Here is a 71,181-nt window from a genome sequence, read left to right on the forward strand (position 1 = left end):
AAATGCATTGGGTAACCAGAAGGGTTACTTAATTTCCTCATGAACGTTTTATTTCATATTTCTTTGGGTCAACCAGATGGGCTGACGAGTGACTCATGAGGGCATTTATATTTGTTGTTTTGTGATCTTTCGTATATTTTGATATGCGAATTATATTTTGATTTTACTCATACGAGCTGTAAAGCTTACCGGGTTTGTGTTTACAATCCCGGTGCACCAATTCGATGGTGTAGTGGATGACTCCGCAGGTGTAGATTAGCGGGAATTGACGGACCGCTCAGATAACTTGAAGTGATTTACCTCCAGCTTGTGTGAGGATTTTGTGTGACTATTTTGTGAGAGATTGTGAGGATTATTACATTCCAACTTACGTAATGTAAATTATAAATTTGGGTTGTAATAATTGGTTTTCTGAGTTGTATTGATAACTCAGTGATGATCCGCTGTGCACTTAAATGATTTCGATTTTATTGAGATTATTTTGTGCTTAACGACTTTAGAATTTTGAGTTTTTAAGCTCGAAATTTTGGGGTCGTTACAGTGCAAGAATTTGAGAATCAGTGTATCTGTAACGTACAGAGCTGATTACGGGGAAAAAGCGCAGGCAGATGCCAATCCATTATATATGCCCTAATAACGAAGTAACGAGCACTGATCGAAGTATCATCAACCATATATTGCGTAAGATACATGTAGTGCGTGAATCTGAAAACAAACGAGAGAATGCAGACACGTGTACAAATAAATGTAATTTATTGAATATCAAGCGCGAGGTTACAATCTTTGGTGAACTCCTCTGATTCTATCTCCGTATGTGATTTGGCTCAAGGGTGACATGCACTTGATCTTGAGGATTTGAGTTTGATTTGGATTTGATTTGATGAAGAACGAGCGATTTGGCCGCTTAATGATTCTTCGTGGACTTGAGTTTGGATTGGATTTGGATTTGATGAAGAACGAGCGATTTGGACACTTGATGATTCTTCGTGGACTTGAGGTTGGATTTGGATTTGATGAAGAACGAGCGATTTGGCCGCTTGATGATTCTTCGTGGACTTGAGGTTGGATTTGGATTTGATGAAGAACGAGCGATTTGGTGGCTTGATGATTCTTCATGGACTTGAGGTTGGATTTGGATTTGAGGAAGAACGAGCGATTTGACCGCTTGATGATTCTTCGTGGACTTGAGGTTGAATTTGGATTTGAGGAAGAACGAGCGATTTAACCGCTTGATGATTCTTCGTGGACTTGAGGTTGGATTTGGATTTGATGAAAAACGAGTGATTTGGCCGCTTGATGATTCTTCGTGGACTTGAGGTTGGATTTGGATTTGAGGAAGAACGAGCGATTTGGCCGCTTGAGGTTGGATTTGGATTTGAGGAAGAACGAGCGATTTGGCCGCTTGATGATTCTTCGTGGATTTGATGATCTTCGTGGACTTGAGAGACTTCGGGATTTGTCGAGAGTGATTCTTGCTCGAGTGATTTCTCTCCTTCTTCTCCAAGTCTAAAAATCCCTCCTTTCTCTTCATGTTGAAGGGCTATTTATAGTGTCAAGGTTTCTATTTTGTAGAATATTTTAATGACACTAAAATAATAAATTCTTTAATTATATAATTAAATCAATATGTATTTTCTGATTAGTTTAAAATTAGTTATTCTCATAATTAAATTAAACAGAAAATAATTGACTTAATTATGACCGTTAAGAAATTTATTAATTTAATCAAATGTCCGATTACCATTTCGAATCGTCAATGACATTCAATTTTCTAATGCAATTCGGAATCACGTAGCTTCGATTACGATCATCCGTTTATGTGCTGACACGAGTTTTATTCGAATCCGCACCAACTTTGTTGACTTTTGGGCGACGTGTGCAATTTTGTTGGGTCCTTGGTCGATTTAATTATTTAATGAAGATAATTTACTTCATTAAATTTCATGTGTCTACAATACCACTTACAAGTATATTCTTCATGATCATGAGTTATGTAATAGTGTAAAGTCATCACAACTATGCCAATATTATCATCACACGACATGAGAGAGACAACATAAAAAATTCAAATGACATAAATTAGTTTTTGGGGTTCTTGAGACGGCATATAATAGATATATGTCGTCTAAATAATATGATGTTTTGTTTAGATGATAAATAAGTGTGGTGTGATCAGAACCAAAAAAATCTCACTTTCCATTGAAAGCTTAGACAAACTTATAATGACAAATAAGTGTGGTGTGATCAAACCAAAATAATCACACTTTTCCATTGAAAGCTTAGACAAAGTTATAAAGACAAATAAGTATGGTATGATGAAACCCAAAATTTCTCATTTTCAATTGAAAATTTAGACGACATATTTTTGAGGTTTGAAAGAGAACATGTAATTTGATTTTTCTTTTTGACTTGTCTAAGGCTTTCAATGTAATTAAAATGGTCATAAATGTTCCCACACTATTACTGCATTATTTTAGACGACAAATTTTGTCGTCTCATGAAAACTTAAATTTTAACTTGTTGGTCATGGCCGGGAATATTTCCCACACTAAAAATTTGAAAATTTTGGCATACTTTTTGTTCATAAGTTCAAACAACATAAATTTGTCGTTTATAGGACAAAGAATTAGCCAGCCATACCCTATATGGCTGGATCTATCTATTATCAAACGAAACCTAAACTATTTTTTATTCATCTACAATCAAGCTCTCATAGAGTTTAGGGCAATAAATCCATGTAAAAAATATATACTATCACAACCCCGAAATATCAAGTGATAAACTAGAAATCGAAGCTATGAAAAACTCTAAAACAGTCTCAAAAATATTGAAATCATCTTATAATCACAGCATATCATAACTGAGTTTATAGTACATCTCAGTCGATTTGATTATTACAAAACCAGTTTATAATTCAAGTATTATAACAAATGGAAATGTAAAATCCTCACAATCCTCACCACAAATAGAAATAATAAACTTCGAAATCTTTAGAGTAGCCCTCCAATTCTGCTAATCCACACCTGCAGAATTATCCCTTGGGGTACCATATTAGGTAACGGTGCAATAGTTCAGGTACCATTTCGGGTAACAAAAATTCGTATGTACCAAAAAATACCTTTCACGATACTTCAAATATCATTTTTGGTTTTTTTTCTCTTGAATAAATGGAGTCAACCACACCCACTCTATTACTGCGACCAAATTCAAAATGTAATTCTTTGCAACATGCTTCTTCCCAACTTATTCCTTCCGTTTTAGAGTACTCTCGGGAACAGACCCAATGGAGATGGATAGGCATGTAGCTCAAAGAATTAAAGCACACGGCTACGAACCCCGGTGTCGGGGGTTTGTCAATAAGAGATTTACAATTTTAACCTTCACACATGAATAGTAAGTAACATTAAATACTTTGTTATTCAAAACTATTTTTCAAAGTACCTTTCCACAATTTTTTTTAAGTTTTGTTGTCGGTCTCGCTGGAAATTTAAGCTATTACTGCACTTTTGGTAAAGTTGTTACTGCATTCGTTCACTGTATAAATTTATATTTCCAATGTTGATATTACAATATACAATTGTGAAGAATCACATGAACAATCAAAGAAAATAAGGTATGAGATTAGAAGAAAGAATGAAAGCTAGAACGAAAAGTCGAAAACTGAGATTATAACCCTAGCTTCAATCATCGGCTATAACGTTGGGCGACTCAATCGATCAATCGCTCCTAGATCTGGAAACTTCAGCTGACATGCCTGAGATGCTGAGAGCATACTGTAGAACGAGAATATGAAAACAAACAAGAGTGCACACACATGTACAAATAAAATGTAATTTATTGATAATCCATTACACTTTCTACAATCTTTGAAAATCTAAATGCAGAAGTTGGTGAATGAGTGTGAACAAGAAGCAAGATGTTGGGGATTACCTTACATGGACCTTCATGTACCGGAAGCTCACTAAGAGTCTCAACCATCATAATCTACATGGAGTTTTTCAGATGTTGATTTTTGAAGCGGCGGCGCATGTCTATAATTTATACCATGGCTGGGAAGTGGACTTCTATGATGATACGTTTGGGAAAGTTAACAGTTTGAAAGCAATTATGAGGTCCAGCCCGGACGTAGGCAAATGGATTGGCTTGTAATTTATATGTCTACATGGATTGGTATTGTTATTGATAGTAATAATGGAAGTTTTTGGGCCGCATTAGTATAATGATAGCGATGAAGATTATTTTCTTAAGCAGGCTTTACTTATGTATCACCCATTTCCTTTCGTCATTGGTGACAATTATGGATCCAAAGATGATGCTTGGCGCTTAGGGAAGAGTTGTATGCTGGCTGCTGGTGTTGATTACAGATTTGTTGTTATGTATTAGCTGGCTATTTTGGTCGAGCAAGTGAGGAGGATCACTACTTCTGAGGACAAGTTAACTTGCAAATGTTATTCTAAGTTCCAAATTTCAAGAATGTCACCTCTCATATGTTGTTGGGTTCTTATATTTGAATTTGAGTAGAGGTTTCATGGTGCTTTTCTCATTCTAAAAATGAATCTTGCCGTTAAGGGGGGAGCAATGTAACGAGTCATTTGAAGCACACTGTTTTGTTTAACTTCGTGGACACGTTTTGGACGTGACTTTTGTCTCATTACTCCCTTTGGAGTATATATGTCTCGTTGTAACCTAGCTCAGGGTATCGAATATCAAACCTTGAATTTCATTTCTTTTATTTTCTTAGCTTTAGGTTTTAGATTCGTTACACGAGTGTAAGAGGATGTGTGCCCGGATTTGAGACCCCGGTTGTGATTTTGGGGTAGATCGTGTGTCGGTGTGGATCGACGATGGTGGTTGGTGGCTTTCATGTTGTTTGGTCGCCATGTTGGATATGGCTAGGTTCTTCCACCGGTTTGTCTCTTCTCTCATTGGTTCTTGTAATCAGGTTGAGTTGGTGGGGATGCAGTGGAGGACATCAGAGACGTGGATGTCAAGACGACCTTGTAGGTGAGGGCATGCCCATCTTTGGTGCCCATAGCATTCAAATCTCCTTGTGTAGGCTTGGGCTGCTATGGGTTAGGTTTGGGGGTTTGACCTTCCTCTGGGCAGCCACTTCTCAGTCTGTTTATAGGACCTAGGTCGTGAGGGTTGGAAGATTTGGGCTTCTAATTCCGTTTGAGTTGGAAGTCTAGATCTATGGTTGAAGTTACTTTAAATAAGTTAGTTGATATTGACAAAGCTTTTCATTCTATTACTCTTGTGTGATTGCAAGATTCATCCTAGAACTGATTAAGGGCTGGGTGGATTCTAGTTTGCTAGATTTCTCTTGTTGCTTGGTTAGTTTGTGCGTTTTGAATTGACGTTACCCTAAAAAACAGGGCGAGAACGTGTTCATGTTTTGTTTCATACCTTTTCATCTATTTAAGACTATGCCTCGTTGATTTAATTTTTAAAAAAAGAATATAACAAATTACTCAAAAGTATTTTAGTTTACAAATAACTCACTACTTAATTTGATAAAGCAAATTAAGACCAAAATTTACAAAATAAGGACCAAATGATGACAAATTACCACATGTCATAAAATAATTTACTTTTTACCATTCTTTGACTCATAGTGTTTGCTATTATCAATGAAGATGTTATATGCTACTGTCGATTATATAAACTAACTGCTACTGTAGAGTTAAAAACTAGCTGCTACTGTCGACTTGGAAGACACCTGCTATTGTCGACTTGGAAAATACAGGTTACTGTCGATTATGAATCAATCTGCTACTGTCGACTTCGAATGTACCTGCTACTGTCGACTTGGAAGGTACTTGCTACCGTCGACTATATATCTAGTTGTTACTGTCGACTAAGAATTAACTGCTAATGTGGTTTTTTTGTGAGTAAAATTTAAAATTTTAAAATTTCTCAAAACATATGCATTATGGTACTTAAATGAAAGCCGATGACATAAGAAATAACTTTATATATTGGCTCAGCTCCAAATTGCTGCTGGTTTTTTCGGAAAACTTAAATTTGCCGGAAAAAAATTATAAAATGAGGAGAGAAATTTGTTAGATCTATGAGTGACATTTGGTAATTTTTACGAAAATAAAGATATTTTGAATATTTTTACATTAATTAATTAATTTTATTTTATTTATTTTTTAGACTTAGACTTATGTCATAATTTATATAAGAAATATGAAAATGAGATTTTAGTTAATTTAAATATGGTCTAGTGCCACTAAGTAATTTTCTATAAAGAATATCGACTTTTTTTTCCTGTTTTTCTATTTTTTCCAGTACTTTAAGACAGTAGCATTTGATTTTGTAAGACAGTAGCATATGCAAAAATCAAATGACAAAAACGGCCTTTTTATCAACCAAACCAATAGCTGTTGGCATCTAAATATATCTGGAAACCAGGGTAAATGGGTAATTTTGAGACACTTGGAGGCTTCAAGCGCGCAATTGTGCCCCTCTGCACTTGAACACTTTGTCTCTAACTAAGAAACAACAGCGTGCCACTCCCAAACCACCAAGTGGTTACTCAAACCAGAGAACCCTCAAAATCTCCAAAACCCCTCAAAATCCCAAACCACTAAACCCTTCTTCTTCTTCTTCTTCTTCTTCTTCAAGAAATATGAGAAAGATTAACATGATGATCCCAACCCTGGATGCCTGCAAGAAGGGCAAGGTTAAGATGACGTCAAACATGTTTGATTTCGATTCTTTTGGGGAACCCGGTAATGCTATTGAACCATCGGGATCCTTCAGAGACAATGTTCGTATGTTTCTTGAGCAATATGCAGAGCTTGAGACTGACAGTGTTCAGGGCATGCCCATCTGGTGCACCCTTCTTGTTATTCACGACCACCGTAGCCTTGTTCTTCCTCTCTACACCATTGAAGAGAAAGTTGATTCTGACTCCGATACACCCTTCTGCGATCAGTGTCATTCCGCAGGTAATCTTGCTTCCTTCTTTAATATTCAATTTTGGGGTTTAGGGGTTTGGTACCAAATTGTGAATTAAGGGTTTAGTTTAGTTTGTGTGATTTACTACAATTTATCAGAGTTATATGATTTGTTACTTGGGTCAATCAAGAAATGCTGTTTCTTTTCCTCTTATGGAGAGTTTCAACAATGTCAGCAATTACACCATAAGAGCACTCTGTGGTTTTAGTTATACACTTGTCTTAATCTACATTACTCTGTTTGGCCATTTTGCCTGTTTGTGAATTGTTTTGTGATGTGATTCAATCAATGTTGATGTACTTGAAAGGGTAATGCATTAGATACAGTACACGGAGGAATTAGGACTTAAGAAAGCTAAGATCAGCAAGAAGCCAAGAACATAGAGTGTCATCCACTATTTGTATGTATGATTACTTCTCTGCTGTGGTTGATACATGACATGTTGTTATTGTTCTTTAGGCTGGAGTAACCATGATGTATCGAAGATAAAATACCACATGATAATCCCACATGATGGTGAATGGAATAAGCCTTTGGATGATGCTGTCTTTCATAAGACAACACATTTATTACATGGAACGATCCACTGTAATGGGTTTGCTCATTTACTCTGTATCAATGGACTGGAAGGTGGCTCTGAACATCTGTGTGGCAGAGAATTGATGGACCTCTGGGACCGAATATGTACCAATCTTCAAACCAGGTAATAATAAAAATCCTTATTTCATCTCCTGCTCTTATATTAGTGAAAATTAAATTACTGATTTTGATGATAGTATATCTTTTGTAGGAAAATATCAGTAGAAGATGTCTCAAAGAAGCGGTCCATGAAACTTCGCCTGCTCCATGGGGTTGCTTATGGAAATCCATGGTTTGGTAGATGGGGTTATGGAATTTGTCGCGGAAATTTTGGTGGCAAAGAGCACATCTGCAGAAGATCACTTAAGATAATCAGCTCACTAGATCTTGGAAAGATAATCCAAGATTTTAGGGACATGGAGCAGTATGAAGAGGCAGAAAAGCTGAGGCAAATTGTTCGTGATTACAGAAGTTCGAGTGAGACAAAATTGGTGACACTCCAAGAGCTTCTCAAATTTATGCTTACGGCCAAGCCATGTTTTCCTGTACGTAGGAACTCCCGACTACCTACCACAAAACCTGCAGATGTGGAGAATGTGAAACCTGTAACTAGAGAACCTCTCAAGATCAAGCGTTTGATGGAGGCTGTAATCTCTGATCTTGATGTGTATGCCGATGTACTATATCTGTACGAGCATGTGCTCTTGGGCTATCCAGAATCTGGCTTGGTACAGTCAGATTTGCAAGCTGTGTTGGATACCAAACTCTTGGTTAAGGACTTCTCATTTAGCAATGATGAAGACAAAAAACTGACACTTTGTGGAAGGTTGCCTAGTTTGAAAGACAAGGACAGCGTTTTTCCAAATGAGTGGCTTGAAGGATCTGTCAATATGGTTCTATGCCTTCCAGGGAAGTTGGTGTTTGCAGTGGATTCGCGTGTGACAGTAACACGGACTGACAGACAAGGGAATAAAACCATCATTATACGTACGTAATTCATGTACACTAGCAGTTTTTAAAAGTTTATACTTCTCTCATCAAATTTATATCATTGATGACAAATTGTTTATTTTACAATCAGGTGATGAGAAGTGTTCTAAAGTGCGGATCATTGGAAAAGTCTGTGCAACCATGACAGGGAAGCAATATGCTTGTGAAGCCATATGGAAGTGCATGGAAGACTACATGACCACCAATCCCAGCGCATCTGTTCACGATGTAGCCACAGCAGCGCTGCATTTTATTAAATCCAACGTACTACCTTGTTGTGGTATGTTTATAGGCTCGGTCGAGCAAGGGGTGAGTTGACTTCAAAACTGTTCCGTACATTTTCTTCTCCTTATTACTAGTATGGTGTAATCTTAAAATGTTCCACTTACTTTTTGACAGGAGGCGATTCTATATGAGTTGGATCATGATGTCAAGAATGACATCAGGTATTTCAGGGAAAGACTCAAGATGGTCAGTGGTGATGTATTTGCTATCGGCTCAGGTTCTGAGTATGCATTAAAGGTGCTTAAAGGTTGGGATCAGAGCCGCGAAAGGGAAGTTATTTCTTATTGCTCTTTAGCTTTTTTGGCGGCAGTGCTAAAAGACATCTATTGTGGTGGAATGCTCTTGATATATATGTGGGATGAAGAACAGCAAAAGTTCAAGTTTGACAATGAGATCTTAGTAATGGACTTAATTCGAATCCACTTTGGCTCGTTTGCAAAGGATCACGAAAGTGGTCTTTTCGTGATGTATGGTGGATTGACTGAAGAGGAGCATTTGAGGTATTTAACACAAATTTTACATTTTTTGTTTACAATATCATCTGTTGCCTTGTTTGTTAAACTGGTTATGTGTCTGCAGATCTATTGTCCATGTCACTGATGTGGGCCATCAGTTAGCAATTTCAACTTCTGGTTTTGTAGTTCGGCTACTCATTTTTGAGAACAAGTGCTACAGGGATGAATTCTTAAAGAGTGCGCACCCTTGTGAGAAATGTCCTAAAATGATGCTTCAGGATGATGGAAACTTTGTCCGAAAATTTAAACACATGAAGTTTATGAGATATCTGAAGGTCGGAGGGCAAATAATCTTGATGTCTGAGCCAAGTCGAGGATTCATAAATGCACTCGAAACAGATATTCATCAGGTGTCTCCTTTTTTCGATATGGACAATCTGAAGCATTGGCTGTAGGTATGTACTTTACTCTTGTTTTAGTTTGTTAAACTGTTGAGCTCTCATCTGTACTTAATTGCATGTTGCTAATATGAATTGAGATTATGGTGAATGGTAACAAATGTCCACAACACTATTATGATGGTTTTTATCTAACTGTCTAAGGCTGCCTTTCTGTGTTTGAATTTCATTATTTGCCTAAAGTTGATGCAGGATGAAAACAAAACATGAAAGTTTCCATTCCTAATTTTCTTTTATTGGACTAGGAAAGGGATTCACTAATTTTATAAACTGGAAAGCTATTTAACAACTGAGCAGAATTATCATTTTTGGTGATTTTTTATGATCTTGTTTCCTTCTTCACGGTGCATTAGATGTTGCTGTAGAAAGTAGAACCCCGGATTATTCAGAATTTTCAATCTTTGTAGTGTTATTTCAGGCTCTCTACAGATTTTAGTTTCAATGTGAGTTGCATGATTGCCTTTTTGCCTCTTATCATGGATTGTAAAGCTGCAACCTCCATCTTCTAGTGTGGACTGGGTGGTCAGAGCTTTCCTTTTAGGCTTATATGTGTCAGGTGTGTTTACGCAAACCAATGGTTTTTTTAAAAAAATATTATTATATTAGGTGGACTGCTTGTTTCTCCATGCTTCGTTTGCAGTTTGCAATCGTTCAATTAATGAAGTAACCAGCTAGAATTTTCTTCTGGTTCATTGCAAGAGGAAGGTCTTAGCTGCTAGGTGATTTTGGTTCCACTTTATGGGACACGCTCCTTCTAAATCTCATTTGCCTAAGTATTATGTTGTACTAGCTGTGCTTGTGTTTCATGCTTACACCTTTTGTACGTCAGCAGCATAAAAGTTGGATCATATTATTACCAAGTCTGTACTGCACGCAGAAAATAGGCCATTCTTTTATATCCCTACACATACATTGTTCATTATCCCTATTACAACAACTGGTATGTCATTGAGAGACCAAAATGTGCCACGGACACTCTTAACAGCTTATAAAAGTAAATTCACTATTTGATGTCTTTATCTGGTTAAAAGTGATTCACTCTCTCCATGCTTGTTGATCTGCTGAAAAAGAAACATATATAACAAAGATTTGAGATTTCAAATTATATAAGATCATTTCAATTTATCTTTTGTTTTTATAGACATTTTACCTGTCTCTCTTGTTTCATTTGAACTATCGGTTCTGCTTTTGCTGGGCATATCAGTAAATTCGTCATTAGTTTTATCACACTTGAGGTAGACATCTTGTATCATCAGGCTGCCATTTTTTGTGAGGCCAATCTACTTTCACATTGTGTACCAAAGAGTTTCTGCTGGGTTTTACACTTATATATGTAGTCACTCCCGCAGACTGTATTGTGCCAGTCACCATCAAGTTCCATTTTTGTGGTTTTAGCCTTGATAGTGAAGGAATAAGCCTGGTGGCAAATGAATAGATTATTTTAGGTTGTGCTTTGTATTCAAACAGTATATCTTCTCAGTAATCATTGTAAGATTAGTTCTGTAGTATTTCAGATGTATATCATGTTGGAGGTAATAACTGTACTTCAGTTCCTTCGATGTTCGATTTAACGTGTGACTAACCTTGTTCTTTTTTCTCTCTGCTTTTTTTTTTTGTATAATTGCGTTCACTGAAGGCTTTTGGGATGATTTCATATTTCCCTGAATGTTTGACGCGACAGCAGAAGCTAATGGAAAGAATGGAGCACATGATGGTCCTGTAAAGATGTAAGAATGCACAATTATGTAGAATAGGAAGCCAGACTGTCGAATTAACATGTAATCGGGTCAATTGTGTTCATATATCATATCCTATCCTACCCAGTGTTCAGCAATTATTTGTGCCAAGTAGTTACAATGTTAGTACAAAACTTTTACGCATTTGGCAGTACTTGTGAAGAAAAAAAACTACCAATTAGCGATCACTGTTAGAAAAACCGAAGCTGATATTGTCATTGCATTGACAAGAAGAGAGCAACGTTTGCGAAAAGCAATGTAAACCTGGCAACTAAGTGCATAAAACCCTGACACAATGACGCATAATCCATGGCCACGATTTGTTCTAAATTCCCATTTAACGAGTGAACATGAACCAACCTAAACCTATAGGCAGAAACAGTACCTTACTAATCATTCGCTGAGGGTGAAACACAATTAAACTTAACATGCCCACAAAACAGTACCTTACAAATTCCATGTCCAAGACATATTCTGACAAAAAACAATGGAACATTCTGTTATGCGTCCTACTTCCGAGAGCCGAAGCCGTACCTCCGAGAGCCGGAGCAAATTTTTAATACATGGCAAAGGGTCATTGGAGAAAACAATCGTGGTGGAACCCAGGTCGTTAACCCGCGTTAACTTGCAGACGTTAATAAGGGTGGGTGTGGTGCACGTGGTTTTGGTAAATGAAGGGGGGGGGGGGGGTAATTCTCGTGTTAGTCTGACTTTGACTTTGGCCAAGATGAATATGTCTAATCGTGAGTTAGTCAACGGTCCACACGTGCTAAGTCTTTTGTTGTTTAGGTATAGGTAACGAGTTTTTTAAAAGACAGCCGCAAAGCACCATGTACTGTGTTTGAATCTACTGGAAATGCTCATTTCTCACATTTCTCCTTCATTTACGGGGATCAGATTGGTTTGATTTCCCGAGCATTATCCGGTTGTTGTTAGGGCCTGAAAATTTTCTGGTTTCCTCGTATCCGCCATGGACAAGAGAGGTTAGTATGATATAAATTCCCAATTTGGTTGAGAAATCGTGGTTCAGCAAATTAAGTTTTGAATATATGATTTTGTAGTTGTAGAAATTGTAGTTATATCATAGTAGTTATTGATTTTATGGAAATTAAATGTGCATTTGTGAATTTGGAATTGTATTGTTATGCGGGAGGTGATGGAGGAGGTTGGTGATGGAAGTCTTCGTTTTAATGAAGAGGGATACTTCACTCCACTATTCTCAAACGACGAGGACAATGACGGTGAAAATGTGGTGGAGGATATGAAAAGTGACGAGCAGGATGAATCTGATTGTACCGGTAATGAAGATAGCGATTGTGCTAGAGACGAGGGAGGGAAACAAACCAAAGATGGGTATCACGAAAGATATGTCATGTGTGATGACCCTGAAGAGTTGGAAGAAACCGGGCGGAAATTAGCCAAAGAACTCCTTAAATCAGAGATTTCGTTTGAAGATCTATGCCCATTGACATCAGATAGCATGTGGTGTTCAAGTCTGAAGGGTAGGGACATGAAGACGCTGAGTATGCATGACTTTGATGACATAAGTTTTCCAACTGTGAATGAGGCTGAAAAATTCTTATACTACTACGCTTTCATGATTGGTTTCAGCGTGAAGAGGTTCAGAAGGGAAAAACGCGTTGTTGATGAGTGCGAAACAACATGGAGGAGGAGCTGGGCATGTTCTAAAAAGGGGCACTGCAATAGCAAGAAGAAACCAAAGCCTGTTGTTGTTGGTCCGATCTCGTACAGCGGTGATGAAGCTTCAGAAGATAAGGACACTTACTTTGTCGGGAAGAAGAAGAAAAAGAAGGGGGTGCCAAGGGGAACCAAGTATACTAGGACCAACTGTAAAGCCATCTTCACCGTGAAGCTGGATGTGGAGACCAAACAATACCGTGTTTTTAGATTTGATACTACTCACAACCATGGGTTTGCAGCTGTATCAGAGAGACATTTTCTTCACTCATTCCGGGAAGTATCTAGTGAGGACTTACTTGAGGTGCAAGCGATGCAGTCTACTGGTTTGGGTGTTAGTTCCGCGTTTGATTTTATGGCCCAGCAATCTGGACTTGTATAACAAATTAGACCGGTATAGGAGAATGAATTCAGAACTTGGTGATGCAGAGGCTGCAATGAACTGGTTACGAATTAAAGGCAGGGAAGATCCCAACTTTTTCTTCATGTATAGCAGAGACGGAGAGGGCAGACTAGCCACACTGTTTTGGAGGGACAATGCTTCTTTTTTAAACTACAAAGCATTCGGCGATGTTTTGATCATAGATAGCACCTATAAAATGAACATATATGAGTTGCCTCTTGTTTTGTTCGTATGCATCCATAACCACCGTGGAAGTGTGATATTTGGTTGTGGTCTTCTGTGCAATGAGAAGGAGCATACGTTCAGCTGGTTGATTGAGATATTCATGTCATCGATGGATAATGTGGCTCCGAAAACAGTTGTTGTAGACGGTGATGAAAGGCTGCACAAGGCACTGCATACGCACATGCCATCCGCGAGGCAGAGGCTCTGTTCCTGGCACATAGGCCGGAAGGTGGGTCAAAATGTCAAGAACCTGAAAGTGCATAAAGTTCTTGGAAAACTCATATATGCATCATATAATATTGAAGAATGGGATCTGATATGGGATAACTTGATAGCGGAACATGGGTTGGCAGATAATTAATGGTTTAAATCATTGCATGGTAGGCGCGAGAGATGGGCTAAGGCATTTTTCAGGTAAATATTAATCAATGCCCATATATTTCGTGTTTGAATTGACATAGTTGGATTAATGATTGTTGTAGTAATTGAAGGTTGTTTGTTAAATATTGTAGGAAGAGAATGTTGGTATAGTTAATTTAGAAAATAGGAAGAGAGTGTGAAGTTTATATGTAATGAAATTTTGAAATTGATTGCATTAAAAGTTAGAATGCACAAGTTTATAATCCTATATTTTGATAGCATGTAAATAAGCTGAAATCAGATTTCGCGATAAGGTGCATATAGAACTAGGAACTATTAGTATACTAAGGTAATGTGACTTGTTAGAAAATGAATTATTTGACTTTTGTTTGAATTTCATGACTATTCTTCCGAGTGAGTACATTTTATTGGAGACATAAATCATATTTTTGCAGGGGACATCATTGTGCCGGAGTGTGCAGCACACAACGCTGTGAAGGTATGAACAATAAGATCAAGACGAAAGTCGGTCAATTCACAAAGCTAGTGGAGTTTGTACCAAGGTTATACCATAGTTTTGGCCGACTGAGAGACCGTTATTTGTTGGATAACTTCAAGTCCCGAAACCATCTCAGACAATTTGAGCTAACCATGAAGAGTCTAGAGGAACAAGTATTTAATATCTTCACCGACGATATTTATCTTGTGATTAGAGGGCAGATGGTTTTTGAGAATCAATTCATTGTATCCAGCCATATTGATTACGAGGATTCAAGAAATCTGACTCTTTACGTAACACAGTACGGTGTGGAGGATAGGTATTGGTTAGTTACCTACGTTGGCCGGCCAGAGGATGAAGATGGGGATACTTATACATGTTCATGCCAGCTGCTCGAATCAGATGGAGTACCATGTTGCCACATTTTTTGTGTTTTTAAATGGGAGGGTGTTCAGAATTATCCTAAATCTCTGCTTTGCCAAAGGTGAAAAAAAGACGCAGGAAAGAAGGCATGTATTGATAAGGTGGTGATGGATAATGAATTTGGTGAATCTCAGGCATGTAGGTATGCAAAGTTAATTGGCATAGCTAAAAGAGCTTGTTACAATATGTCACTGACTAATGAAGGTTTTGAGACCGGTGTTGGTGAGTTGAACAGTCTTGTAGGGAAACATTATGCTGCAACCCGTGTGAAAAAAGCAAGGCTTAACCTCGACGACAATGAGAATGTTGTGATGGATCCTGTTGGATCTAGAACCAAAGGCACGCATGGCCACAAAGCAGCAGAAGGTAATGTTAACAGAAATGAGGGAGTCCGAGAGGGTACTAGATGCGGTGAGTGCCATAATCCTGGTCATAATAGGCGCACATGTCCTGATATTGTGAAGGGGGATGCAAGCAAAGGTCGAGACCGAAGGGCATAAACTAAATCTGCGACTATGTTGCAGCCATGTACTGACACAGAAACATGAGGGCTCTCATAATCAAACGTTCAGCAATCTGTTTTGAATGGTAACAATATGGAACGTCCCCGTACATGTCAGAATTCTCAGATGTCATCACAATCTCGGCTGCACTCTGATGGTGTGGGAGGGATTGGTTATGCAAACCTCCCTAATATGAACTCGCAGGCTAGCGATTCACACAATGGTAATCCATATTTGGGGTGATGAGGTTGTCCTTCATTTTATTTTTTGTGATCACATAGCGACGAGGGGCGTTGGTGTGTTGAATATTGTTGTGTGAAACATGTATTTTTTGTCTAGAAGTCTGGCCTATGGCTATGTTTATGTCTCCTCTTATCACGACCCCAAAATTTTGAGTATGAAACTCAAATTTTGAAGTCATGAAAAACTCTAAGACAATCTCAATAAATCGAAATCATTTTAATGTCACAGCGGATCATTTCTGAGTTCAAAATACAACTCAGTCAAACCGATTATTACAAACCAAATTTATAATTCAATATTACATCAAATGGAAATGTAAAAATCCTCACAAATCCGCACCACAAGATAGGATAAAACAACTTCAAGGCTTCAGAGTTGTCCGTCGATTTCCACTAATCCACACCAGTGGAATTATCCCCTACACCATCGAATAAGTGCACCGGGATTGTAAACACAAACCCGGTAAGCTTTGTAACTTGTATGAGTAAAACAACAAATACAACTGCCATAAAATATATACGAAAATCCCCAGTTCTTGTATCCCAGCAGAGTAATTGATGTTTTTGATAAAGCTTGGCAAGATTTGGGCGGTGTTGGTGCTCTTTTTGCACAATCCAGCTGCAAATAATGTCAGAAACAATAGGCCCACTTACAGGGTAATAAATACATGATGATGATGATGATGCACCTCGTTTGCAGCATAGTTAGGAATAAATATATGGAATGTCAATAGAAAATGATGTCTAATTAGGAAAAATACTGACCGAAAGTCTCCTCGCACAATTTGGTTTAGAGGTGGCCGCTCCACTTTCTCCATGTTTTCCTTTACCCCCCTTCACAACATCCATCTTTCCGTCAATCCGTCCCTCATTCACACCATTGTTGTTTCCACATTTTGGGACTTTGTCGGTTTCACAGGTCTTTCGTTTCCTTTTAGAAAGTTCATTCCTTCCATTCTCATCTTCCTCTAATAGACTCTTCAATACCCTGCTCACACATTCATCGTAAATTTGGTCTATATTTGCATCCCACATTTCAACAATCTCTCTCACTTCACGACATTCAAGCAAGTATTGTTCAAACAGTTCAGCCATCCTCATCACAGTCTCCTTGACTTCGGACATTTCTCTCTTTGTCTCATAAATATCTTCGTGCAGCGCCGGCCTAATCCCAATTCCATACCCTATTTAAGAGGAGTTTGGTTCATATGTGAGGTTTGCAGCTATTGTGTTTTTCTTCACGACAATTGGGGCACTGAATCCACCTTGCTCTCTCACTCGTCCAACAACTTCTTCAAGATCAACTGTTGCCCAGGCTGCAATTGGAACAATGCCTTTGTACAACTTCCCAAATCCCCTCCCAACGATATCGAGATACAATAGCTGGAAAAAGAGCATGCAGCCAGACACGAACTCTGCTTCATCGTTCCTATACATGGCAACCCCTTCAAATATGCATTGCAACGCATATGATGCCCATTTTTTGTCCCGAATCTTATCAGTTAGTTCGAGGCAGGCGACGAGCGAAGTATCGACTTTGTCATCAATGCTGGGACACAGAATTGTTGTAATTGCAAACAGAGCGTATGCTAGTTGAAATAAGGCATCGGCGCTGGCCCTATTAAGGATAATGTAGATTATCCCTTCAAGCCCCAGATTTCCATCAGAATCATAATATTGGCTAGAGAATATTTCGTTGGTGTAGTCAGCCTCAACTGGCTCAACAGGGCTTCCTCCATCCACAATGCCCATGACTCTGTTGAACTAAGCAGCATTTACCTCACAAATTTTCACCGTCCTATTTTTAAGGTCCACTTCTTTGAAGCAATGCGTCCACATTGGTTGATTCAGTACATCCATTTTGATATCCTACAGGTGGCCCATTCCGATGTGGTTGATGGCTTCAATCTTGTACGCAGGTAAACGGGATACGACGACGATAAACTTTCCAGGGTCGCAACGGGTTTTAAGCACCAGTACTTCCTGTTAAACGAAAAAATGAAAACTCAATAAGTCAACGACTTTGAAGGTTTTTGAAAATATTAAAACAACAAACCCGCCAAAATTTCTAATATACTTCCCGCCTGCATAAAACCGGTCCATTCTGGTCAAACATCTATGTAGCCCAACGAATAATAGGGGGCCTTAAAAGTTTTAGGCCTGACCTTCTTCCTGCAGTCGATGCCATGGGATCTTGTAGGCCTGCATACAACAATAAGTTAGTTCAAATACTTTGTGGGCCTTCACGTAACCAAATACCACAACAAAGTTTTTGATTAACCATCTCAGCATTTGAGTTCACACTAACCTTGGAACTTCAACTGAAATTAATCGATCAACCACATAACCCATAGAATCGCTCCCCTCACTCATCTTCAGATCGATGGTGTCTGCATGTCATACACAATTAATTATTCAACGAAATAATTAGTTTCTGATAAATAATGTAAACCCTAATACCATCATTCAGCCCAACCAACCCTCCCCCACCCCCAAAAAGTAGTAGTGTTATTGTCCTCGTCCCCTAACAATGATAAAACCCTAACCATGATATGTGACAAAACCCTATCGTTGACAACTACCACGTACACAGATCTGTAATGAGTTGGCACTTGGGAGAATATATTAAATTTACCTTTTAAGTAAAAGTAGGATACAAAGAAGACGAGACAATTCGATAGTAGCTTGCTATCAGAGAATCTCCATTGCGAGGACAATCACCCTCATGACCCAACTGGAGGGAGAAGATTGATCAGAGCCCTATTTCTACAACCCCCCTCCCTGTGACTCTTTTCTTCTAACTGAACGAATCTATGCAGATGTTCCTCCCTGCACTCATTCACTCTTTCCTCCCACCTTTGTAGCTACAACCAACCAAAGCAAGACGATAGAACATGAATGACTAATCATAGAGAAAGTTTGAGGGTTCCAAGTTTGAGGTAGCCTTCAAGCTAAACTCGTTTGAATTGTATTTTGGAATCCGGATTCAATGGAAACCTGCCACGTGTTATCAGGGTAACTCCATCCAAGGGAAACGGTTCATTCCCGCTGAAAAATGTTACCACCCTCCCACTTGATTCCAGCAAATCAAATCATGCCCAACTGATTGATGTTAAAAACTGGATCTCTGGAACGGTTAGAATCCGATAGTAACGGAACCAGGTGAATTCCAGTTCTTTCACGGGGTCAACGCATTTCAGTGTTACAAATGGGCTAGTTTAGCGGCAAATAAAGCCCATAGACCTCCTTACTGTCAAACTCGGCCCAACTTTTGAATTAGCCCCCTTTTTTTACTAACAAATTAACAATGTACATATTCCCTGGACAAGGTCCCATTTTTCTTATTATGACCGACATAAGTACATAAGTAATAAACTGCTCCAACTACATATCAGTGATTACATGCCAAATGTCTTAGTATGGCGATCCACTTACAATACTAATATGATGAGAAGGGATTAATGGGTTCCCACATTCTACCAGTCATCTTCTTCGTTTTTCTGTTGATGGAATCGAACCCGGCAAAGTTATCACCCAAATAATATTATAGAATTTCTGATAAGATTTTTGATGAATAATTATTCGACACGTATAATAATCATTAAATTTTATCAATAGAAATTGACCATAAAAATAAGATTGATCACCAACTATTTACTCACTTCAATTTTCACAACTTTTTTCCAAATATTTCAATACACATTCTCTCAAATAGTTCTCGAGATTTCCTCATACGATGAGGGGGCATTATCACCGTCTTCCCTAATTATGTCATATAATAAGGAATATGACGAATGTAACAAGTTAACTTATTGGAAATTGAGTTTCTATTCATATCTCCCAACACGGCATATCAACTGCCTTACTCAGTGCACGTCCAATTTGGTGTTACAAAATATCAAAAGCCTATCTATACCTCCAAATTTATCCCAACATGGCTATTTTGTAATTAACTAAATGTAATGTTTTACATACCTTCAAAATTGTTAATTATACCTCTTTCAATTGTCCACGATACTAGTATTTTTTACTTTTAGTAAGGTCATATTTTTCCATGGATTGAATTTAAAACCTTGTTTGTTCAGTAAGGGGGAGAAAACATTTTCAAACATCATCAAACATAATCAAAGAGAACTATTTTATCAATGTTATTGAATATATTTATGTTGAAGGCTTTATTCTCCTTGTTAAAATGGAGAAAGAAACTTACTTATTGGATTCAGAGAAATATGGGTATTATGAGAAAGCTTGCTAACTAGAGAGTAGAGAACATGAAGTGAGAATAGATGAGGGAAATGTAGTGTGTTATTTCATTTTTCACTAGTCCCTTTATATAGGGATACAAGACTTGGTGACCTCTTGTAGTTACTTGGTAATCACTAACAATTACTTGATGATCATTTACAAGTAGCTTAATGAATACACACAAGTAAACGTGTTTGATACTCACAAGTTAAGAGCATCCGCACCGGCGAGCAAATATGCCGGCGTGCTCGAGCAGGAGGAGGGACCAGCCGGAGGAGCTCGAGCAGGAGAAGGGGAGGCTCGCACCGGCGAGCAGGAGGAAGCGAGCTGCTCGCCCAGTCAACCCGATCGCTCGAGCAAATTTTGCTCAGGCGTTTGCTCGATCGCCTGGCGGAGCCCACCGCCCGTGGTTGACGTCAGGCACGGGCGAATTTTTTTTATGTTAGGCGCGTGCAACGCCAAAAAAAACAACGAGCCAATGAATGGCTGCCACGTGTCAAGCTGATTGGCCAACGGTCCAATTGATCTGGGCCTTCCATTTTGAATCAGAAATTTCGATCCAACGGCTAGAATTAATTGGCAACGGCTACTATTTGATCATAACGGAAATAAACCCAAAAAATTGTAAAAAAATCCCCAAAATTTCAAAATTCTCCCAAAAAATTGCCTATAAATACTACTTCAATTTGTTATGAACTCACACCAATTTGTGCACAACAAATTTCACATCTTCCTCCATCTCCTCTCTCTTTTCGTTTAGCATTTTTTTCCAAAACAATGGGCACCCATTGGCTTCCTTCCGAAGATTTACAAATGTGCATTTCTTTTGTCCGTCATAGCATTGATGAATATGACGGTAACAAACAAAATAGGGACAAATTGTGGGAGACAATTCATGGCGATTATATGCAAAATTGGGTGCTAGCACCGGTGATAAACCTCCAAAGGAGCCAAGGACCCGAATCGCGCTCGCTTCTCACTACAACAAGTTCAAGCTACTCTTACAAAAATGGGGCGAATGTTTGGCGGCATCACGACAACGTATAACTAGCAGCACTTCACTAATGGACGAAGTAAGTACATTGTGTTATCATATATTATAATTTTTATTTGATTATATGAATTAAATTATGTAATTTATATCTAATTTGTTTAAATATGTAGCATTGTTTACATATTTAATTATTTTAATATATCTAATTTTGTTTACATTATTTGTTTTATTTAATTTGTTTAAATATGTAGCATTGTTTACATTATTTGTTTTAATATATCTAATTTGTTACATTATTTGTTTTATCTAATTTATTTAAATTATGTAATTAAATAAATACCTAATATAAGTTTTTTACATCAGGAACGACAAGCTCAATCATGCTACTATAATGCCAAGAAGAAAAAATTTACACACTTTGAATGTTGGGAAGTGGTTAAAGATCATCCATCTTTCGTTGCGGTGCTACCTACTACTCCATCTCCATCTCCATATGCAAGTAGTTACCACGGTACTCCTTCCGCAACTGAATCATCTCCAACCATCAATTTGGATGACGACCAATTGAATGAGACACCTCAAAGCAACACGGCAGCTCCATCGAGTCCACCTAGACCAATGGGAACCAAGGCGGCAAAGGAAGCTAGGCGCCAAAAGAAACAGGGTAAGACTCCTATTGAGCAACGGGTGGAGGTTTTGCATACCATTGCAAGTGACCAAGCATCATGGCATACCAAGAAGCTAGCCCATAATGAAAGTGAGCTTAATTATTATGCATAGTACATAGACATTCAAAAGCGAAAAGAAGCAAGGGCGGAAGAAGAGTTACGATTGAAGAAACAAGAGAATGACACAAGGATCATGACAATGGATTTGGAGGCTATGACCCCAATCTCGAAAAGGTATTTTACCAAGAGGAAACTAGCAATCCTTAATGAAGGAGAAGCTAGTCAAGATCAACCTACCGATGAAACATATTCGGATTGTTATCACCCAAATCGCGTGCTTTTTCCATAGTAGTTATAGTATTGTACTAAGAATAAATCTGGGCTTGGCTCGTCATTTTATGTAATTTAAATTTTTCGAGAAATAAAATGCAATTTATTTATTAAGTTGAAATTGAAATACACATTAAATTAAAACACATACTGAAATTAAACACAAACATCATGAAAATACACAATAAAACATATTTAAGTATTTCACCGGTTTCCACTCTCCAAATGTGTTTCACCAAGTCTTTCTGGAGCTCTCGATTGATGTAAGCGGATTCGAGATCGGCAACACGGTCGTGAAACCGTTGTATATTAGCTCCATCTCTACTGATTGGCTCAAAAAGAACTCGATTTCCTTGTGCATTCACCGGCCCATCATAAACCCGGAAAGCCCTCGATGGGTTTTGCAAGTCTTCTTCTTCTTCCTCATCATCATCCTCATCATCCACATACTCTTCCTCAACAATCATGTTATGCAATATAATGCAAGCTAACATGATGGTAGTCATTACCGATTTGTGGTGCAATGTACAACTATGACGTATAATTGCCCATCGAGATTGCAAGATGCCAAATGCCCTCTCCACATCTTTCCGGAATGCCTCTTGTTTCTTTGCGAAGAGCTTATCTTGCGGCGTCTGGGGATTGGAAATTGTTTTGACAAATGTAGAGTACCTTGGATATATTCCGTCAGCCAGATAATAAGCTGTGGTGTACCTCTGTCCGTGGACTTCGTAGATGACAGTTGGGCCTCTTCCGGCAAGGATCTCTGAGAACACATTCGATAGGTGGAGCACATCAATGTCATTTTTAGCTCCAGGACAGCCAAAAAAACTGTGCCATATCCACGTATCATACGAGGCCACTGCCTCTAGGATAACCGTTGGGCGACCCTTTCGGCCCGAGTATGCCCCTTGATAGGCGGTTGGGCAGTTCTTCCACTCCCAATGCATGCAGTCGATGCTTCCAATCATACCTGGAAAACCTTGGCGTTCTGCTTTAGCTAGTAGTCGCGTGAGGTCTGCCGGTGTTGGACTGCGGAGGTATCTTGGACCATAGAGATGAACAACTTGGCTGCAAAACTCCTTCATACATTTCAGGGTAGTCGATTCCCCCATCCTTGTAATTTCAGTACACTGATCTGCGGCTGACCCGTACGCTAGAATTCGTAGAGCCCCGGTCATCTTTTGTTGGGGAAGTAGCCCTATCAAACCAGTGGCGTCTTCTCTTTGATGCCAAGACATGTCGTGGTTGCAGAGGTCCGTCATGATAATGTTGAATCGGTCTCTGCTCATCCTGTACCTCCGACGAAAGTCTTGAGCGTCAAAAATTGGACGTTCGATGAAGTAATCTTCCATGAGATTGTGTCCCCTAGATAGCCTTTGACGTGGCTTATTCGGTTTTTTACCGCGACGTGAACCGCTTGGTCGTGTTGATTCATCATCGTGTTGTGCTTCCGCCATGACCACCTGATTCACGAATGATTGCTCCATATCTTCATCCTCTTCTTGTTGACGTTGTCTCCGCCTGAAAAAATTGTGGAAGCTGAAAGGATTCATCAGAGTGATGAACAAGGAAATGTTGCTAAGTGTTTAGATTGAAGGATGAGTTATAATGAGTGATATTAGACGTTTTTATAGCAAATTGGTCGAAAATCTTATCAGAAATTTGGTCCAATTATTTTGCTGACAATGACACGTGTCAATTCTCTACTAGTCGAAAATCTTATCGGAAATCTGCTCCAATTATTTTAGCGACAATGACACGTGGCAGTGACACCTGTCAATTATCTATTAGTCGAAAATCTTATCGGAAATTTTGAATAATATCGAGTCGATAATGACACGTGGCACATTATTATTGGTTGTAAATATATCTGGTAAAAAAAATTAATTATTTCACAACAAGACAAAATTGAATTGCTCAAGCAAATTGTAAATGGGTGTGTGAAAAAATCGATTTGCTTGAGCAAAATATGAAATCGATTTGCTTCTGGCCCTACCATTTGCTTGAGCAAATGCAATTTATGGGTGTTGATGCTCTAAGAAGCTTGCATCCTACACTCACAAACATCATTGGTGTTACATTACACGCTAGTGAAAATGTCCTAAACTATTATGTGGATAGCCACACTAATAATTATATTTACAACATGTATGAATTATCCAAATATATTTAATTATGTGGTATTTATCTGACAGTTGGCATATCATTGTCATTCGGTATTAATTATAGGTATACTACGTTGGTGTATGCTCTAAACTTATGAGTAATTACTGTCTAAATAAATAAAGGTGTCCATAAATAAATTGAAAATATAATTTTTCCCCGAACTCGTTTGCGCGTCGAACTTGGATTGGGAGCCACAGACAATGACATAGACACCATCACTAACAGTGGCGTTACCACTGTGATTGAGCAATGTCTATGTTGTCTCGAATATTGGGCCAATGTCATATTGTAGACAATGTAATCCTCCTTTATTCCCGACGCATACTCCCCCCTATCAGCGTCCACCCCTCGTCCACTAGTGTCATTGTCAAACCAAATCAAATGACGTCGGAGGATTGTCCTTTGCACAGGAAGAGGCAGTGAATGCTTTACGCTTTGCGGTCTGCAGTTCCCCTTTGCATGTCGTTGTCGTTATACAAGGGAATATATATTGCACGTGCCGGAGAGAGGGGGTATCTTTGAATGATAGGGACACATTATTAGAGGGAGGGTGGGATTGGGACGCTATAAGTTCGACATCTTCAAACGCCAGCACCCTCCTCAGTTGAAGGTCCATCAAAGGCATTTCCTTTGCCATATTAACATGTGAGTCATCCACAACTCTGCTCTTAAATAGAGGGAATTCATAACACCTCAACTACTATGTTTCGGTCCTAACTTCCCCTCGTCAACAGGTACGAAATATAACAATTGTAACCGTAGTTTGTGGACGCTCTTCTGTGCCTCCCTCTTCGGAGCCTCTTATAGTCTTATTCAACTGTCTTCCTCTTATTATCCTTAAAGTCATAAGAATATGGCCCTCAACTGTAAGTCGGTTCATATTTCTAAAAAAAATTAGGAAATAGTATTTGCATACTACGTCGTTTGGGTTGGAAAGAAACCGGGTATTTATAATACGTGGGGTGAATGCAAGCGTAACACGGATGGGTTTGTCAGGCCGGTTTACAAGAGTTACAATATTTTAGATGAAGCATTGGTGGCAATAAGATCACCACCTCCACATGCCGCATACGTACATCCACCAAATTGGCCCTTCTCTGTTCCCATAGAGGTGGCACAACTAATTGAATGCAACTTCAAACGGGATCAAACTTCAAACACACTGCCTCTTCCTCGACAATGAATGCATTCTATGAAGGAAATGGGAAGAAAGTAACAATGGAGGGAAGTGCTAGCGATGTCTCCTTGCTTATGAAACAACTAAAATTGTGAAAAATGTACGCGGTTATATATATGTTGTTGTTTGATACTTTAATGTATTAGTTGATATGGTACCACATATTTACTTCTAAATCCTGAGTTCATATATATATATATATATATATATATTCTTTATTATTCCTAAATTAAAATAGGCGGGCCATTGTGATTCTACCATATGATTGAAAAATCTGATTCATTTTGGGTTGGGGATAAACATATTCTAAATGGAAAAGTTAATTCAACAAGTCCCAACCGGAATTGAATGGTTCAAAAATGGTTTTATATGTTGAATTAACCACGTATAAACGAAACTGACCGAATATATTTATATGTATTCAAAATAATTTATAAATTAACAAAAATATAATAAATATATTGTTTGCATGTAACATAACAAGTTCTTAGTTTGCTAGAGTGGTACCTTACCATCGTCGGCCTCTGAGAGATAGGTGTCTAACTCCCGCCTCATGCAAAATTTAAAACTTTTAAGCAATTGGGTCGAATTGTACACATGTGTACTTGGGCTGGGTCTATTTGGGAACAAGTTTCAACATCTGAGAGTATGATAATAAAAAAATAACACTAATGCGTTCTATGGGGGAAGCCAATTTCGGGATGCAGGTGCCGAACCCATTCACATTAGCATGCGACGTCATTAATAATAATTAAGCCATCGTCACGAAAAACCCTAAATATTTGAATTAATTTTATTTCATTACAACGTTACAACTTTTCCTCCAACTGTCCAACATGGAATTTTTGTTCTTTTCAAAAACCAAAATTTCCGGCATATAATTGTTATTCTACTGCAATGATGTATAAATATAAACCAAAAGTTCATTATTAGTGTATTTTGTTAACTACATTAAATTGTTCATCCTAAAAAAACTACATTAATTAAATTCTATATTATATAGACTTCAATTATTTGTTGTTCATGCATGAGTCCGGCCCACATGTTACAGAACCCATCATAATTCAGGGCCAATAAGTTAAAAACACTGGCAGTGGGAGGGTGTATCTCACTCCTCCCACTTCCGCAAAACAACTCCCCTCTCTAACAACCTAACAACCACTCTGACCATGGGTTCCAGGCGGACGGCGGGTAAAAAGAGGCCGGACGTGTTTTCACTGATAGGAAACTACACTATGGGGACGGCCAACAAGGGGATCAATATCCAGAGAAAGAGTAGGCCGGTTCAAGAGGAACAATTGGTAGAAGATGGAGCGCCGGATTCTAAACGAATGAAGTGTCATAACGACGACGACGACTTCACCGAACAATCATTGGCGGAGTTTTATAACCGGAATGGGGGGAGGCATGTAAAGTGGCTGCAAACGTCATTGTCTTTTGATACTAAGAGAATTGTGAAAGTTGTCAGTGGTGTGAGCCTAATTCATGGTCCGTTCAAGATCTCACCTTATCGAGTTAATCAGGGTGCAATCAGAGACGAGCATGTGGGTGGTAAACAAAAACAATGGGACGAAGTGGTTGACTGAAATGAGAAACTACAGCTTTGCTTCGGCTCCCGACTGTGGGTTGTGCAAAGTCATAAAATTTTCCTTCGGAACACTCCGTTGTGAGGTACGGAGGTATTAGTTTGGGCCATGTGTTGGACCCGTTTGTTGTTTCAGGGCCTATGCAAATCAGGTTTATGTATTATCAAAGTTACTGAAATATTAATGGCAACATATTAACGGCCCATATTAATGGAGCCCAAGCCCATTACTGAAAACGCATCCAATTTCAATCCACCGTCATAATACTATCAAAGTTCTTCTCTCGCTCGATCCACGGCCTTGCTCTACATCTAATAAGTGGCAACATTAATCCACCATAACCACACACTGAATTAAACCATTAATTCATACAAACCGGTGTCTGCAAGGTTTTCATACATACTAACGTTCAAGTTTTGATCATAGTACAAAAGAGGAAAACCACATAATAATATAACAGTTTCAGTTGTCTCCCTCCGGGACAATTCAAACATCTGACAACCATATTATGTTACGCCAGTTTATAATAAACATGGATTGGTGGTTGCAAGTAGTCACCATCGCGCTGGAACACGAGGTTTGAACTTTTTTGACAATGGAGGAATTCTACCACCCTCCCCACCCCCTGTTGATACTTTGTCATGGGGAGCAATTGCTTCAGCCGCCCCCTCCTTTTGTTCCTTGTACACATTAGCCCATACAGATCCAACACACTCATTCAACGGGTGGCCAACTATTTCACGAGCTATCCTAACCCTTTGATCACCAGGGTTGAACTGAAAAAAGAAATTCCAAACTACCTAGGTCAAAAACAGAACACAGGACAACTGGACAACTGAACAACAATAACTCCCAAAGTAACAAAACAACACTTATACCAACTTCATAAGAACACTCACCCCGTCATACCACCGCTTCCCGTAGTGCTGCATATTCCTAATCACATATATGCCCGACTCCTCCTTCCTCTGAATTGGGCAGCTGGTCGGGTATTGGAACACAGACAGACGGCAGATCAAGACTTCTATTAAAGTCCTCCGCGAAGATTTCTTAAAACAGATCAATCTGCATTTTTTTTATAACATTGAGACTTTTAAGACCAAAGGTAACAAAAGGCGTTGGACTAAGGAAAAGTGGCCATGCAAATAATCATACAGTGCATTTTGCATATTCCTCTCGCCACTTCTTCATCGATAGATCATTGATGTTGTCCCATATTTCACATTCACCTTCAGCGACATTCAGAACCGCAAGATACCAGTGGTCCTCCACTTTATCATGGATGGGAATGAATACCTTCATGTAATACAATGGATACTATGAAATTATATACCATCTAATATACAATAAAATAATGAACATGATCAATCACTCCTTATAACCAAAAACACACTTCCTACCTTTTTGCATTCATGAAGACGTCCTCTGAACCTCTGCATACTGGGTATGTAAGTCATCGAGGCTACATGGCCGTCGAAAATTGTCTACCTACCAAGGCTGGTTGCATGATCCTGCGTCTTAGGTGCCATTTATTCATTCTGCGTAGGACACAATTTCAATAGGAACAAGGAATGCCAAATATAAGTTTTTTACAAACTGAATATGAGGTTGGGAGAAACCAACAATCCGTGTTGTTTGCATATGACATGGCCCCCATTAGATTAATTATCTACAACAGTTGAAAAAAATAGGTCAAAATCATTTCACATTGTACCCGCTTTACCTACACCGGTTACCACAATCATAATACTATTTTAGACGTTACCTGACTATTGATCGAGTGTTCAGGACATAAGCATTTCAAATCTTGCCTGCAGACAAAAAATTCACCACACCTGCCTATCTCATGACTGAAAACAAAACCAACAATTAACTAATATAAGGATAATGTTATTCACACCTTACACGAAATCACGTGAAGGGTTATAGAAACAACAATGCAATCAGAGGAACGTTATATGGAAGTACACAAAATAAATAACACAAACATCATATACATGTTAATAATCAGTGGTGGTCCTCATAACGTCTCCCGGCATAGTTTACTAACATTAAAACCCTTTACGCACAACAAATTAACACTGGGTCAGTAACATATTATACTGAAAAAATACCCTTCACTCTAAAATTACTTAACTATACTCAGTGACTAACATGGTGATTCAAGTAATAACAAATTTAGTTAATACACTATTGCATGCATCGTTACAATTTAATTTCATCAAATCAACCACACGGCTAGACCCTCTCACAATTAATAGACATACCTGGCTGAAGCCTCAGCTCCACTCCCTTTTCTGCCAAATAGGTACGCCATCAGCTCCCTGGTTTTGGGTGAAAGATCGTTTATACCACGAATCAATCTGCTTCCCGGGAGTTTAATGTGCTCCGCCGTCACTTTCCCATAACCAGACCTCAAAAATTCTTCTCTACACCTCTTCTGTTGACGCACTTTCTCCCGACCTCGGTGCCCGTCAGCCTAGAAGAAATTACATTTTTCATAACTATGCTCTGCCAAACCATTGAGCAGACAGCGGATAACTCAGGTCACCACTACATGTTACACATCTTCCTTTATAATTACTCTAAATGAAAAGACAAAAATAACTTACAGCGCCTATGTCGGCAGACTCATCAACTGGACTTCCACATCGCCCAATACTGGCACCATTTTGCTTCTCGACAACGACATTCTTCACTTTCCTTACTAGATCACTCATCCTTTCCTCTGTCCTCAAATTACAAACAGTGCTCCTCATGGATTTCAAGAAGTCAGCCATTTTAACAATTTCTGGAAGTACATCGTACAAAATTGTTTCCAAACTTCCAACTGCAATTTGCACATCCCCCATCTCGGACTTCAATTCGCCCATGTCGTCAACAACATTAGTTTTCAAACCAGTACTGTAATCCACAGAACCGGAATACTCACACGTTCAGCTTAATACCTCTCACTATGTGAACCGGTCCGAAACCGATCTCTTCGATTTCAACAATCATGTGGTTCGGTATGCGGGCAACTACGCGTTCAAACTCTTGTAGATCACAACCTGAGATTATTGGAATGTCGGACTCACATGGATGCCCCTTCGGTCCCCTTCCCGCCCAACAATACTTCATTCGACACATCTTCCGACAACCTTATCTCATAAACACAGAAAAAAAAATCAACTGATTTCACAATCCGGCTAAATCATTTTGTTCCCATTTAACAGTTCTCAAAATCCACTTTCATATACCTCTTCTTCTGATGGAGAACGTACCTCCTCATACCTGCGTTGATCTGAACCCACAGACCTGCAATAGTTTTCACGCGCAAAATCAATTATAATACCCAAATCAACACTTTACTCACACAAATTGGGAATTGCAGATTCCGACTCACCACCCACTTCCGCCTCGACACTGCCTTTCATAAGAGCTTTCACAGCGCGGTCTCTTTCCTTCTGTATCTGCAATTATTTCGCCACATTGCTTTGCAATCCAGATCTGGGTTCGAGTTCCACTTCTATCTCTATCTAAATGGGATACATCGGGTTAGGATTCCCTTCGACGATCCCACGTGTGCAGTGCGTGATTGTTTTTCAATTTCGACAAAGTAACTGATGAGGTTTCACCCCAGTCACTGTTGCTAACTGACACATTGACGCCGTCCACCAAAAACTCTTGGGCTCTCCTTACTGGGAAGCCTTGAACATAGAAGCTGATCAAGCTGGACGGCACATAACAACAGCAGAACACACAAAACCTCAGATCCAATCTGCACGAATCATTTTTAATTTAAAATGCACCAACCATAACTGAACTCACATCAGAGACACCTCACACCTGAACATCATCCATCAACAAACAAATGATTCAGTTTTCAAATTGAACTACGATTTTAGACACACAGGAAGAAAGCCAACTTGCCAAAAAAAAAAAGTTTCTCCAAAACATGGTTACCACACTGTTCTTATCAGACCATTCTTCTTTGAAAAAGGGAAGATCCTACCATGCACGCCAAACCACATGAAACTAAAACACTTGTAAAAAATGCTGATTGTTAGTGAATGAACAACACATATATAGAACAAAAAACGATACACGCAGATTTCTGAAATACATTGATGTTTTAAGTATCAAAATGTCAACTGAAACAGAACATAAAGGGAAATGACCGATTGGAACATAGTCAAGGTCAACGACTCAACATACCCATTTGGAGATAGAAAGACTTCTAGATAACTTTAAACTAAACCATGTCTCTCTCTCTCTCTCTCTCTCTCTCTCTCTCTCTCTCTCTCTCTCACAAACACCCCCACTCTTCTTCTCATCTCAAACCCTGTCCCAAGATCAATTTTAGTTTCTTCACTTCACCCTTATTTCTTACATTCCACTCCTGCAGGCTTAGGTTCTAGAATCCTTACTGCTAAACAATAGGAATAGGTCATATACTGTAGGGACTGAGAAACGTTAGCAAGTTGTATCTATTGATTATATTTGTTTTGTGATTGGGGAAAAATGGTGAGCAGCAGAGAACTTAGTGATGTGGCATGCAATGTGCCGTTTTGTAAAATTGGTATCTGTTGTCAGAAAAATGGTGGGTGATTGACTGATATTGGTGTAGTGTTACTATACATGGGGTGGCATCACTTCAGGACACTCTTGTCAGTCAAATGACACTGATAACGGACATGATTTTGTCCTTTTGTCTTTATAAATCTAATAAAATTGCATTCTCGACCACCAGAAAGATCCATATATTTGACTATATATTCCTTTCACTCCTTGTCAAGCACTGAAAGTTTAGATGAAAAGGACTGGTAGTGCCAAGGATATTGTGAGCTACTTCAGTTATGTATCATCGATTTTGCTTTGAAGCTCTTTTATATACTTTAGTAATCTGTATCTATTATTTTTTATCCGGTATGAAGATGACGAAGGTGATAGAGTTTTACTTGCAAGTGATGATATTGTTAGCCTTGTCAGTCAGTCATGCTCGAGCAGTCGAGCAGTGGGGCAGAAGGTAGTGTTTAGCTTTTTATGCTTCATTTTCTTAATCTAAAGGTTTTGTTTTTTGGACTTGTGGTCATACTTTATGGTCAAGTCATGGAACTACAAAGATTTCAACTGCATCTGTTCTTTCCTTTTGCTTGTAGCTTAGTTTTCTTTCTCCCTTTTTGATTATGTGATTAGGAGTTATCAGATAAAGTTTAAATTTATGCTTCAGCATTCTCATATGCTCATCAGTAATATGTTTCGAAAATTCTAAGGATACTCAATATTTTCTCTGAGCTCCCATCTTCCCCTTGAATATTTAAACTGCAATGTTCATGCGCCAAAGATGAGAATTCTATAATAGTAACAGAATCAAAATATGTATTGACCGACTTGAATGAGTCGAATCTAGTTCTTCAAGAGAGAGATTAACCAGATTGAGTTTTAAGACAGTAGCAGTAGTAATACCTCAATAATAAAATTAGCAGAGGCTGGATTTGGAGGAAAGGGATAGAAAGCAAAACAGTTCTATCAGATGAAGATACACAAAACTCCTTAAAAATCAAAGCGGAGACAAATTTACACCAGTAGACCACAATGTATTATGTATACAGCTTTAGTTTCACTTTAAAGCACCTGTGTAACTAATGAGTCTGTGATCATATGAGGAAACTTGCATGCCATGTTGTGAGATTTTCTTGCTGTTCTTTGGGAAGTTGCGGCTTGTTTCTGTCAATGAATCCCTGAAAATAAGACCCTCAGGCTCTGAGATTGAGATATTACCATGGTTGTTAAATCCCTGGAGTGTCAAACGACCAGCAGATTGCCTGGCGATCGACTTCATTGTTTATCAGTATCAAAGTGAGCAATAGGCTGTGATTCGAGAATCCACAATCAGTGACAACAGCCGTGATAAGGGTGATGATCAAAAGAGTGGAGCTCATCAACACCCTGATGGTGTTGCTTTTTCCCGATGTGTTCACAAAATTGACTCTTCACTGAATAAATCAATAGTGGATTGTGTATATAATCAAAGTTCTTTTGTGAACCATGTTGCTTATGTATATATTATTTAGGTTGTTATAAATTGAGACCATGTTCTACAGTAGTGATGCTAATATAACGTAGACATAACTCAGATTTAATCCTTGAACTATTTCTGTCGAACAAGATGCCAACCATAGTTTTATCACCAAAAATAGTTGATTATGCAGTTTTCACTAAATCAGTATAAAATTTCTTCCACCCAGTTCCACCCCTAGGCCCTGCATGATATCGGCGCCAGGTTTTCTGTAAACAAGAAGTTGCCAAATGCTCTCGCCTCATTTGTTGATTATCATGCGGAAGTTCCATGCTAAAATGCCACCAGAATTTTGAGACAACACTCTGCAAGTCATTAGCTCTTATAGCAAATGCTTCAAGTTTTCTTTGGGACTTGACAGTTCTCGTCGAGATAGGTAACTCCGAAAAGGAGGCAAAATTGAATGCCCAATTAAGAAGTTCTTCTCCGTAGAAATCACCTTTCTCAAGGCACCCAACTCCTGATGAACTACTACTACTTGTTCCACCACCATTAATATTAGTTGCATAGGTCCAGGCAATGCCTTGCGTGATGAATATCATTTTCTCAAGTGGTTCCCCCTCCCGGATAATGTAGCTGTCCTCAGCATATATCACTGGTTTAAGATGCTCACAAATTGCCTTCAACACTTGTTCATCCATATCTTTCAGCATTGATACCTAGAGCATTAGAGATATAAATAAATTGAATAAAGAGACTTGGATCATCATTGTGCAAATCTGTTGGAGTTTAATGCTACATTTGGATAACAGAATTGAAAGTTAGGAGGTTCACTTGCACTGAAGTTGTATATTTGGTGGAAACAATATACAGATGTTAATTCATTTAAAGTATATACACCAATGAAAACACTCATGAGTAATATAGATGATGAAACCTAATGTTATTTAGTAATATGAACATGTTTTATGAGACTGCTATCAAATCAAGGGTTTGAAAACTAACTCACTTTCCTTAGTGAAGCCAAGCGAAGAAGTCGCATAATATGTCTTTTATGTTTCAATGGAAGAATAGAAAGGATATTCTCCACATGAACATCCTTATTTTCTTCAAGTTTCTGTTGTACATTGTCCATTATTCCCATCTTCAGATCTTTAGGAAGACCATTTTTATGTAACCACAGATCAATTTCTGGATTTATGATTTGCATCTTCCGTCTGAATCTAAGATTGTCTGCTCTTTTTGCTTCCAACTCCACATATGTCTATTTCCATAACAAGTACATCAATCAGTCCAATAAATCTTAATCAAGAGAAATAAATATAAATATTGAATTATATGGCATAATGCTGAGCCAAACACTGCTTTAATCTTTCAATCCGAAGTATCACGCTAAAGATGCTAAAATTATGAAATGGAGGGCTCCAGCAGGCAATACCAACGAAGTAACTTTATATACAGCAATAGTAAAACAGACAGTTTAAGTCAGATCATTTTCTCTAAGACACTAATGAGAAATTAACAATTCATTTATGCCAGCACAGGAGTGTATTGTCAAATAGGCTGTGATATAAGGACTTTTATGGCAGAAGTCCTCCCCAGCATGTTTGAGTAGGCTACTTATTATCAAGCTTATGATGTACCCTCCCTACTCATAGACCAGTAACAAAACATAGTTCACTGCACAACAAGATAATTATATGTAGAATCCATTTGAAGAGAATAAAAGAAGCTATGTGAATATCATCACTAACCTGCAAATTTGCATTGAGGTAGATTAAAAATAGTAGCATGCCACTTATAGAAATCACAACCGTAAAGAGATTTTCCAGTGCATAGGGACTTGGCTCGAGGTTTTGACCAAAAGAACTGCAGTAATCAGATGTATCAATATATTAGATGTGAACTAAAGTTATAGGTTCAATAAGCTCAGAAACTAAAAATTAAACAAAACAACACATGTCCTCTCCTGGCTCTCCAGCTTTTCATTAAACTCAGTGTTTGGGTTTTTCTTGTGATCCACCATTACTGAAGGTAAGACAGCTATGAATAAGTTGGCATGCTGAACAAATGCACAAGACAACAGACACCATCTATGCTTAAGTTAGAAGTTGTTGATGATGTTTCTGAGTCTTAAGATTGTTTTTATATTTTGAAGGAACCTTTTGCTTGTAACATTGCTTCTTATATAGAATAAAAAATCCAAGTTTTATTACAGTCATTGTGCAAACCTCAAATTCCGCAGGCCCCACCAGAAACATTGCAGCAATTTTTGTGGGAAATCTGTTGATTCCAACATACCAGACTGAAGAGCATCCAGAAATATGCCAAAATCAAAGACTGTGGCATCTGGTGGGTTTTTCGGGCAAAGGGAATTTAGGTGTGTGACATTTCGGAATACATTGTTATTGCAAATAAAAGTACTGGGTTCACATCCGCTTTCACCTCGACAAGCATTTACCCAGCAAGCTGTCTCTCGTTGAATAGCAAAAAAGTACCAAATTGCTCCAAGTACCTAAAGCCCCAAGGTAAGGTAAGTTCTTTGAAAACATATGAAATTATTTAAGAAATAATAATAATAAGAAGAAGAATTAATTTCAGTTTACCCCCATAAACTTTACACCCAAAATCAGTTCACCCCTTAAATTTTTATTTTAATCAGTTCACCCCCTAATACTTTCAAATGACATCAAAGAATGACAAAATTCAGATTTTTATATGTATTATATCGATAATTATGATACGAGACCTAATTTTAAAGCTTTAGTGTTGTTGTAAAATTATTATGAATTTTGTTTTTTGGTCTTGCATATATGATTTGAAGCCTTCTTTTGATAGCTTTTGATCAGATTTTAACCAAGAAAATCTGAATTTTGTCATTCTTTGATGTTATTTGAAAGTATAGGGGGTGACCTAATTAAAATAAAAAATTTAAAGGTGAACTGATTTTGAGTGTAAAAATTAGGGGGTAAACTGAAATTAATTCTAATAATAAACTCAAGTGGAGGGAATTCTGAGATAAACAGAAAGACAGAATATTAATTCAATTAAGAAAATTTTGGCAGGTCCAAAGGATTCAGAGATAAGAGTAGCACTTCCTCACCTTAGAACTGAGAATGATAATGCATAATTGTCTAAATTGTCAAATGATTTACAATGTTGGTTGATGAATCAAGAACCTAAACTTTCAGAGACAAAATCCAACCAAAATTTCACGACAACACCTGACTTTGTTGAGAAATATCTGTTGTAGTGAAATTAATTAAGAGAAGAACTTACATGACCAGCAAGGAAGAAGGGGAAAAAATTGAACACGCCTTTAATCCATAGTCCTATTCCACTTTCTATGCTAGGAGCCTTGCCTGACGAGTAGATGCGAAGAATCCGTGGCACATATTGGAACAGAACAAGAAAGTTCAGGAATATCCTTGTGATCGAAGGTTTTGAGGCCCTCACTTTTGAAAAGAAAGTGAGAATCACTACCTGGACAGTCAATTGGATTATCATACAGAACAATATCAAACCTTCCATAAGTCTGATATCAGATATGCTGCATTTGGTGAATGGCATTTTTATTTACTAGTAATTTGCAGCTCTTAATAGTGAAATTATATTCCAAGGGGCAAAAGTGCTTCTCACATTTTATCAGATACCAACCATGTATTTTGAAAATGTTTAAGTTGAAAAATTATTACCTGCGGAAGGGGAAGAACAGCTAAAATGTCGATGAGTATATATGACAGCGAAATCCTCTTGGCTAATGCCAGAGCATCCTTAACTGATTTCTCTCCTTTCAAAGGAAATGTCTCTTCAGTGATTGATATCCATGAGGCTGCAAATGTCTTGGCAGTAAGTCTACTACAAATTTGCAAAATAATGTCCACGATATAAAACAGATCAGTTACTGATCTTGAGACAAGAGATACTTTCTTCAACTGTGCATCAAATCCCAGGCACTTCGTGTCATCTTTGAGAATAGGAATGTACAAAAACAAAGGATCCGACAAGACAGCAACTACACAAGCTATTACAAATATTTTGTTCCACATTGGGAGGAATGTCCCCTCAGGATCAAGAAGGTCCTTCGTTATAGGCAATTTTTGCATTGATTTATTAGTCAGCGTAGAATCCCCCGTCACTAATCCCCAGTATTCTGGCATACTAACAAGCACAACAACAACAACAAAAACAACAAAAAGGTAATGAGCTCACTATGTCCAGAATTATGATAAAAGTGTTTCTTTACAAAGAACTAAATGTATTTCAATCCCCTCTTGATCTCATCAGAGTCAAAACACTTGGTTGGTAAAGAAACTGAATCAAGATGGGCTCTACAGACATTAATAAAACCCCTGAACTGTTATTTTCATAATAAATGCACAAGGTAACAACACAACACTACCATACAGAAATCAAAGAATGCTGTCAAAGAGTTAAAGAAACTAACTTTATCACAAATGAGTCGTTGTTGCGAAAATTCTCCATACTTCAAGCTTTAAAACACCACAAAATAATTTCGCTCCTGCAGAATTGATAATCAGGGAAGTTACTAAAGAGCATTAATATTTCTGAATCCAATCCAATTTTGAAGCTTTAGTCCCACTAACCTGAAACTGAGGCCAATCCGATTCAATTGGAAGGGAAAGGATTGTACTAGATCGATTTTAATAACAGAATGATCTAATTTAGAAGAGAAGAAGAGGGCTCTGCAGAAAAGGAAAGGTAGCAGAAACAGAATCCAGCTTCCTGAGATATTTAACACAGCAGTAGCCAAAAGGGTAGATTATAATATAATAGATTTCCGACCACTTTTGATACTTTGATTAAGGGTCGGACTAAATATAGCGAGTCGCTACTAGCAACCGAGATACTTTGTCTGCAATAACACTACAGATAAAGTTACCTGCTCACATGTAAAAAGCAAATCTCTAGAACTGTAGAAAAATACAGAACAAAACAAAAAGAAAAACATTTGTGGTTTGCAGGAGAGACATCACAGTAACGTGATATTGAAAATCACAAAGAGCTAGAGCTGGTGGACCTTGTGACAATGGCTGTGCAAACCTAGTTGGGGCTGGATTGTTGCTTGATGATAGCATTTGTGGGGTTATTTCGACAATGACTTGGGCACTTGACCATTGGATTGGATTTTGGGTTTGCCTAGTTGTGTACCTCGTTAGTGCATTGTCCATTGTCAATCAGTTCCATTGCTAGTCATTGGCGAAGAACGAAGCTTCGTTGTTCAAACGAACCAGTAATTCAGTATCGATTATACATTGAGTGTGGATTTCAATCTTCTATTGTACAAATGAAAAGTCTAGAGTATTGGAATTTAAGGCAACGAGCCAACGACAACAGCAAGAGTACACAAAGTTGAAGAAATATTGGTGCAGTCTCAATCACTAAAGGCACTACGTTTTGGTAGAAAAATGATCCATAACTACATTCCCAAAAACAAAATGAATGGTTGTGAAAGAAGTCGATTATGTTTCCAATTGGGGCAAACAAAACATTTTCCCATTAAGGAAATGATTCGTAATGGCATCATTTGGTATATGCGGTCGAATAATCATGAAAAGATTTAGATACAGGGAATGAGTATCTTGGTATGTAGCAAGGTAAAGCTAACATACTACGTAATTTATACAAAAAAAAACTTAGTAGAAAAGGAAGAATGAAAGAGTGTACAAAAGGGGTCATTCACCAATTTGGAAAAGGCATGACGCATCATCACCCGTGTGAAAGTGAAAACATTCCAATAGGCATCATCACGCAGCTTTCTCGATTGCTTCAATAACATTCCAATATGGTGACCTGTTTGACATTGCTGCTATCAGAGCTTCATGTATTGCCTTGTCGTTTTTATGAGGGATCCAGCAAACAAAACCTGTAGTACATAATGCCCCAGCATCAGAACATCCAAAAAGGATCTCATCTTCAATTTGGACTTCTAATCTTCCCTCGCCATTCAAAAAGATTAGGATTTTTCTCTTCCCGTAATATAATACAACAGCTTTCAAGAGTATCAAAAACGTCGCATGAATTGTCAGTGCATGAATGTGAAGCACCAAAAGTCGACTCTCTGGTTTCTAATGGAAGAAGACAAGCAACAAAGCAACTTTGTCTTCATAAAAAAAAAAAAAAACAACTTTGTCGACCACTGCCACTATTAGAGGCTGAAAGGGTCTCGTGATGATGGGATTCTTTGATTTTGTTGGGATGTGCAATATATTAGACTTGGTAATGTCCTCTTTCAACAGATCAGGGAGCCACTTGCACTGTCCTTGCACCTGTCCATGTGCAAGTCAGGTGCCTTAACAGATAAAGCTAATGTAGTCAGTGATGAAAATAAAAAATGGCGCTGCAAAAACAAAAAACCAAGAAACCTAGATGCCTCTCTCCATCCCCTAAAATACAACCCCTTCCGGCCATGCATCCCAATATCGTCAAAGGTCTACGTCCGCGTCACCGATCAGAAGAATACCGTTTTTGAGTTATGTTTCGGGTTGATGGGTCGTCGACCCGATCGAAGAAATAAAATTCAACTTGAATCTTCAAACCGATCTGATATTCACTCTCCTCGACTATTTCTCATGCATGTTCTCAATGAATACTGACCTAAATTCTTTGAATTGTATGGTTTTCTATAGAGAGATACTAATAGAAGAAAGAAGAAGATGGTGAAAGAGAGAAGACAAAGATGGAATTTCTCTGTCACATGTGAAGACTTCTCTTTGGCCTTAATCTAATCTTCACCTGGTTTGATTTGATACTATTGGACCAGTAAGAAGACAAGAACCCGGTAACCCTCTCTGCCTCAACTACCCCAAACCCAACCTCTCCACCCATACCGCCCAAGTTTGACCCCTCCCAGGTCGGAGCCGCTAGTTCTCTCACTCCTACTCTGAAGTAGATTGAAGAAAAATACCGCCAAGAAGACCGCCATGGTGTGGAAAGTCTCAGGCTGTGTTTGGTAGAACTTATTGGCTCTGGTGATTATAAGTTAAGCCCTTCAAAGTATTTGGTATGTTGGCTTATTCCTTCCGGCTTCCAAAAGTCTTGGCTTTTTTCCTCGGCTTTTAGAAGTTGGCTCCCCCCAACTTTTAGAAGCAGAAGCCTAGAAAACACGTAGTCAGTGCCATTGTCGGGGTTTGAGCTTATGGTACGGTGGTTATGGTGTGATGCCGGTGAAAAGAGATTAAAAAAATAAGGAAAAATTACTTTGATATTTACCTTAGATTAATTTGATATGATTGTTACTATGTTTGTTTACTGTTTGTCGTTTCAATTCTTTTTAACAGTGTCAATATTGATGTCAATGCCTTATTTAAGAATATTTTAAATTAACGGCCTAGATCATATTATAAAAACCGGTTCACTCGCATCTTGGTGCCTAAAATAAGTTTCCATAGATCAAATAGGAATATGGAAGGGTTATGTCAAAAATTATAAAATAAAAATTATTTGTACTTCTTCCTATAGAGAAATAGTACTAATTAGTAACTCAGATGCGCATGCAGGTTGTATGAGGAACTTACAGCCCATCTAGTAAGATTTTGTTGCTAATCTTTGCTAAGCTGTGGTTTGATTCTGTTGATAAATCTCTGGGTGGAGAAATGTAGGTTTCTCAGATTGGGATGAAATGATATGTAGACAACAAAGAACACTAGGAAAACAGTGACTTTAAACCTGAAGAGAGAAAAGATCAGCAGATTGCCCAATCACTTTGTCATATTTCAGACCTTCTGCTGCGAGTCCAGCCATCGCTACAACAGCCAACCTAAAAAGCGTATTTTTGTTTAATTTCTCTCAACCAGTCGTGAATATGAGTTCATGAATAATGTCTCTAATTCTCTATACTGGAGTTCAACTATGTAGGCATTGGTGTGAATAATATCGTCGAGTAATAGTAATATTGGAACAGAAATGAACTTAATACAGTAGACTAAGTTTTCTCCCTAGTCAAATCAGATTGTAGTCGCACTGATTTAGACTACTAGATGTACACAGAAAAGATACATTATTGTAAAGTAACACATTGCTCAACTTTTTACAGTTAAACATAAAATCTCAGACAAACACAATTAAGCAAAAACAAAGCTGTAACTTTGATGTAAGTACCTGTCTAGCTCCTTTATATCAATCTGCCCACTGTATATCAGCTTTTCCAGCCTTTGATCAATGAGATTGACATGCTCTTTGCGGCCAATATCTAGGGAATAACCCAGAATAGGAAGACCCAGCAAATAGGCAACTATCCAAAGAGATTAATCACTCATCAGAATCTAAGTAAGCAGGTACATCTAGTCATAAACCAAATCAAGTATATCATGTGTTTCAATGAATACCTAAAAATATTTTTCTCTTCAAAGAAAAAACAAATATATTACCTAAAAAATGAGCAGCTTCATGAATAGCAATTCTCTCCTGGTAATCTGGAAAAAATGATGAAAAGCTAGATATGGCAGCTTGAAGAAGCCTGAAAATGCAGATAGAGTTTACCTTTTCATGAAAGAAAATACAAATTTGATGATAGATTGTAAAGTAAACAAAAACTAAAAAGTTAGTGACTAGTTGAGATAGTTTAGCATACTTTACACTATCAAGGCATATTATAGCACTTAGGCTTACCCAGGGGCAGTGCTTCCCACACCCAAAACTACTAGAGAGATCGATGCTCCCAACCTACAAGGGGAGCATGTTTCAAACAGAAGGTGTCAGAAAAGCCACAATCTTTGGAAAAGAAAATGGTTATTATCTATGAACAGTGGAAAAAGAAACTTTTGGTTTATAGTGTGTAGATAATTATAGTAGTATGCGTAAATCTAATAGCTCAGCAAAAACAGTTATGTACGTGTATCAGTGTGTGTGTGTGTGTGTGTGAAAGAATATCAGGCAATGATTAGAACAGGAGACATAACATGATCCTTCTAATTACGAGTTCCAATCTTACTACAACCAGATTTGAATTTTTCTAGATTCTCAAGGAAGCTACTTTTTCTTGACCTGCAATGGTTATAAACTTATAATTTTTGTAAATGGCCCAGAATACCCATACTGGGTCAGAAGCACTACAGTTCTACTGACTGGGGTACTCCTGAAGTCTGAATTGGCTAGCAGCTACCTTATATAACTTGAGTCTCATCAGTTCTATATACCCAAACCTATTCAATAAATGGTCAGTGTGATAAGTACGTAGTCCATGTTCACATAAAAACTTTATAATATGTTAGAGGTGATGATACATTGTGGCAATAAAGTATAAAAACTGACTTCCTATCTCTCTCAAGATCAAAGAAAAACCAGTCTGTAACAAACTTCGCATATATTTTTACACAAAATTGACGAAATATCTGCTATAATGTAGTTGGATGAAACTCACTATCTCAATTATACATTTATACATCATATATACCTGAAAACTAGAATGAAAGTCACATCACATGGTATCATAGTATGAATTTCCTCCCTACCATACTTTTGAAGATAGGCAGACTGTAAATTATATGCGCACTTACGGAGAAAATGTGATATAGTCAAATTACCCCGGGAAGCTGGCCAGCAAGAAGACCTATGAATCCGGTTGAACCCACACAGTGAATAGAAATGCTGCATGTATCACTGAAAGATATTCAAAAAGTATATTGGAAGCAAAGCCTTAGAATAGCATATAAACAATTACTTGAAATGTGCCTAGTATTTCTCATCAGTATATAAACATTTCTGATTCACTAACGTCAGATAACAAAGACGAAAAATGTAGCCAAATTACAATTGGTGCTAATAAATCCAAATCAAAATTGGGGCTGAATTATATATACTCAATCTGTATGCAAGTAGACTAAACAAACTACCAGTACCATTAATGTACTTACATCATTTCTGACGCTCGGAACTGCAAGATTTTCAGCATTCTTAATCCCAAGAGTTGTGAGTTCCCGGAGAGATGCCTGGCGGCAAATGTCGAAACTTGAAAGAGTCAAAATCAATGTATCATCCCAACAAAAGCATTGTTCTAATAACTAAATAAAATTCAACACACTGCAACAGATGATGATGATGATGATGATTCAAGTACATGTATACATTTTGATTTGTAGATGATGCAAACATTTTGGTAGCAGTTTTCTCAGAACTTGACAATTGTAATGAAGACTGACCGTACGTCGAGACACATATGGCTGAGAAGTCCATTTCTTAGCCCAGCCAGCTTTCTTTAGCTGATCCAGCGCCTCTTTAACCGCACCGCTATCTTTCTGCACCACAATGATAACTTGTCCATTACACATCAACACTAACTCAATAACTCGATCAAAACCTTAACAGTTACATATCTCAAAATAGAAACTACTTTTGATCGATCACTAGCAACTAGTCATGTCAGTTAATTCAATCACTATATTCATCTAAAGTAGAGAAATAACGGACCTTTTCGATAGCGGACTGGAGGGTTCTGAGGTCGACTCCCGGGGCACCAGAGGAGGAAGAGGAAGCAGAAGCAGCTCGGAGTCGCCATTTGGGACATTGTTGATAGGTGAAACCGGAGGTTGGGTTAGAAAGAGAACCATGGTTATTTGAAATGAAGAAGAAGAAGAAGAAGAGGCTATTTGAGAGCCTCTGGTTTTAATTGAGGGTTCTGTTTGCCAACACAGTTGATAAGATAAGGTTTGGCGCCACGAGTTGGGGAGCGGCAGGATTCGCTGCGGTGCAGTTTGTTTTGGTTTTGTGCAGTTGGCAAATGAGAATCATACACGTCAGCAGTGATAGCAAGTTGAAAAATATTTTGTTGACAGTGGGATTTGAACCCACGCCCTTTCGGACCAGAACCTTAATCTGGCGCCTTAGACCAACTCGGCCATATCAACTTTGTTGCCAGTATAAGAAGCCATCTACAATTAGTTTTCAGTTGCATTTCCCATTCATGGTTTTAAATTTTAAGGCAAACATGGTACATTATTTCACGTTTGAAATTGTTAGGTTCACATGTACCATTTGAGTTTTGGCAGAAAGGTCATCCTCTTGGAGAGACGCACTGTGTCACCAATACTTACACAGTTACAAATGAGTCATTTGTAAGGGTTACGTTTTATTGTCCGAAGAGAAGTTGCAGAATTGTAGATTCACATAAAGCCACACTTATGATGAGCAATGCATCGTTGCAAGATGTCAGATGAACCAATAGAAGTATTACTAAACAGTTACAAAATTGGAGGGTGGTATGTGTACCAACATTGCAGTACTGTACCAACCCCAAACCTAGGCTGCAGTATCAATTGAAAATGCAATACTTGGGAATCCTAATGTTGCAGTGCGATGGCAGCAAGATGAGCAGCAAACTGAAGCAAATGAAGTACAAGATGCAGAATTATCTCCACCTGAACCATGCGAAGAGAACCAAACAAGAAGCGCAGCCAAACCACAACTAAAAGGATTTCAATTTTCAAGTATCATTAGAAATGTAAAAATGTCATAGTAGTAAAAGTTTTTTGCAGGTTATTGATAGGCAAGTTCAGCAGCACGTAATTGTTCCTCATTTCTGGGCGCCCTCTTGAGAACACAAAATAAGAACCTCTGCTTCCTAGATTCCCAAAACAAACCAATAGTATCCAGAGTTATTAGCCATCTTCTAAGCACAAAGCTTTGCACCCATGCACCCCTGAACACAAAGCCTTCCCCTGTTCTTCTCATTATTATTTCATGGCTGGTTTGTGTATCAACATCATATACTTCAACTCTTGTGCTGCGAAATAGCTGCAATTCTTGCTGTGCTTGCTGAGTCATCTTGGGAAGAACGTGGCCTACAATCCATGGTTTTCTTAAGCAAAGTCTATATCTTATATCAAGGTATCCCAAAAGCTTCTCAACCCACTGATCAAAACAACAACAGATTTCCAACCTTGTATAGACCTGTTTACCCATTTCATCAACCTCATTCCTTAAAGTGTGAATCCTGAACGCAAAGAAATTGTTCCTAATCTGTTCCAGATCAGGGTTTTCTACAGCTGGATCAATAACACAGGGCTCTCCAACCCAGCGCCCGCCAAGTGTGAGCTCCAGTGAAAGTTCTTCTTCACCTTCCATCTTTACTTCTTCAAGAATCAGACAAAATTGAATCTAGAGTCCAGCAAATACTGACTAGTCACCAAATGGCTAAATCTCGATCCCACGTTATCAGACACCAAATTTCGGAAACAGTCTAATTAATGCGCAAGAACAAGACTGGAAAACACGTCAATGATATAACAATACTCCCAAATTTAATCAACAAACCCAAACCTAAAACTAACTACAACTTAACCATAACGTGACTCAAAGAATTGCATCAAGATCATATCAACGCTAAAAGAAGAGCCGATGTTAATCATACCTGTACTGCCGAATTCAATGAACAATGCAGAGCCAATCTTCGCTTTTCGCCTTTCTATCAAAGTCTATCTTCCTCTTGAAACCTCCCAAAATCGATCAACAAAGTCACCTCAGCTACGAATACTAACATGAAAGTACAAACCTCAAGAAATTACTTGAAAGAATCAAAAGAACGCACCATGAAACCTTGAAACACACGCGAAATTGAAACAGCGGTACTCACCGGAATCCACTGCCACGAAGCCTCGCCGTGAATAATGAGCACGTCGTCGCCGGCGCGAAACAGTAGTCGAGGTCCGCAGAGCAATCACGGTGGTCTCTAGTAGAGCGGTGAAGTGATGACTTGAAATGAAGGACAGTGCACTCTCGTTTTCTAGGGAGGAAAGGATTCCATAATCAATTTGGGAGAAATTTTATGGCTCTGTGTAATAAATAAACACAGGATGGGTATATATAGTTACGCATTTTCCTTTTTGTCATTCAACGAAAAAAAAGAAACAGAGGTTTTATGATGGGGTTTCACCTTTTTTGATAGGTGATATGATGGTGTTGTAATTCTAGTTTCTTTTACTAATGAATTTACTATTGTATCTTGAATTATATGGTATTTACTATTATGGTAAAGAAGAATGGTGACAAGGTCGGAGGGCGTCGAGTTAGGACGTGTGGACTCACGCTTGAGTTGTTAAAGGGGGTGCATTACCACCCAAGGTCCACTTACACCACTCATGTGCAAGTCACGTGACCTAACAGATCTGTTAACTGTGTTTAGTGTAAAATAAAATTCGACTGCAGTTAAAACCCAAAAAAGCATCGCTTGCCTCTCCATCTCTCCCAACCCAGTCTCTCTATCTCCCCAAATCATTAGAACAATATGCCGAAAACCCAGTTAAGATGGAGAACCCAATTGAGGACGAAGCGACGACGCCGACGTTGTAGATGACTGGAGTCGTGTAGATGACAATCAATACTACAAATTATAGATTCTCACTCTTCCCCTTATACTCCAATATAAATTAGATTAATCCTATAATTTAGACTCTTTAGGCGGAAACTTAAGCCGTGACGGAGCTACGCTGATAGTGCAGAAATGGACAAAATCGGAAGTGAAAATCGAGTTGGGTCGTGTTGTTTTGGATAGTGAAGACGGGTATGAAGTTCTGAGATTTTGTTGTAGTGCTAGATCAATCACAGTACATCACCGCTACCGCCGGAGGAAGAAGAACAAGTAAAAGTTAATTGAACTCAATGAAGAGATCCATGGGACTATCGTGTTGGCAAATGAAAATAAAGATCCCCACTACCCCCTTATATTCACCATTCAATCGTAGATCGAATATCCTCCTGGAACATGGGTACTCGCGAGAGAGGCACTCTCCAAATGTCAATCGAGTAAAACAATCAATTATATACTGATATGATGTCATGTGTTTTTACCATGTTTCACAGGTTTTTTGTTTCATTGTTCCTTAACGGTGTTAATATGGATGTTAGTGCCATATATGAAGTTAGATCGATTGAATGGCTGAGATTAGATATAAATTGTTGGTTGACTAGCACCTTGATGCCTATAATAAGTTCCATATTTTCTTTGTTAGTCGTGAGTCGTGACTTGTGAGGGTGGGTCTACTCCAAAAGAGACAGTCTCTCGGGATTTTCAAATACAGTAGATGTTTCGTCCACGTTCAAATATTTGAAGTCATGGCTTTATTAGATATTCGTGAATATCTTAAAAAGATTTCCGTTTAAGCAATTTATTCGTAAAGATGTGCATTATGTGTTTGATAAAAATTAAAAAGTCACTTTCCCTGAGTGCCACTATTGTGTGTTTGTCTAATGAGAAAAATCTGCTGCTGATATTTATTGATATCTCCCTAGTCGTAACTATCACAAGCTTTCCTCTTCCAAAAAAACAAAAGACTATCACAAGCTTCTTCCCGCTCTCTAGAAATCAAATTTCCCTCCAAAAGTAAAAGCTTTCTCTACCATGATATTCCATAGGGGTAGGCATAAAAAACGGAAATCTCGATCCCGTCCCGAAATTCATAGGGACGGGACGGGACGAGACGGAGGTCTAAAAACGTTCGTCTCGTCCCGATCACGTCCAGCTTCATTCTAGTGGGATGAGACGTGGGACGAATAATTTCTATCCCGCTTCGTCCCGTCCCGTCCCGTCCCACCTTTAATGAAAACTTAAAAATTCTTATATATTTGTATCAAAATGAAACTAATTTATGTTCTTAATAACTCTAAAATTATATCAACTCAAATAATAATAGTAATTTATAATATTTTAAACATAATATGCATTATTTTTGTTAAAATTTCATTATTAAATGTTACTTTGTTATGAAAAAAAATAAAAAATAGGTTTTTATTTAACTTCATAAAAAGATAGGATTTGTCTCGTCCCGTCCCGATCCCGTCCCGATTCAAAAGAGTGGGACGGGACGTGGGATGAGCTTCGTCCCGTCCCATCCCGTCCCGTGCCCACCCCTAATATTCCATCTAGAAATCATCTTACTCTCAATATAAAAACACAGTAATCATCTTTAGTGGCGAATGCAGATTTTTAAGTCTATTGATGCACTAAAAAAATATAACGTTATATATACACACATGACACATATACAATATAAACTTTTTCTCAATTAAATTATGTAATTGTAGAGTTTAAATTTTAAACAAGAAAAAACTGTAATTAATAATTTCTTAACAACAAATAATTTTCACTGAGTATCTAAGATATATTAAAAAGTCAGGGGGTTCTATTTGCACCTCTGAAATTACTAAGTATACCTTCATCATTTTTTTACTAGAATTTGACTTTGTCAACTTATAAGAAATGACAAATATAGACAATTAAAAGAAATCTATTTATTTATAAATGTGTACCTGAGGAGAACATTGATTGATTTTGAGAAGTTTGATAGCCAATTGCAAAACTCAGATAAATTGAGGAAACCATGACCTCAAGAACCCAAAATTTCATATCAAAACAAAAAACCTAGAAATATTTAAATAAATAAAAATACACACTCCCAATTTCATAGTTCTAAATCTTATCAGAAAGTCCTACGCCAATATTGCAACATTGGAGCAATTCATATTGGACCAAAAGTGGAACATTTTTGGTGAGGGGCTCATAATCAAATGTTTGTGTTAGATAAAATTATTGGGTTGATTGGGGTATCTATTAACTTGACTGCATAATCAAATATTGGTCATGAACCCAGATCTTACACATGCAGAAACCACTTTATAAGAAGGGAGTCATCGCCCGAGATGGGTTCGACCACCGACCGAACGTCAACATGTCCTCATTTTTGTGATCGATTTTGAGAATCTTGCAAAAGGTTACCCAAAAACTCTCTCTCTCTCTCTCTCTCTCTCTCTCTCTCTCTCTCTCTCTCTCAACCCAGATTAAAAATCTAACTCATAAACCCACATATAAATGATTTCATTCATGAAGGGGTTTGTCCGATCCTTAGTTCATCAATATTAAACTTTTAAAACTAAAGGACCAAGGATTAAACAATTTGTATTCGAGGAAACATAGCAATTGTAGACGTTAACATGTGTTTAAAGGATAATCTAGTAAGCATGAGGAGGTGCACTTAGATTTTCTAGTGAGTAAAAATAAAAATGAGGTGTAATAAGTAACGGATGTGAAATAGAACCCGCAAAAGTCAATTGAGAAACAAGCGGATTGTAGTAAAAAAATTAGAAAAACATATTTGCTACTTGAATGAATTGAACACAGGACCTGCATAATACAGCAACAGAGCGACCACTACACCAAACCACTACAATGCCATTTGGGAACCATATAACATTATAAAACAAAATGGCGGCGCACCAGTAGGCACCGATGTAGCTCCACCACTCATCTTAGTTTTAGACAATCTCCAATTGAACCTCGCCCTGTAGGCTGTAGCTTTTCACACTGCCAACCCCCCTCCAAGCCCTTCACATTTTGATGATTCAACGTCCATCGTTCAGATGGCATCCTCCTCCAGCTTTGCATTTTACGATGAACTTTGATGTCTCCGTGCCTCCTTCTCAACAAGCAGCGCTCAGCATGTTTTAACTGTTTTAACCTTTTAATTAAGTTTTTCTTTTCTAAATAATAGATACAACTGATACGTAACTAATTCTTTGATTAAAGAAATCACCAGATGTCAAATGTCGATCAGAATAATGCCCATAAAAACTATATATGTAGAATAGACCAAGTTTCTCCTGCCTCTAGGTGCGCTCTAGCTCTAAAGTTGTTTGAACTTTGTATTTAAAAAGCCTCTAGCTCTCTATGTTGTTATTCCTGTAACTGTAATTTAGTAATTACTACCCAACTCTTCTTTTTGAAGATTGAGAACATGTTGCCGATATTCGGGTTCAGCAACCCTGGATGTCTTCAACTCAAGCCTAGCCCTCGCATCATCCAGCTTGCTTCCCACCAGTGTCATATGCTGTCTCAAATCGATGTCTCTCTATTAGTCTATGCATACAGTTAAAACTTAGAAAATTATGTATCATAAGAGGACAATTTTCTGTGATTGATGAAAAACTTAATCAACTACCAATTTTCCCAACGATCCTCTACGGTCCAAGGAAAAGAAAGTACGTAGAGCAGTATTACAACCTCTTAGTTTTATTTCGGAATGAGATAAAAATTTAAAATTATATAGGCCGATGAAAAACCTTTACTCTCTATCACAATCACTGTCAAAAACGATAGGTCAAACAATGGAATCAAACAGAATGAAATAAAAGATCGGTATTCCAGTAAGCTCAGAGTTGTTAATATCCTTCTTAGTTCTATTTATCGCGATTGCATTCATCCGATAGAAAAGAGAGAGATTAAACACAAACCCCAACTCGATGGATATCAGATATCTGGATAATGAGGGTAACTGAGAGACAAAGCAAAGAAAATATGAGATTACTGTGTATCAAGACATATCGTCACAGGCAGAAACAACAAGGAAGAAGCTAGAAACGAAAATCGACACTTACGCTTTCCTCAATTGAACTATCGCAGCGAACTCCAGTTACCAGCTTCTCTCTCTCTCTCTGTCTCTCTCTGGAGGAAAACAAACTCCATGGCTACCCGCGACTGAGAGAATCAGAGAAGCAGAAGAGACGTGATTCGTAGAGGGAGCTAACAACCAAAACCGAGCACAGGGCACATTAATATACTGTATAGTAAATAGTAAATAGTAAATAGCAAATATAGATAACCATTGGAAATGAAAGTTAAAGTAAAAAGTTAATACAAGAATAGAATCCCAGATTCCCAGGTCAACTTGGCTTTGGATTTATGTGTAACTTTGGACTGTTTGCAAGGACTTTTCAGTCCTTTTATGTCCGGAACTGAATCAAAGATGTGGTCGGGAACTCAAACTCGAGAGCTTTATTAGATCTCCGATCAGATAGAAAGAAACGCAGACTTGGCAATGGTTCCGACGATGAAGAAGATTCAAACCCAAAAGTGGGTAATGGAAGGCAACTACTTCCCTGAAGACATCATAGGCACAATCCTGTCGAAGCTGCCCGTCAAAGACGTGATCAGATGCAGCGCCGTGTGCAGATCGTGGTACTCCCTCGTCAGAAACCCTACCTTAATTCAAACCCACCTCAAGAATCAAAACACCGCCGGCGACCTCCACCTACTCGCCTCCCGCCAATCAACCGACTTGTGTTGGATTAACCCTGCAGGTTCATTCGGTCAGTGTTTCAGACTCGAACATCCATTTTACAACAAGAGAAATATTAGTTGGGGCAAAGATTTGCAATCCGAAGTGGTCGGAACTTGTAACGGCGTCGTATGCATTGCTGTTTCCTCATTCTACATTGATCCCTGCCCTCCTGTAATTCTCTGGAATCCATCCATTAGAAAATTTGGGATTCTGCCTAGTCCTAATCGTGCCGTTTTCTACCGGTATGAAAGCATTAAGTTCTGCTATGATTCTCGTATTGATGATTATAAAGTTGTGAGAATCGTCACGGAGCCCGGTTGCAAAATTGAGGTTGAGGTTTGGTCCTTAACCAGAGGTACCTGGAAAAGTCTTAGTAATGTTCCTGCTGATTTCGCCCCTTTTGCAAGTGACATGGCTTTTGTCAATGGTGCCCATCACTGGGTTCAACATCACTGGACAAGGGAGGAGGAGAACCCCGTTGTTTCTGTGGTGGCATTGGATATGGCTGATGAATCATTTCGGAATGTCAGGATTCGACAAGGGTCTTGGAGAGACTTTCCACCCATGATTTCGAGGTACCATGGTGACGGGGATCAGCTCTGGCTTACCTTATTTGAGATTCAGGGGAACTCTTCTTTCGACTTGTGGGTGATGAAAGAGTATGGTGTGTTCGATTCGTGGACAAAGTTGTTCAATGTGCGTCTGCTAGGATCTCCGGATGAAGAACCTTGTATTGAGCCATTTGGTGTTACAAAGAGCGGTCAGGTGGTGGTCAAAATGGGTCGAGACGGAGAGCTCAATTCGATGCAGGTTTATGATCCTGAGGACAAACAGTTTAGAGATTTTGGAAATCATGGGTGCAGTTGCTACTTGATGGATTCTTTTGTGGAGAGTCTTGTCTTACTTGACCAAACCAATGTTTACTCGTACTGAGGAGGAACTCAGAGATATCAACAACAATAGTTTTTATCAATGTAGCTTGCTCTGCTCTCTCTTTGGACCAAAATATGTATCAGCCGTTTGGTTTTAGTGTTTAACGAAGGGTCATCAGGTTGCAGGTTTGATTAGGGACAGTCTCATAATAATGTATTAGTGGGGTTTCAATTTCAAATAGTTTTGTAATTTGCCTTCATGTTTGATCTTTGTTCATCCTTGCTTGTTGCTTGGTCTTTTAGGAGTCCCTGCTTTTGTTGTAGTAACAGATACTTGTCATTTGGTATTTACTTGCTACATCCAAGTGATCCAACATTAACGGATCATTGCCATTTGCGAAACCAAAGGTTTCAATATTTTGAATCAGGCATTTACAGTACGTAGTTGAATGAAAGACAAAGATATGTAATCAATTTCTCATCTTTAGGGAGTATAAGAGCATGTTTGTGTTCAGTACAGAATAGCCAATGTTTGTGTTCAGTATGACGTCTGCAATGTTTGGTGAATGACATTGGGGATGATGATAGGACTGAATTGTATGGGGCTTTCTCGTATTACAATTTGGATTGAACTTTTGGTTTATGATTTCCTTTGGTTATTACATCAATATTGAAAGGTCATTGAAAGGCCACTGAAAGGGTGTGTCTGAGGAGGGGTACTAAAGTCCATGTGCCTTGATTAATGAGAGCATCATACTCTTCTTGCATGGCAGCCTTCCAAGCAGGACTAAGTAAGGCTTGCTTATAAGAATGTGGTTCGATATCATCAGAATTGGTAGTAGTAGCAACATAAGCCTTTCTGGGAAAAACTCCAGTCTTGCTTCTTGTCATGATGGTGGAGTTGGGATCAGTAAGTCTAGTAGTCTCAGATTGTGGTTGATGTGAAGAGACTGCAGCATTAGTAGCAGGAGATGGAGGATCCAACACAATTTGAATATCAGATATTGGGATATAAACTTGACCTGGTTGGAATATAAAATCAGTAGATGAGCTTGGCATGTCTCTTGGAGGAAGCAATATGAGCTGTGATTGAGCTTGTTCATTAAGAGAGTCAAGAGCTGTTTCAGGCAGGGGAGACTTCTAACTTAAAGTGGAGTTGTAACCCTGGTGTAGTAGTGTTAGTAGTTGAGATAGGTTCTTGAACGTTGGATAGAACCTTGTTGTTGTTGCTGTGAGTAAGATATTAGGCCAACTACAGTAAGTGAGGGCTATATTGGGCCCAGAACCCCTTTTTTAATATTTTTAGTTCATGAAGAGGTAAATCATCTCCAACAAGGGAAATAGCTAAATTAATATTTTATTGTTTTGCATTATGTTTTTTATATTTCTAATATTTTCACTTTCTTATAATCATACTTTAATATAATTATGGAATGATTATTAGGCTAAAATTTGAATTTTTTTTCAGTGTATGTTCAGATGAGATTTTTAGATAGTTCGACATATGCCTCATTATTTAGCCCGCATATCTAAAAAGTCTACGGAGGCCCGCAAGCACAATGAGCTTTTACCCAGCCCGGCCCACGAAAAAACCTGCTTCCGTGGGTAGAGGGCCGAGCATAATATAGAGGTGTGAAACCCGGCCCTTAAAAGTCCGTAAATTAATAAAATATTATACATATATATTCTATTAGGTTTATAATAAAAATATCGCATTATGAAACAACTATATGAAGGAAACTTTTTGGGATCGATCAACAGCAACCGATATGATCGGTATATATATTTAGTGACCGTATAAAAATTTCATCCAATTCGGACCTCGCCTGACCGTCGAAATTTTGGTAAACTAAAAACAACACTAATATGCTTTAAGGGATGACCTATTACTAAGATGTAAACGCCGAAAGTTGTTTACACATCTAAAATCACCTATTTTTTATCACCGATCGTGCGTGGTCGCATCGAGGAAACTCATTTGGTGAGCCCTGCACAATGAGGTTATAATATGTCAAAACGCATCTTTTTTGGTTGACCGTAAGTACGAACGGTCAAACCATGCCCAAAATTGACAACATTTTTACGGAATCCCTAAATATATATACCGATCATATCTAATGGTGTCGATCGACCATATTTCGAACTAGAGTTGTCGATCGCTGAAATGTCCACTAATGTATCATAACCTTTATATTAGGTTTTATAATAAACTATCGCATTATGAAACGATTATATGAAAACAACTCATCGGGATCGGTTGACACCAGCCGATGTGATCAGTATATATATCTAGTGACCCTGTAAAAATTTCATCTAATTCGGACCTCGTTTAACTGTCGGAATTTCCAAAACCAAAAACACCACTAATATACCCTAAGAGAAGACCCATTATCAAGATGTGAACATCAAAAATCGTTTGCAAATCTGAAATCACCTAATTTTTATCACCAATCGTGCGTGGTCGCACCAAGGAAACTCATTTGGCAATGAGAGTTTTAATATGTCAAAACGCCTTTTTTTTGTGGACCATAGGTACGAACGGTCAAACCATGTCCAAAACGGATGAAATTTTTACGGAATCCCTAAATATATATACTGATCACATTTGCTGGTATTGATCGATCATATTTTGAATTGGAGTTGTCGATCGCTGAAGTGTCCATTAATGTATCATAACCTTTATATTAGGTTTAGAATAAAAGTATCACATTATGAAGCGATTATATTAAGGAAACTTCTTGGGATCGATCGACAACAGCCGATGTGATCAGTATATATATTTAGTGGCCTGAAAAATGTATCCAATTCGGACTTCGTTTGACTGTCGAAATTTCCGGTAAACCAAAAACACCACTAATATGCCCTAAGGGAATACCTATTACCAAGATGCGAACACCGAAAGCCATTTACGTATCTGAAATCACCTAATTTTTGTCACCGATTGTGCGCGATCGCACCAAGAAAACCCATTTGGCAAAGCTCTGGTCAATGTGGGTTTTAATATGCCAAAACGCATCTTTTTTTGTTGACCGTAGGTACAGACGGTCAAATCATGTCCAAGACGGACAAAATTTTTACGGGTTCCTTAAATATATATACCGATCATATCTGCTGGTGTGGGTCGACCATATTTTGAACTGGAGTTGTCGATCGCCGAAGTGTCCACTAATGTATCATAACCTTTATATTAGGTTTATAATAAAACAATCGCATTATAAAAGCGACTATATGAAGGAAACTTCTTGAAATCGATCGACACCATCCAATGTGATCAGTATATATATTTAGTGATACTATAAAAATTTCATCAAATTCGAACATCGTTTGACCATCATGCAATTCGAACCTCGTTTGACCGTCATAATTTCCGGTAAATTAAAAACACCACTAATATGCTCTGAGGGAGGACTCATTACCAAGATGTGAATGCCGAAAGTTGTTTACATATTTAAAATCACCTAATTTTTGTCATTGATCGTACATGGTCGCAACGAGAAACCTATTTGGTAAATCTCTGGTCAATGGGGTTTTAATATGTCAAAACGCCTCTTTTTAGTTGACCGTAGGCACTGATGGTCAAATCATGTCCAAAACGATTTATATCGATCACATATATTGGTGTTGATCGATAATATTTCGAAACTAGAATTAATTTGTCACTTTTAAAAAAAATATTTTCTAAGAATTCTTTTATTATTCCAAACCCTTAAATAAGAGTATTATGTTTTTTTCTAATACAAGCCGGCAAGGCACGGCCCGTAAAAAACCGTAAGGCCTACTTTAGGCGGGCGGGCTTGGATCTTCATATTTGTGAAAATACCCAGCCCGGGCCGAGTCCGGCCCGTTGACAAGCCCTAGTTCTATGTGTCTCTTCATAAGCAACTCTCGAGATTTCCGATTAGATATAATGTCGACGTGGGAAAACTAATCATTTGCGAATCTTATCAAAATTTCAGATAGAATTTTTGAATGCCATGTTTCGTGTTGTAATCAACTCTCTAGATTTCAGATTAGATTTTTTGTACATGTGGTGGTTTTATCTTCAACTTTCAAACCTTAATCAAAAGGGTGATTTCAGTTTCCTTATTCACTAACTGATCTATTGTTCTATCTCCTATATTTTTTATATATTCATTTTAGCATTTTCTTTAGGCTTTAGCAATGAATTCCAACTGGTTTTCTTAGCAGATTGAGAGGCTTAGCGAAGATGAGGAAAATAATGAAGAAAACGAAGAATATGATGAGCGGAGGTGAATAAGAACAACACAAGTTATGATGAAAGCAACTAGATGGTTAGCTACTAATCCCCTTCATTAGCAATCTCAATAGGGTAGTTCTGTTCCAGGTCGCGTTATTAAAATTGAGAATGTTAGGTAGCTCATGAAAAATTGTTAAAGGATATTTTATAGCTGACCCAGTGTACCCTCCCGAAGATTTCAGATGTCGTTATATGAACATTTTGGAGCATGTCTGTCTCACCCCGGGACCATTTCAGGGACCAGAATGCAATAGTATTCGCGGTAGTCCCAAATTAATATGCAACCGACATGTCAAACCCGACGTGTCAACTACCTATCAACTCGAAACTACAAGAATATGGATATAATAAAAATAAACTTACGATAATACATGAAGGGCAAGTGAAATCTAAACGCAAATAAACAAATGTCAAAGGTTAACCTTGGCGTTAATCAAGTCCACATAATTGATCAAACCTCAGTAAACGTAAATTAACATCACTATTTACGTCATCATTTTAAATACTTTAAGTTTCCACTAAGTTACTCTCGATAAAAGTAAAACCATTAAAAGTCAAACAGTAACTTTCAACTAGTGGCAAAATGGTAAATTCACATCACAGTAAAACTGTAAATGAGTGAAATAGTAAAGGAAACCCCCGGAGATTTACCCTCTTTCTCTTCCGATCGATCTCCGATCAAAACAACCTCTCTAAAACTCAATTACATCAATCCCAATCCAACATGCATTAATCAAAGAAGAATAGCAACAATCCAAATAGTTCAGAGCTACAACGAGGTAAGATTGCTACCTCTAAGAAATCTCCAAACTAGGGTCGGAGCTGGTGCACACCCCTGAGCTCGACCTTGAGTTACTGCTGCCAAATCCAGGCGTCTATTGGCTGCTAGGTTGTCCTCAAGCTTGCCTCATCGCCTAGGCTCAATAGTTGGATCTCGCCGGAGCTCGCAAGGGTGCGGCGGAGGGGGGACAAAGGGATTGGGAAAGAGCAATCTCAAATTAGTTTCAAAAAAATGAAACTGAAAAGATGAATGAGTTGGGTACTTAGAAATTAAGCTAGACTCACCAAGAGGAGGAATGGAAGCTCACCAGAGTTCATGGTTTCGTCGATTTCCTCAAATCAACATCTATGGCTTGATTTTGATTCGGCGAAGAGATGACTCAAATCTTACATGCAAGGATCGGGTTTTGTAGAGCTCGATGAGAGGAAGAAAACAGTGGCCGTGCGCCGGCCAGAGGGGTTGCGTGATGAATGTCCTTTTCTCAAGTGGTTCTCTCTCCCGGATAATGTAGTTGTCCTCGGCATATATCACTAGTTTAAGATGCTCACAAATTGCCTTCAACACTTGTTCATCCATTAGTTTCATCATTGATACCTAGAGCATTAGAGATATAAATAAATTGAATAAAGAGAATTGGATCATCATTTTGCAAATCTGTTGGTATGGAGTTTAATGCTACATTTGAGAAAGAAAAGAAAAAAGGAATAAAGAAAATTGGATCATCATTATGCAAATCTGTTGGGAATTTAATGCTACATTTGAGAAAAAAAAGGAATAAAGAGAATTGGATCATCATGATGCAAATCTGTTGGAGTTTAATGCTACATTTGGATAACAGAACTGAAAGTTAAAAGGTTCAGTTGCATTGAAATTATATATTGGGGTATTTTAATATATACCCAATTTTTAGAAATCTTTTAAGAGAAACTCACTTATTTTTTCTTCGTTATGCACTGAATTATAAGAAATGAGTTTCTATTCATACATTCCAAAATGGTACTTAGACCTCTCTTTTTTTCCTAGATAGTTTTGACTTAGTCAATGCATATGAAATTACCAAAACAATTTCTTAATATATCTATTCTAAATTACAAATGTAGATAATTATCATTTATATTTATTGCTAGAAAATCCCAACGTGGGATATCAAATTGCATAAAAAGATTTAATTGATTATCTTTTTTTTTATAAACATCATAAGTCAAAAATTAAATGTAGATGATTAAGATCAAATTGAATGTAGACGATTTAATGTATAAACTATATGAGTCATAAACTTTGATTCGAGTCAAAAAATAAAATTCGTTCATTAGAGGTTAGAATATTTCATATACGTTGATGTTAATTCTTGGTGAGTTGCATATATACAACTGCTGCCTTCCAATGAGGGATCCTTTTTTTGTGTTTAAAAAAGTGATAGCTCATTCACCAATTTTTTGATTATATTTTCACATCTTCACCGTTCAATTTTTAAAATCTAATGTGTAGACCACATCTAAAAAATTTTAGCCATAATAAAAGTGTTTAAGGCATTCAAAACGGACTCCTCGCTTCAATGACAACACGCCTTGTAGTTCCACGCTCTCTCTTAGCCACAATGATGAACTTGTTGATATAGGTGATCTTCATTGTCCAAGAAGGGCTATGTGGCGCTTAGGTTTTACCTGGTGGGTTAGTTGAAACAACTGATATTCTCACTTTTGAGGCCACTGCTTTACGAGCTGGTTTAATTACAGTGTGGTATCATGGTTTTACGGATTTTAATGTGAAAGGTGATTTCAAAATTCTTATTGACACCATTAATAATTCAGCCAATATGTTGTGGCGGATTTCAACTCTTCTGCATGACATGCTATTCTTCTATAATTTTTTTACTACTTCGAGTTTGTTCTTTCTTTGTACATGAGAACAAAATTCATTCGGTACAGAATTGGCTAAGAGATGACATTTTGCGAGTTTGGCATCAGTTTTGCCTCTCTCTTTTTTAGGATGAAAATATTACAGTCAAGAGCCAAGGAGGCCAAATACTCTACACATTCAACCGCTACCACATCACAGTAGACAAATATATATGAAACGAGCCACTACCACATTACGGTAGACAAATAAGGAACTTGAAACCAAGGAGACACATAGTAAGCACCTTATTTTAGTAATGAAGCACGACGCCTAACAACCCATGAACACTACATGGGAAGCCAAAGACCCAATATACAGGCCAAAACAAAAAAAACAAAAAAAAACAAAAGCTAGAGAACAAAACACAAAACAAAAACAAAGCAAAGAAAGACAAACAAAAGGGAAAATTAAACTTTATCATTGCCCTTAGAGCTAAGGCTTTGAGTTTGCACTGACACCTGATAACTCAAAACCAAAGGCTCTGACGTCTTCTTGTCAGTTTTAGGCTCTTTGCCCTCTCCCCTGCTAGCGGTGAAATCGGCCTCACTCTTTTTAGATTTGGGGGTGTCACCACTCCTCCGAATGACTTCAGGAGCCCAATGAAAGACACCGGCCCAACAACAACAGTGATAGGCCCAAGAGGTGTTTCTGGCCTAGCAACCTTGCAATCCACTTCAAGCCCAATAGAAACCTTGGTCAAACTCTGCTTTCCTTGACCCGCATTCATCTCAATCAACCCCCATTTTGAATTAGGGTTTCTCGCCTGAAAATTCAAAGAAGGATCCAAGCCCATAACCGACGCTGCCGATTGCACAGATGCTCCAACCTCCGATTTCGGCCATGCACCTTCGACAACCGCCAACATCTTGTTCCTCCTTAAAAACTCAGCCTCTGCCATTGCGGAATTCTCAACCACCTCCACCACACACAAGCCTCGATCACAAGTCCCTCCACCATGTCCAAACAATCCACAATCTTGGCATAACCCTTTGCATTTTTCATACAAAAACTCTAAATCCACTGCTACCACCTCTGCAAAATTGAAAGACCGCCGAAATAGGGCTCAACGACGAACATCGTGCAGCACTCGAATTCGTTGAACAAGAACCTGGCACTTCAGAGCAGTGTGATCCGGTTTCACAAAGCGACCAAGCACATTAGATGCGGGCCAAAGATCGTTCATTCCTTATGCCTAGTCGTAGTCTAGAGACAACAACCCATACCTCAAGGAAGTTGAGAGAGATATCCTTTAGATCTCGAACTCCATCATAATCTTCCAACAATAACATTCCATTGTTGAAAAACCAGGGCCCATCTTGAAACACCCTATTCTTTTCCTCGAGATCTTTGAATTGGAACACATACACATCCGTCTCCTCCTCATGAACCACCACTCTCTCTTTTAAATGTCACACATCTGATATAGCCACCGCCAAGGAAAGAATCACCACCCCTTTGTTATTCAAGAAATGACCGCACAAATAGATCTCGAAATCGAGGAGATCCGTGCCATCATTAAAAGTCACCACCGCCTCCTCCATTGGAACAAGCGGCATCGCTGCCATTCCACCAAATTGCTCGAACAGGTTGACGGCTAGGAAACCCTAGAGCCAAAGAGTCGATTATGAACAAATTATGTATGGATGTAACTCTTTTCCACTTTCTACCTCTTCAGCCTATTTTTCTTTAATTTAATTTATTGTGGTTGTGTTAAGGGCTTCAAGCTATAATTTCCTTATCATCGAAAAAAAGGGCCTCCCCCAATGTCCGTTCTAGGAAGGATAAACCGTATCCACTCATATTTTTTTATATGTAGGACACTCTTTTCTCAGAAAACCATTTTTGTTCTTAATTGTAATTTAACCAAATCGACAATGGATTCTGTTGTGCGGAAGCAGCTAACAATCTCACGCACACGGGTCCAATAATGCCAATATTCTCCCCACTTTAGCCACTTGGTAGAGTTCAAGTATATGGTTTTCCACAAAAGGCATCGACATTAGTGTGTGTGGTAGCAATCTTTATAACCCAAGAATGACTCTTCACTTTTTCCAATATGGGATTCCAAATGGCTCAAATATAAACCAATCAATTTCCAACAATCTTCACCTTGGCGTGATTCGAGTCACCACAAATTATCTCACGATCTAAATAGCTACACCTCGACCACAAGCATCTTGTGACCCCAATCCAAATGGGAGCTCCACCAAATTCGATCGTACGAGACACCAAGTCGCAAGCGTAACTTGGGACTCTGATACCAATTGTTTTGCGGAACTTGCCAACATAGGGATGTCAATGGGCATGGTAGGGTCAGGGGATCGAAATATCATACACATACCCAATTTCAATTACGTCCCCGTACCCGCCTCAATTCTCGTTAGAAAGTAATGGGTATTCCCCGTCCCCATACCCGCTGGGGATCTGTTTCTCATACCTGCCCCAATACCCGTTAATGATATTTTGTTCTGTTATATAAAAATTCATAAGAAGTATAGAAAACGTAAAAATATAAATTGAAAACTAAATATCATGATGAAATTAGTTTTTTTTAATTAATCTAACTTAAACCAATACAAATCTAGTTCAAAATAAAATAATAACTATAAAAAAGTTTTTATTTACATAAATATTAATTAATTAATTAATATTGAAACATATATAATATATATTTTATTCTTATTGGGTGGGGATGAGGATTAAAATATCATCCCCGCCCGTTACTCGATTTCATATTTCGAATATAAGAGATCCTCATACCCATTCCCCATATTTACCCATTACACAGCCTTATTATGGTCGAATACCTGTGAATACCCTACCCGATGGGTAATATTGGCATCCCTAGGCCAATAATTCCACACACATGAGTCCAATAATGCCGATAATCTCTCCACTTTAGCCACCCGGTTGAGTTTGAGTATGAGGTTTTCAACAAAAGACCTCGACATTAGTGTGTGTGTGGTAGCAATCGTTATAATCCAAGAATGACTCTTCACATTTTCCAATGTGAGATTCCAAATAGCTCAAATCAAAGCCAATCAATTTCTAACAGATTCTGCGAATGAAAAATGGTTCAGTACCACAAAGACTAAGACTGCAACATATAAAAGCAGACATGAGGGGTTTATGCGAGTGTTTCCAGAATTATCACAAAGAATCAGCTGGTCCTCCTAGGAATTTTCATACCCCAGCAATATCAAACATTCATACATCATTTTGGATAGGTGGACTAATGGTTTTTTATTCAATTGCAAACATTATCAGGATTGCCAAGCACCACCTTCTTGCAACATATGAAAGTCCAGAAGCAACTGACCAGTAGGCGGATTCAATTGGGGCTGATGATGAAATCAGCATTCATAAGAAACCGGGTGAAAAAACCAGTTGCAATGGCATTTAGAAGGGGCACATACAAACTCTCTCTAAAGCAAAACCACAAAGCTATGTTCAGTTTCAAACTAGATAGGAGAGGTGATTTGCTTGTTTTGGCAAAGTTGTAGCGCCACTTGACAGATACAAGATCAGACTTGATGAGATCTCTGCAATGCACGAGATGCATATGACTCTTACTTTGATGCCACATGACAACACGGGGGTGTCTTGGCTATGGTTAAGAGAAGAATTGCCCTTTGCACAACGAGGGTCAAGATGATGCTCTCCCCATGACCTTCCATGTAGATGCAGGGTTACTTGGCATGAAATTCCACAATATGGCTAAAAAATCAAATTGTTATACCAACAAACAAACACTCTGAAGGCACCATTCCAAGATAGGAGCAAACACCAGAATTGAGATTTGAGAAGTCCATGCAGATCTAATAAACAAACAAAAGCCTTGCGAGTTTTAACGGGGGAAAAATCAGCAGGAACATTACTAAGATTTCTCCAGGTACCCTTACCTAAGGACCAAACCTCAACCTCAGCCTTGCAATCGGGTTCTGTAACAATTCTCACAACTTTATAGTCATCAATACGAGAATCATAGCAGAAACTATAAAACTTATTATCTTTGTAATCCTCGTTACAATCGAGGGCATGACTAGGATTAGGCAAAAACCTGAATTTTCTAATGGATGGATTCCAAACAATTACAGGAGGCCAGGAGTCAATATCAAATGTGGAAACAGCAATGCATGGACTCCATTACAAGTTCCGAGTTCCGACCACTTCAGTAAGCATTTTGTTTGGTTCCATTAAAAAAAACCATATTTTTTTGTCCAAAGTAGTATTCTTACTGTTGTGAATTGGATGCACGAGTTTTGAATACTGAAGTTACTGACCGTATAAAGCTGCAGGGCAATCCCAATGCAAATCGTTTGATTGGTAGGAGCTGAGCAGGAGGAGCCCCGAAACGTCGCCGACGACGATTTTTTGATTCTAGAGGTGGGTTTGAGTGAAGGTAGGGTTTTTGACGAGGGAGTTCCATGACATGCACACGGCGCTGCATCTGATCACGTCTTTGACGGGCAGCTTCGACATGCTTTTTTCTATGATATCTCCAGGGAGGTAGTTGTTTTCGATTGCACAATTTTGGTTTTGGATCTTCTTCATCGTCGGAGGGGACTCTGCCACTCCGGTCTTGTATCTGATCGGAAATCTGAGAAAGGGACAAAGCTGTGTGAGAAGTGAGATAGCGTTGGCTTACGAGTTAATTCGGACCTTGGGTTCAGTTCCCTCTTGATTTTATGGAAGCCAAAGTTACACATAACTTCAATAAAATTACAAATAAATCCAAATCCAAATCCAAGTAGACTGTGGTAACACATTTACAAGTCTCATTGTATTTCGACTAGGGTCGGCCTATTATTGTTAATGAACCATGAAGACTATCCTAGCAACACAAGTGCTCTTCTTAAATTTGAACTAAACACTATTTTTCCGATTTAATGAATTTATCAGTGGGTGGAGAAAAAATAACGGGTTGATAACGTAATGAAGTTGGTCTAGTGGAATCGTGCTAGGCTAGACTATAAATGAGACGGATGCTAAATACGGTATATATCTAATAGGAGGTTTATGAAAAACATTCATACACTAGAACAATAATTTTGTAACATGACACAATTATTATGTTTTTTACGGATAATGAATAAGTTTATTTGGCATTAAGCTCATTACAACCAAATATTATTAGGTCAAGTAGGATGCCAAACTACGAAATTGAAAAACTAAAATTCAACAAAACTAAACAAAAAAGTAATAAAACAATAACCTAATTGAAGAGTCGGTCCAAACTTAACCCTCACACCTTAAACTCTTATGGCATACGTTTTGGAATAAACAAAGAGTGAAACGCTAACCCTAAAGTTATAGGGATCTTTGAACCTAAACCAATAGAGGCTAAATAAAAAGAAAGAAAAAGAGTTCTCTTGTGTCCATCCTTGAGACACTAAAATTCAAAAGGCCGTCACTTGGAAGCAAATTTACCGATCACCCAGTACATGCTCATCTCATGCTCACTTCCTAAATTTACGACATAATTAACTAGTTTAACCATGGTTAAGAGAAAATAATATATTGTAATAAAATTTAAATCTTAATTGAAAAACTTAATTAAAAGTTAAAACTATTTCTTTTTAGATTAATCAATACTTTAAATTTGTTTGAGAACGAGAAGGACTGTTCATATTCTCATAATCTCTTAACTTGGGGTTTTCAACTCTCTGAGTTTTATGTGTATCAAAAAAAACTCTCTGAGTTTTATTATTTTATTAATTTCAATATGAGTGAAATGAAATATTCTAAAATGGGTAATCTTATTTACTGGTATGTTGATTTACATATTAACTTAATAAGCAAATTTGGCTCTAGTTTTCTTATATATTAGTCTTAGACAATACCAGTTTTCTCATATTAACTTCTTCCATAACCATTTTCAAGAGACAAAAAAAAAAACAAAGAAGAAGAAGGGACCTCACTAGTAACTTGGGAGGTCACGATGGCCATTAAGCATTTGTTAGAGTGAAATTGAAAATAAATTCAAATTTATTAATGTGATAAATGATAGAGAAATTAATTAATGTGATTTGGAAGAATTTGGAAGAAATTAATTAATGAAATGAGTGGTAGGCATATTGTTTCCGCCATCACACACTCTCTCTCTCTCTCTCTCTAACACTTAACACTAAACTCTTATCCATAGCTGACTCAAAGAAGGATGTCATTATGTCAAAACAGTTAGGCGGCTGATCTCGCCAGAGAGCCATGGCTCCGCCTCCACCACCGAAGCCTAGAACTGTTACCATGATACCAGCGGTAGCTAGAACCCCAAACAAAGCTTTAAACAAACCATCTAAATTGAACTTTGAAATACGCCGGCTTAAACCGTACCTACGAAAGCTCGAAGCAAGTCCCGATTTAGGCTGCGTTTGGTAGTGCTTATGGCATCTGGTGATTATAAGTTAAACCCGTTGTTACGTTTGGTAACTCAACTTCTCGTCCGTGGCTTCGAGAAGCACCGGCTTTTTTCGTCCAAAAGCCGAAGCTGCTCCTCACCTCCTTTTAGAAGAAGAAGCCCGCATTGCAACTGTAGCGCTAATTACTGTAGTTAAATGAATTTTGTATAATACCGATGGGTACCCTCATTTGCTTCGATGAATTACAAAACATTGCTATGGAACCCTCGTCGTCTCTTAACGCAGGCGTCGCTTTCATGAATCTCTCTCTATTCTCTTTGAACAACATCAACACTCTTCTTTCTCACTGCTTTGTGAATCTTGAATCACGATTTTGGGTCTTTTAGCAATGCATCTTCAACATCGATCACAATTTTGGGGGTGAGAATCAAAATCAAGCATCGGGTCTTGGTAATATGATTCAAGGTTAGTCTTTTAGCAATTTTTGTTTCAAATTTCTCATATTTCATTGTAAATTTGACTCCAAATTTGTTCTAGGTTGTATGTAATTTGGGATATGAGTGGTATTACATGTTTATGATGCAATTTGTTCTGGAAATATGTATCAATGAAACCTGAAATTTGGGAATGAATTACAATTTCTGTGAACTTGTAATTGTGTTGTCTCTGCATTACTAATTATCTGTTCTTCTGTAGAACATGCAAACAACTACCATATATATAGATTAATTATTTAGCCACTGTCATTTTTAGCTCCTTGATTTTTAGTGAAACCTTTTGACTGAAATGGTGTTGCAAAAGAAAAAGGAAAAATATATGATGATTGATCCTCTTAACTTTTCATAATATTTCGATCGATTGACCATCAAGTATATATGAACATTGACATTTCAAACCATGCTTATGTGGCTGCATATAATAGTGTTTTGGGTGTTAAAGTAAAAGTACTGTGATTAATAAGCAATTGATGAGTCAGGTTGATTCCCAAGATACTAGTTCTTTCATTCTGTGAGTTATAGATATTTAGGTTCCACAAGACCACAATGCATGGGAACTAGTTATCTAAATCCAATATGATTTACAACTTTTAGTCTAAACTCATACCAACATATATTCTATACATGAGTGTTTATATATGTTATCCAGATCTGATATAATGTCTTGTTCCTTGCTTTGGTTTCTGAGTTTTTGGCCAACTTATTTGAGCTTTCAACATTATCTGAGATTTTGTTATTGGGATTTGGTCATTTTCAGTGAAACTTAGAGTTAACTTGTATAGTTGGGTAGTTTTTCATGTTGAATTCACACCACAACAAATGTTGACATATGCAACTAATTGTATCTTTAAGTGAAATTTGTAGTTCTCATGTTGGTTCATCAACGACGATAGATGTAATGTTCTTCTCCTGTTGGTTCATTTGGATGTTGTTCCTGATTTCAGGACTTGTTAGAATGTGCAACAGCTTGGGATGGGACAAATGTTATGCTAGTTAGCATAACAAGGTCTTGGGTATTCTTCTTGCAGGTAGACTGCTACACATATTTATTTCATAAGTTTTCTGCTATCTATCTTATATTGGGAATGTATTACCACTTGTACCATTCATGTTTTGACTATATATATGTTACTGAGATAGAAGTGGAGAAAGCAGTTGATGAGTTGCAAGAAGGGCCCTGCCTAGGAAACATGATTTTGGCTTAAACTGGTTTGTACTTTTATGAATTTTGTGTCTTTAAACTTTAAGAATTTGTAAAAAAATCAACTTAGATGCAAAAAAAATAAAGTTTACTGGGGGTAGTAAAAATTTATTAAAGTTTACTAGAGGTAGTATACTTCTACTGGGGGTATTAAACTTGAAAAACAGTATTTCTAAAGGCCATAACACACCTTAAAACGGAGAAAAATCAACTTAGAAGCAAAAAAATAAAGTTTACTGGGGGTAGTAAAAATTTACTAAAGTTTACTAGAGATAGTAAACTTCTACTGGGGGTATTAAACTTGAAAAACAGTATTTCTAAAGGCCATAACACCTTAAAACGGAGAAAAATCAACTTAGATGCAAAAAAATAAAGTTTACTGGGGGTAGTAAAAATTTACTAAAGTTTGCTACCTCTAGTAAACTTCTACTGGGGGTATTAAACTTGAACAACAGTATTTCTAAAGGCCATAACACACCTTAAAACGGAGAAAAATCAACTTAGATGCAAAAAAATAAAGTTTACTGGAGGTAGTAAAAATTTACTAAAGTTTACTACCTCTAGTAAACTTCTACTGGGGGTATCAAATCTATGATGCATGCATCTGTAGTATTGATTTAAGCCTTACATAATAAAAGGTATGAAACTACTTAATGAAGGCTTTCCATGATTGTCACCTTCTTGCTGTGGCAGCTTGACTGCTGTTTAGGTTTTCCTAAAAGCAGCTGTCTAGGTTACCACCCTATAGAGTGCCCCAATAATTGGTGCATTGTGATATAATGATAGTCTGATATACCATATAGGTTCAAGCAGTCTGTCCAATCAATTAACTAAATACACATGTGCTTGTTAAATGTGACATCACAAAATGTTATGGCGGTATGCAATTTTGATATGCAATTTTGATATGCAATTTATCTTTGTATGTGCGGGTTGGGAAGGGTCAGCTCATGATACAAGAGTATTACAATCGGTTCTTCGAAATCCTAATATGAACTTTCCTCATCCTCCACCAAGTAATATATTTAATTTTAGTCAAAAATTTCATTTCAATTCATGCTTCAAATGACATTTTCACAAATTTTATTACATGATAATTTTGTAGGAAAATATTATGTTGTGGATTCAGGATATCCCACTATGCCAGGGTATTTGGGACCTTATAAAGGGCCACCACAACACTTCCAACAATATAGTGGCCGAGAACCAAGAAATAAAAGAGAACTATTTAACCAAGCACACTCTTCACTTAGAGGAGTTATAGAACGCTCATTTGGAGTTTGGAAAAAAAATGGAAGATTTTAAAAGACATGCAAGGATATTTATTCGAGAAACAAGTTAAGATTGTCATCGCTACTATGACACTTCATAATTATATCCGAAGATATGCACATCTTGATAGACATTTTGTCCGAGGCGAAGAAATGGAAGGTGGTGGAGATGAGGAAGAAGAAGAAGAAGATGATGATGATGAACAAAATCATCATGGGCGCACAAGAAATTGATATATTAAGAGGCAGGATTGCTCAAAGTTTGATGAATGCACGTGATTGAGTATTTATGTATTGACATGATCCTAATCAGAACCAAATTATCAATATCAGAGTATATTGGTTTAAGATAATTTTAAAATTATCCAATATTAATATGCCATATATTTTTAGGCATTGTTTTAAACTAAAATTAACTAAAAATTATCTTACATGTCTAAATTGGTCATTTGACAAATTAAAAGCATAAGCCAGTTTACCAAACAGTCTTCAACTTTATTTATCAGCCACTTATTTTCAGAAATCAGCATAAGCCGATTTTTTTTATAAGCCCAGCTGTACCAAACACACCCTTAGAACCTCCACACAATAATTTGACCTCAGACTTGTTGGTCTCCCACCCCGCAACGAATGACAGAGCCCCACAACAAGCCGGAGCCAATAGCTGTTGCCGCGCCTACGCCTACTACCTACTCGACCTAGGGTTTGGGCATGTAGAGCTCTGGGAATTCGGGAGGATACAAATTTATTTTTGTTCAATCTTGATTTAAGTATATATATGAACATAACTATCCGGTTAAGTAGCTAAATATTACTTTTCTTTTTATTTTTAGTTATGTAACACAGTTAGAGCATCTTTAATAGTTCATTTTAAAATTATCTATTATAGAGGATGAAAACACTAAATTTCTAAAAAAATTGACATCAACTCTAATAGCTCATCTATTATATTGTATAAAATTAAATGTAAATGTGTATAATTAAATAAAAATCAAATTGAATTCATAATGGCATAATTTATACTAAGACTATAGAAGTAATGATTTCCTTTTTGGTTATTTTTTAGGATGGAGAGTGAATTTGTTTTGTAAGAAATAAAATTTAGAGATTGTTTTGAAAATTATACAGATTTTGAAAATTCTACAAATTTAAAGATTTTGTTTCTCTATCTTTCCACATTCTCTATTATAGAAGACATTTTAGAGTTTAGAGAAGCTGTTAGAGTTAAAAATGTATACTTTTCTAATATATAGAGATTATTTGAATTTTAGAATAGAGACACTATTAGGGCTATTATCAACTAGAAAAATTATTATATATACCCACTACAAATCCCACGTGGCGTACCCTTTTAATGTTATTGATTCATTTTTTACTGTGATTGTTTCTAATTAGTTCTTATATGTAATTAAACTGTTACTATTTTTACTGCATGTATATTAATTCTGACATATCGTAATATAATTGGTAAAGGAAAATAAATCGCAATGCCACATGATCTCATGTGGTGTGGGTAGACATAATAATTACAGCTTAGCTAATGTATTAGGTTCGACACTAGCACACAATCAAGATTCCTAAAGCCATGTCCTCCCTCTCCTCCACCAATACCACCGAATCCACGGCGGAGCTAATCCCCTCCCTCCCATACGACGTCGCTTCCAACTGCCTAGCTCGAGTCCCACGTCACTACCACCCCACTCTCTCAGTCCTCTCCAAACCCATCCGCTCCCTCCTCTCTTCCCCTTTCTTCTTCACCACCCGCTCCCTCCTCTCCTCCGCCCAGCCCCTCCTCTACCTCTCCCTCCGCTCCCCCGACCACCGCTCCACCTGGTACACCCTCAACCAGAACCCCAACCCCAAAACCAACCCCCTCCACCTCCTCGTCCCCATCCCTCCCGTCCCCTCCCCCGCCATCGGCGCCGCCTACGCCGCCTTCGGCTTCTCCATCTACGTCCTCGGAGGCTCCATCCACGACGCGCCGACTAACCACGTCTGGATCCTCGACTGCCGCTTCCACACTTGGCGTGCCGGGCCGCCGATGCGGGTGGCGCGTGAATTCGCCGCCGCCGGAGTCGTCGACGGGATAATCTACGTCATCGGGGGATGCGTCACGGACTCGTGGACAAGGTCGGAGTATTGGGCCGAGGCGCTGGACCCGGGTACGGGTCGGTGGGAGGCGGTGGCGAGTCCGGTAGAGGTGAGGGGGAAGTGGATGCATGCGAGTGCGGTGATCGGCGGCCGGGTCTATGCGCTGGCGGACCGGGGCGGGGTGGTTTACGACCCGAAAACCCGGGTTTGGGAGGGAGTGGAGAAGAGGATGGACATGGGGTGGAGAGGGAGGGCGTGTGTGGTGCATGGGATGTTGTATTGCTATGATTATTTGGGGAAGATTAGAGGTTTCGACTCGAAAAATCGAGTGTGGAAGGAGCTCAAGGGAGTGGAGAAGAGGCTGCCCAAGTTCCTGTGCGGGGCGACAATGGCCAATGTGGGGGAGAATTTGGTGGTGCTGTGGGAGACGAAGGCGAATGGGAAGGAAATGGAGATTTGGTGTGCTGAGATTGAGGTGGAGGAGAATGGGGATGGGGAGTTGTGGGGGAGAATCGAGTGGTCGCAGAAGCTACTTTCGGTCCCTAAGCACTCCAACATTGTGCAATGCTCGGCGGTTTATGTTTGATTTGCAATGTGAGGTGTGCGTGTAGTTTGTTTAAGCTTTTGGTATTGAATTGTTGCTTGATAAGTAGTGTGGTGAATAATGCTATGTTGTTGAAGAATGGAGATAGTTTGTAACTGAAAATGTGCATATGAATTCTACATTACCAAAGTTCAATTGAAGTCATGATTTTTCGCATTGATATGGAAGCAATCTTCTAGTATGTTGAACTCTGACTTACACAACTCTGTTTAGGGTTTATAATATTCTGTGCGTTCCTACTATTCGACAGATATGCTTGGCTATCTGCTAATGGTATGCGTTTGTCTGCAT

At 38.1% G+C, this 71,181-nt stretch overlaps 8 protein-coding genes, 1 non-coding gene and 1 pseudogene across 12 annotated transcripts; 5 read left to right on the plus strand and 5 right to left on the minus strand.

Annotated features, from left to right (window-relative positions):
• The first annotated feature begins 6,617 nt into the window (after positions 1-6,617).
• LOC126792732 (PHD finger protein MALE MEIOCYTE DEATH 1-like) lies at positions 6,618-11,559 on the plus strand. 2 transcript variants are annotated; one of them, XM_050519202.1, is made up of 7 exons: positions 6,618-6,956; positions 7,426-7,669; positions 7,757-8,532; positions 8,627-8,844; positions 8,935-9,320; positions 9,400-9,730; positions 11,370-11,559. In XM_050519202.1, the coding sequence occupies exons 1-6, from the start codon at positions 6,635-6,637 to the stop codon at positions 9,728-9,730; spliced, it is 2,277 nt and encodes a 758-aa protein (XP_050375159.1). In that variant the 5' UTR covers positions 6,618-6,634; the 3' UTR covers positions 11,370-11,559. The 2 variants fall into 2 exon arrangements, with proteins under 2 accessions (XP_050375159.1, XP_050375166.1); XM_050519209.1 differs by lacking the exon at positions 11,370-11,559 and adding an exon at positions 10,152-10,928.
• Positions 11,560-13,571: 2,012 nt separating this feature from the next.
• LOC126802142 (protein FAR1-RELATED SEQUENCE 6-like) lies at positions 13,572-14,156 on the plus strand. The gene has a single exon (XM_050529706.1). The coding sequence runs from the start codon at positions 13,572-13,574 to the stop codon at positions 14,154-14,156; it is 585 nt and encodes a 194-aa protein (XP_050385663.1).
• A 650-nt stretch (positions 14,157-14,806) lies between these two features.
• Positions 14,807-15,577, plus strand: LOC126802150 (uncharacterized). Its single transcript, XM_050529714.1, has 2 exons — positions 14,807-15,061; positions 15,212-15,577. The coding sequence occupies exons 1-2, from the start codon at positions 14,807-14,809 to the stop codon at positions 15,575-15,577; spliced, it is 621 nt and encodes a 206-aa protein (XP_050385671.1).
• Positions 15,578-27,324: 11,747 nt separating this feature from the next.
• LOC126790122 (uncharacterized) lies at positions 27,325-30,133 on the minus strand. Of its 3 annotated transcripts, XM_050516276.1 has the most exons (8): positions 29,604-30,133; positions 29,259-29,470; positions 28,757-28,841; positions 28,589-28,660; positions 28,392-28,502; positions 28,147-28,287; positions 27,891-28,056; positions 27,325-27,767 (listed from the first exon to the last, which is right to left on the minus strand). In XM_050516276.1, exons 1-5 carry the CDS (start codon positions 29,862-29,864, stop codon positions 28,476-28,478), a joined length of 657 nt encoding a protein of 218 aa, XP_050372233.1. In that variant the 5' UTR covers positions 29,865-30,133; the 3' UTR covers positions 27,325-27,767; positions 27,891-28,056; positions 28,147-28,287; positions 28,392-28,475. The 3 variants fall into 3 exon arrangements, 2 of the variants coding, with proteins under 2 accessions (XP_050372233.1, XP_050372225.1); XR_007671670.1 differs by having other exon boundaries at positions 28,392-28,660; positions 29,259-29,502; XM_050516268.1 differs by having other exon boundaries at positions 28,392-28,660.
• A 2,973-nt stretch (positions 30,134-33,106) lies between these two features.
• LOC126783067 (cyclic nucleotide-gated ion channel 1-like) lies at positions 33,107-37,781 on the minus strand. Its single transcript, XM_050508456.1, has 8 exons — positions 37,600-37,781; positions 37,440-37,514; positions 36,688-37,153; positions 36,272-36,475; positions 35,224-35,507; positions 34,747-34,861; positions 34,002-34,256; positions 33,107-33,711 (listed from the first exon to the last, which is right to left on the minus strand). Exons 2-8 carry the CDS (start codon positions 37,475-37,477, stop codon positions 33,178-33,180), a joined length of 1,896 nt encoding a protein of 631 aa, XP_050364413.1. The 5' UTR covers positions 37,478-37,514; positions 37,600-37,781; the 3' UTR covers positions 33,107-33,177.
• A 979-nt stretch (positions 37,782-38,760) lies between these two features.
• Positions 38,761-45,073, minus strand: LOC126802154 (uncharacterized). Its single transcript, XM_050529727.1, is given in 14 exon segments — positions 38,761-38,858; positions 38,861-38,879; positions 40,531-40,596; positions 40,682-40,772; positions 41,114-41,246; positions 41,383-41,471; positions 41,624-41,669; positions 42,507-42,587; positions 42,590-42,601; positions 42,864-42,942; positions 43,153-43,248; positions 43,421-43,609; positions 44,330-44,414; positions 44,562-45,073. Coding segments are annotated over 14 exon segments (1,596 nt in total).
• TRNAL-AAG (transfer RNA leucine (anticodon AAG)) lies at positions 43,777-43,857 on the minus strand. Its single transcript has one exon. It is a non-coding gene; the product is annotated as a tRNA-Leu (tRNA).
• A 5,734-nt stretch (positions 45,074-50,807) lies between the features above and the next one.
• Positions 50,808-52,321, plus strand: LOC126794214 (F-box protein CPR1-like). The gene has a single exon (XM_050520877.1). The coding sequence runs from the start codon at positions 50,815-50,817 to the stop codon at positions 51,988-51,990; it is 1,176 nt and encodes a 391-aa protein (XP_050376834.1). The 5' UTR covers positions 50,808-50,814; the 3' UTR covers positions 51,991-52,321.
• A 7,955-nt stretch (positions 52,322-60,276) lies between these two features.
• LOC126802163 (F-box protein CPR1-like) lies at positions 60,277-63,421 on the minus strand (annotated as a pseudogene).
• Positions 63,422-69,780: 6,359 nt separating this feature from the next.
• Positions 69,781-71,046, plus strand: LOC126802172 (F-box/kelch-repeat protein SKIP6). Its single transcript, XM_050529745.1, has one exon. The coding sequence runs from the start codon at positions 69,781-69,783 to the stop codon at positions 70,870-70,872; it is 1,092 nt and encodes a 363-aa protein (XP_050385702.1). The 3' UTR covers positions 70,873-71,046.
• Positions 71,047-71,181: the final 135 nt, after the last annotated feature.

Source organism: Argentina anserina, chromosome 1 (assembly GCF_933775445.1).
Source record: "Argentina anserina chromosome 1, drPotAnse1.1, whole genome shotgun sequence".
Classification (NCBI taxonomy): Eukaryota; Viridiplantae; Streptophyta; class Magnoliopsida; order Rosales; family Rosaceae; genus Argentina; species Argentina anserina.

Excerpts from the sequence above, each read along its gene's own strand:
- LOC126792732 (XM_050519202.1), top strand. The coding sequence starts at position 6,635 with ATGAGAAAGATTAACATGATGATCCCAACCCTGGATGCCTGCAAGAAG. Across the intron at positions 6,957-7,425 it reads CGATCAGTGTCATTCCGCAG|GCTGGAGTAACCATGATGTA; the intron begins GTAATCTTGCTT and ends ATTGTTCTTTAG. Across the intron at positions 8,533-8,626 it reads GAATAAAACCATCATTATAC|GTGATGAGAAGTGTTCTAAA; the intron begins GTACGTAATTCA and ends TTTTACAATCAG.
- LOC126802142 (XM_050529706.1), top strand. The coding sequence starts at position 13,572 with ATGAATTCAGAACTTGGTGATGCAGAGGCTGCAATGAACTGGTTACGA.
- LOC126802150 (XM_050529714.1), top strand. The coding sequence starts at position 14,807 with ATGAAGAGTCTAGAGGAACAAGTATTTAATATCTTCACCGACGATATT. Across the intron at positions 15,062-15,211 it reads AGCTGCTCGAATCAGATGGA|GCATGTAGGTATGCAAAGTT; the intron begins GTACCATGTTGC and ends GGTGAATCTCAG.
- LOC126790122 (XM_050516268.1), bottom strand. The coding sequence starts at position 29,864 with ATGGGCGAATTGAAGTCCGAGATGGGGGATGTGCAAATTGCAGTTGGA. Across the intron at positions 29,471-29,603 it reads AGTCTGCCGACATAGGCGCT|GCTGACGGGCACCGAGGTCG; the intron begins GTAAGTTATTTT and ends AATTTCTTCTAG. Across the intron at positions 28,842-29,258 it reads GGAGCTGAGGCTTCAGCCAG|TCATGAGATAGGCAGGTGTG; the intron begins GTATGTCTATTA and ends TTTTGTTTTCAG.
- LOC126783067 (XM_050508456.1), bottom strand. The coding sequence starts at position 37,477 with ATGGAGAATTTTCGCAACAACGACTCATTTGTGATAAA. Across the intron at positions 37,154-37,439 it reads AACGACTCATTTGTGATAAA|TATGCCAGAATACTGGGGAT; the intron begins GTTAGTTTCTTT and ends TGTGCTTGTTAG. Across the intron at positions 33,712-34,001 it reads GCTTGGCTTCACTAAGGAAA|GTATCAATGCTGAAAGATAT; the intron begins GTGAGTTAGTTT and ends CTAATGCTCTAG.
- LOC126794214 (XM_050520877.1), top strand. The coding sequence starts at position 50,815 with ATGGTTCCGACGATGAAGAAGATTCAAACCCAAAAGTGGGTAATGGAA.
- LOC126802172 (XM_050529745.1), top strand. The coding sequence starts at position 69,781 with ATGTCCTCCCTCTCCTCCACCAATACCACCGAATCCACGGCGGAGCTA.